The 70125-nt window shown below is 49.1% G+C and overlaps 3 protein-coding genes across 6 annotated transcripts in view; all 3 read left to right on the forward strand.

Moving 5' to 3' along the window:
* Nucleotides 1–19130: 19130 nt before the first annotated feature.
* LOC119234830 (anthrax toxin receptor-like) lies at nucleotides 19131–40782 on the forward strand. Of its 3 annotated transcripts, none has more exons than XM_037497870.2 (16): nucleotides 19131–19562; nucleotides 22693–22764; nucleotides 24020–24091; nucleotides 25804–25885; nucleotides 25975–26008; nucleotides 27001–27080; nucleotides 27156–27224; nucleotides 27540–27620; nucleotides 27712–27772; nucleotides 29827–29925; nucleotides 33977–34046; nucleotides 34592–34682; nucleotides 35749–36036; nucleotides 38086–38163; nucleotides 39472–39548; nucleotides 40503–40782. In XM_037497870.2, the coding sequence occupies exons 1-15, from the start codon at nucleotides 19285–19287 to the stop codon at nucleotides 39523–39525; spliced, it is 1509 nt and encodes a 502-aa protein (XP_037353767.1). In that variant the 5' UTR covers nucleotides 19131–19284; the 3' UTR covers nucleotides 39526–39548; nucleotides 40503–40782. The 3 variants fall into 3 exon arrangements, with proteins under 3 accessions (XP_037353767.1, XP_054546115.1, XP_054546116.1); XM_054690140.1 differs by lacking the exon at nucleotides 19131–19562 and adding an exon at nucleotides 21607–21651; XM_054690141.1 differs by lacking the exons at nucleotides 19131–19562; nucleotides 22693–22764 and adding an exon at nucleotides 22844–22871.
* A 2893-nt stretch (nucleotides 40783–43675) lies between these two features.
* LOC119234831 (anthrax toxin receptor-like) lies at nucleotides 43676–59691 on the forward strand. Its single transcript, XM_054690143.1, has 17 exons — nucleotides 43676–44141; nucleotides 45867–45938; nucleotides 47209–47280; nucleotides 48248–48329; nucleotides 48419–48452; nucleotides 49440–49519; nucleotides 49595–49663; nucleotides 49979–50059; nucleotides 50148–50208; nucleotides 50801–50899; nucleotides 53284–53353; nucleotides 53899–53989; nucleotides 55176–55340; nucleotides 56275–56289; nucleotides 57345–57422; nucleotides 58651–58728; nucleotides 59414–59691. The coding sequence occupies exons 1-17, from the start codon at nucleotides 43864–43866 to the stop codon at nucleotides 59417–59419; spliced, it is 1431 nt and encodes a 476-aa protein (XP_054546118.1). The 5' UTR covers nucleotides 43676–43863; the 3' UTR covers nucleotides 59420–59691.
* Nucleotides 59692–63928: 4237 nt separating this feature from the next.
* The window catches only part of LOC119234829 (anthrax toxin receptor-like), a 20089-nt gene continuing 13892 nt past the window's right edge, over nucleotides 63929–70125 (forward strand). For both annotated transcript variants that reach the window (XR_008549865.1, XM_054690142.1), the window contains exons 1-7: nucleotides 63929–64399; nucleotides 66143–66214; nucleotides 67525–67596; nucleotides 68564–68645; nucleotides 68735–68768; nucleotides 69759–69838; nucleotides 69914–69982. Coding sequence is in view for 1 of the 2 variants with exons in the window: in XM_054690142.1 (XP_054546117.1) it covers nucleotides 64122–64399; nucleotides 66143–66214; nucleotides 67525–67596; nucleotides 68564–68645; nucleotides 68735–68768; nucleotides 69759–69838; nucleotides 69914–69982 (687 nt within the window). In the remaining variant the exon portion in view is untranslated. The remainder of the gene's footprint in view (nucleotides 64400–66142; nucleotides 66215–67524; nucleotides 67597–68563; nucleotides 68646–68734; nucleotides 68769–69758; nucleotides 69839–69913; nucleotides 69983–70125) is intronic.

Consider the following 70125-nt stretch of genomic DNA (forward strand, 5'->3'; position numbering starts at 1 on the left):
TAGGGATGACTAACTTTCCCCATGATTAAAAAGAATTTCTGCCATGATTTATGTAAGTGCATGTGGATGGATTTGCAGGGATATAATGTCACATGACTTTTAGCCTTGAAAGCCTTTATACCTGGAGTTGTTTCTCCTTGTCCACCAACCCCAATCCCTCTGACAGGTTCCAGGGGCTTCCCCCATGGCCAGCACAGAAGAGAGAGGGAGAGAATCTGCCCCTCATGGGCTGTTCCATCCTGCCAGCACTTCTGTCTCCCCAGCTGTATATAGTGCCAGACTTCAGAGAAATAAGAGAACTTACAATGGAGGCCACATAGAAGGTGCTGGAATTATGTGGGGAAGGGAGAGCTCAGCACTTTCAATTTGACCCATTCAGAGACTCCCTCCATGAGCAAAGGCAGGTTCAATAGCGAGAACCAGCAGTGACTCCACACTTGCCTCCTGAGACCCTTCATGCAATGTGAGGCCTTGACCAAATTTTGGTTTGGTTTATGTCACAGAAGAGACGATTGTTCCAGAAGATGGTGCTGAGAAATTTTTGTTTACTGGCCCAATTTAAAATTCCATCTTATAACACCAGTGATAACAGTCACGGAACAAATGTGACTGAGATTTCTGTTTCACTCTTTACTTGACAGCACGCCCATCACGTACCACCTTCTGTCATCACGCTGTCACCCATGGAAGCTATGTTTCCCTTTCTGAACCCTGGAGATGATGCTTTCAAACCTGGAAACATGAGAGAGTACTCAGAGAATTGGGGCTGTCGGGGTGGGGGAACCCAGCAGACGTTTGCCCGGGTCACAGCCTCCCACCCAAGCTCATGCTATGAGCATCAGACCCACAGATGGGGCGTCCAGCTCTGTGCTGGAAGACTGGCTCCGCCCCTCCCTCTGCCAGTGCCCATCCTGCCCAGTATATGGTCTGCAGGCCTCAGGGAGCCATGGAGGATGCCTGCCACTCCCCTGGCCTTCTCCCCAAATCACCCATCCCCTCCTCCCTCTCTGCCATCTTGGGCACCTGGCTGACACTACTCCCTACTGCAGGGACTACTATTATCCCAGGAACCTCAAATCCACTGAGAACCCACCCAACAGCAAGGGCTCCTGATCCTTGGTCTTATCGCATTTTATGAGAAAGGAACCAACAACTTACAATGCAGACAGGCAGGAAGAGGGCAGGGGAGCGCAATCTGGCCCACTTTCTCAACCTCACCAGCATGCCTTGAAGGCAGCCTTTTCAGCTCCCTGCAACCCTCACTTGCTCATTATCCTAGCAGCTCTGGGTAGGTTGTTGTTTCCTGCCCAAGGTGCTGGAGGAAGTTGGGTATGGCCTGGGCTACATCCTGCCCTCACCTGACCCTGGCCAGGATAGACCCTGCCTGATCCAGAGTCCACACCCCAGGGCAGGGGGAGGGACAGGAGAATTTTAGTGGCTTCTTCCTGCAAGCTGTGTTTCTCATTGGCGCCACTCTATTAACTGAGGGCCTCTCTGTAGAGGAGACGCGGTGGTCCAGAAGAGCTAGAAGGAAACCAGCAAGTCCTTACAGCCAGGCCAGCAGACTCTCGGGTATCCTGAACTACCTCACTTGTCAAGTAGATTCCCTGCACAGCGGACACCTCCCAGTGACTGGCCCCAGTCACAGCCCTGCTGAGGACTCAGAGCCACCAGAGTCCAACCCCACAGAGACTCCTCCTGTGGGGGGTGTGCATTCCCATTTAACCCAAGAAGATTGAAGGAGGGAAAACTACAGCACAGACAGGATCCTGCAAAGATATTCAGTGAATGGGAGCCCTGATGTGTTGTGCGCTAAACCCCGATAAACTGTTGCTAGACTCTGATGGGTCATTGTCTTCAGCACTAAAACCCCCCAAGCTGGTCCCCCCCTGCTGGTCCTTTCTTGTGCACGCCCCTTCCCAGGACATCCCCCTGGTTCTTCCCTCCTCCTTGTTCCCAGCACCAGGGGCTGCTGTCCAGGCTCAATACGCACAACTTGCCGCCCTTAGTAAGCCTGGTGGCTCGGGAACAAGCACAGTGTCAGCTGCCTCTGCGGTCTTTGCCCAAATTCCTGACTGCCCAGCTTTGGCTCTGGGGTTCCATCTCTCAGGGAGGTGCTCACCCGCTCAGCCCTGTCTCAGGTTCCTCAGGTGACAGGACAGGCCTCCTCCTGGCCAAGGTGGCTTATGGGCACACGGAGCCTCAGAGACTCTGACATGAGGGTCACATGGCAACTTGGAGCAGAGAGGACTAGGGCACCCCTTTTACCACATATTTGCCAGCAATGTCATAGCCAGAAGCTGTGGCTCTGGACCCGAAAGGACTGCTTGACCCTCCCATCATCAAAGGAAGGGGGAACAAAGTAGGCAGGGCCAGGAGGCACTGGAGGCTCAGCCACCATCCTGCAGGGCACACATGCTGTCCATCCTGCCCAGGTGGACACCAAGGTAGCTGGGAGCCCGCAATGCTTTCCCTGTCACACTCTCAGCAGGCTGGGTTGTCTTGCAGATTGAACATAAGGTATGTCAGTGAGGGGCAGCCCCACTTCAACCCAGATCTGGACGCAAAGTCTCTCTAGAAAGCCATGAAGAGGCATAGGTGAATGGCAGCCATGGCTTGCACTGGCAACACTTTGACTCTGAACCTTCAGGCCCTCCTGCTCACAGACCTGAAGAGGGGAAGTCAGGGACAGCCAAGGAGTCAGGGCCTCCATATAACTTTATGAGAACCACCCCTCCCCCCCCCCATACACACACATGCAGAGAATCACACACATCCTACCTTCTCCAGCACTGGTCTACACTTATCCTCCAAAACTGGGGGTGGAGGGGAGGGGCCCAAGTAATAGAGGAGTGACCAGGGCATCTCCTGGGTATGCTGTACACCCAGGGCAGTATCTTCACCCTGCTAAGGATTGGTTTATTTCCTCATAATATGCCCCACAAAGCAGAGTGGGGCCTCTGCTTGCCACTGTGAATTTAGGATGGGATGATGTTGCTCTTGCACCTGGTACAGAGGAGATGGAATTTTCAAGGGACTGAACTGTGCTCCTGGGGCACCAGCTGAAGAGGTTCTGTGAGACTTCCCTTCTCCACATCAGCTGGCCCATTCTTCAGTCTCCAGTACCCAAATGCCATGTGCTGTGAGCAGGAAAGGGCTTATCTGAGTCCTTGGGGTTTGCATGGCTGACCAGAGAGCGCTCCTACTGTTAACCCCGGAGGGTTTACTCCCTAGCTGGCTCAGAATGGACAATAGGTACAAGAAGAAGCACCATTAGAAGAAACTAGACAGCCTGTTTTTTCTTCTCCTTGCTTCCCAACCCAGATTTACTATTATCTCCACTTTCAGATGAGAAAGCAGAGACAGGGAGGTCAGGTTGCTAGCAGACACTCAAACCCAGTTTTCTGATCCCTCAGCCCTGACCAGGTGACCATCGGGTCCACACATTCCAGCACTGGAGTCTTGGCCTGTGCTCTGCCTCTACAGTGGTGGGTGGAAGGGCACGTGAAAGGATCGATTTTCTGTCCAGCTGTCTTGTCTACATCGTGAAAGCCATCTGGTTTTTGGGTGTGCAGGTGCAGGTCTCCATAACTGAACTAACAAGCAGCTGCCCTCCCTCCTCTCCGGGCTTCCCCAGCACCCACTTCCCATCGGGGGGCAGTGGGGCTGCTCACACTGTGCACCCCTGCAAGGACCAACAAGCAGGCCATCACCGATGTGCTCACACGGAAGAGCAATAAGCAGTGGCAGCAGATTGCCAAGTCCTTCAAGGCTCAGTTGAGCAAGGTCAGGGGCACCGGGGCACTGGAGCTTAGAGGGGCAGGTATGCTGGGCCTGGGACATCAGGAGCTGCCAGAGATAACCTAGGAGACGATTACATTCTGGGGGAGGGCCTTTTCTAGGGGCCAGCCCACTGGAAACATGTCCTTATGGGATATGTTTACACTAAAAACATACATGCATGGCTTATCTCAAATTCAAAATTAACTAGCTCTTTTGTGTTTTAGTGGAAATCTTACTTATGGCTGCCCACACCCTCTGGGTGCCAGGGAAATTGTCTAACCAGAAAGAGGGTAGCTACCAAAAGCCTTCAATAAACATCATTCTTAAGGTTCTGTTAGAAGTGTTCTTTCAAATGAAGAATACCACCACAAAGACCTAGTGCCATTTCACTGGAGAATGAGCCAGAGCTTTTGGTTTATGGATTTTCATGGAAACACAGACAATTTTACAGAAAATGTTTTAGACCAAGAGATTTTAGCAAACTGGTCAAAACATTTCTTTGTGCTATCAACAAACAGTTTAAAAACCGTGTTTTTTAAACATCATTAACAATGGCAGCAAAATGATAAGGCATTCAGATAAGACACTTGAAAGAAGTCAACATCTCGTACAGAAATTTCATAAGAGACATTGAACACCTGCTTATGGAGACACTGATAGGGGGAGTCTGGATTGCAGATTCACATCCCTCCAATGTATCCCCATATCCCTATTATTGCAATCAAATATTACAAAGGTTTGGGGAGAATAGAGATGGGGTGCTGCTTCTAAAATTAAAAGTTCAGGGAGTTCCAATGATTTCCATGGAGCAACAAGGCAGTACAGGTTTCTCTCAATTTCTGGTCCATGCAAACTATGAGCATGATAAAGTGATTCTTCTTTGACTTAGTAAGTTTGGGGTGGATGATTCACATCAGTGGATAAGTGGAATCCCTTCTAAACAAACAAAATTGCATCACTCCCTTCAATTTAAATCCTCCAACTCCCTAGAAGACATCAGTATTCACTCAAATGATGATAACAACACTCTGGTCTCCTAGCCATGACCCCCTCAGCCACAGTAATGTCCTTGTCTGAGCCAACCCAAATGCTCTGGCAGTTTGCAAAGACTCAGCTTCTGGAGAACTTTAATGGCCATCAGTGAGGTTCTTCTCACAGCCCCGTCAGAGATGCCCTGACTCCCCCCTGGGAATGTCAGTAGGCAAGACACTGAGCAGAGCTGCATGAACCACCACAGGGTGGCCATGCCACCCTCCCTATCCATCACAACACAGGACATTATGTCTCTATGGGTCAGGGAGATATCCTGGCAGGCAGTGGGGTCTCCACCCAGTATAGTCCTACTCTGCCCTTAGTGCAGGTCTACTAGTAGAGGCTATTGTTACTTGATTAAAGGAAAGACTTGATTAAAGGGGTATAGGCCCCTGTACATTGCTTGAAAGAGTGTAGGTCCCAGCTTGCCTGACTTAAAGAGGTTAGCGTCCCTTGCAGCCTCCAGGGCTGCCAAGGAAAAGGGAAGCAGTTGCCTCAGGGTACCTAGACTTGCATTCTTGCTCCTGCTGATTTTGCCCCCTTTGCTGCCAAGCAGTGGGGCATACCAGCAGAGAGCCCCGACCTGGCTAGATTTCCACCACCTCACTCGGGCCAGGAGAAGCCTCCCCAGCAACACCAACCAGGATGGGGAGAGCACCCGCCAGGGCCACAGCCAGGACACCGGGACCAGGGAGAGGCTGGCAGATCACAAGAAATCCTGCCAGAGCAATCTTGACCTCTATTTAATCTTGGACAAGTGAGTGGACCTCTACTGGGCCAGAGACTTGGGGGGCAATACAGGGAGCTCCTTTCTCAAAACTTGTTAATAATGTCCTGGGTTTTTGGTTATCATTTTATGCTTGGTTTTGTATCTCACCCAAATGACTCCATTTTTACCGGACTCCAGAAAACACTGCTGAGTTGTTCAGGGCCTTTTCATAGTGTCACTGCCAAGAAAGTCCTTTGCTTTACTGACTAAGTGTTTTTGCTACTTTCTTCTATGATCTTCTGAACACTTTGCTCTCTGGGTGTGCTCCCGAGAAAGCTGGGCTCTATATAAGCCTTTATGACCTTGAAGAAGGAAAGGGGTCCCGGGCAGTGGCTTGGAGACATGGCCTTGGAGGTTTCCAGCTCCCCTGTTGGGCTGAGAATTAGCTTCCCCTCTTCAGTAGTAGCCGTGGTATGACGACGGTGAACTCATGGAAGCACGTGGCTGTTTCCAAAGCCCTTTCCCTGCTGTGCCATCCTCAGAGAGGCCTGGGGGAGAGCAGGGAGGGTGTGTGCCATCTCCTGGGAAGGGTGAGCGTCCCAGAGTTGAGGGCAGTAGCCCAGAGACACTCAGGACGACTTATCCATTGCTGACAAACTAGGTATAGAAGTTATCTACAAATATGGTTTTTTTCACCTTTCACCAATTGTACATATATATGTGTGGAACGTTGGGGGCACATTTTATATCTTTGGGATGTGATGACCTCTTTATCACTATGACTATCCAATATTGTTTTATTTCCCCTGCATGAAATATCTTCTTCCATTCCTTCACATTCCATCTGTTTCTCTTTAAAGTGAAATATGTATCTATAGGTAACACATCCATAACTGGCCTTATGTGTCCATCTAATCACAGCACTATCTTTGCTTGATGAATTCAACATATTTAAATTTGGAGTGATTATTGATACGTAAGAACTTGCTCCTGACAATGTATCATTTCCTAAATGTGATATATTTACATTATAGCTTTTTGTTTTCCTTCTGTTCTGCCTACCTTTGTAGACTGGGTTTCTTTATGTACATTCTGCTTCCCTTTCTAGCCTCTGCTCGTTTGTTGAATGTTTCTCTGGGAAACCAGGACTTCGAGCTTTGAAATCTGCCTTTTAGTTAGCATCCTGCCATGCTACTAGTATTTGTTTGTCATTTATTTCAACAATTATCAAGTAAATGCATGAACACAAAATGAAAATCAAACACTGTTACAAAGGTCCTGCGAAAAACTCCAGGCTTCTTTCCCACCGTCTCCACTTCTGATCCCACAGCTCAGAGAGAGCTCTTAAAAATCTTGGATCTTGTCAAGTTATGACTTTGTTTCTCATAACAGACTTGTACTGACACTTTACTTTGTAAAGTGTACTGGTACTGACACTGTACTTACACTTTACTTGCTGCTAGATAAGAGACAGAGAACTGGCCATGGTTATTCTCCAAGGACACAAAGGACCAGGAGAGTCAGAGTTACAGGATGTAGGAGGTTTTTTCAGAAAAGCATCCTACTTCATGTCTTATCTAGAGCTAGTTGGGCACAACCAACCATCCTTATTTGCCTTCACAGGGTCTCACTCTTGAATCCCTCAGTTGCAAGCACACAAATCCCATTGGTGACGTCCACCTCATTACACTGACGAAAGTCACCATCAGGAAGGCCCACTGGGGTTGCTGACAGTGTGCGGTAGCATGGTGGGGGGAGTAGCTTGTTGGATGGTTTCAGATAAACTCTGCCAACTCAAAGAATTCACCCTATTCCATTGATTTTTCATTTTCAGGTCAGGAAGTGTGGACACCAACTGGATATTTATACGGCTTCGTAGAGGATTTCCTCAAAATGTTTCAAAAGTATGACTTCTCCATGTGGTGGGGCATTTGCAATGCCAGGCAGAGTGCCTGTTTGCTTAGACCCAGTGGGCATGGGTATCTTGGATCAGCAGCATGAAGCTCCGGGTGGAATTCTGAACCAGTCAAAAGTGCAATTCACTCAGTTTCCATCAGCTCCAAAGGTTCTAGAGATTCGGGTGTTTCCAGTCTTGCTGTCAAAGCCACAGCGTAAGAAATACTGATTGACTGAAGGATGTCACAGATTGGATCAGGCTAACCTGTAACACAGTTAAAAAAACAAAACAAAAAAAAACCCACTTGTTTATATAGTTCCAAAGAAAATGGCAAAGGACCCTCATGGCAACTTTAAAGAAAAAGCAAGAACTCCTAGAGAAAATTAATGGCGGTTATCCCCAGGATATGGACACTAGAACTAGGACTGTTAGGAAGAAGGACAGGGTAACAAGAGCATCAAGGAGACTTCCTGTGGAGAGAGTGATGTGTTTAGGGGGACAGAGGGCTTAACTCACAGAAGGGGAACAACTGAGTCTGGGACAGGACAGCTTGGGGTCAAGAGCCAAAAGGCTCATACAGCCAAGCCAGGGGCCTCAATTCACGTGAGCAACAGGAAGTTATAAATGACTCTTGGGCTGAGTGTGGGTGATGAGGATTGTGCTCCAGGAAAACCGGTAATTGTGGGTAAAATGAGTGGAAACAGGACCACAGCTACATGGAGTTCATCAGGGACTAGGGCAGCAATCCTCTAACAGACAAAGGGGGCCTGTGACCCAGAAGACAGTGGGCAGGGAGAGGAAAGGGATGGAGGCATGTGAATGAGTCGCAAAAGGAACAATAATTTCTCTTAGACGGAGGCAGGAAAGTAACATAGTCCAGGAGGGAAGGGCTTAGAGTTTCCAAAAAATGTTACAGAGAATAGAGGCTACTCATGGGGCAGGGATAGGGACCTTCACCTAGTGTTTGAGGCATGAACCGTGTGTGATGGTGTGTGTGTCCTCTGTGTGTGTGAGAGAGAGAGAGAGAGAGAAAGAGAGAGAGAGAAGTAGAGGTTGGGATCTAGGGATAGAGCAGGACACCACCCTGACAGTCTCCCTGGATCGCCACACATTTGCTGGCCTCAGAATCCTTTACTAAATTTATGGTAACTTCTGGAACTCAGGAAGGGGTCACAGGCTAGAGGGAAGTGAAGACAGGCAGGTGTCCCCTCCCTGGCTGGTCATGGGGTCATTTGAACCTCTGTTTATGACTCTCACGTACACGTGCTTCCTCCCCAGCCCGAACATGAGGGTCTTGATCATCACCTTCTCCACAAGGGGCCACACCGTCCTAAAGCTCACCTCGGACAAGTAAGTTCAGATTCACTCCCTCAAGGCAGACCTGCTGGTGGTGGGAGGGGGGAGACGGAGGCCATGGAGAAAACTCTGCAGAGGAGTCCTGAGTTTCAGTCAGGAGCCCACAGGCTTGCTGCCTGGGCGGGGCTGGCTTCTGCTCAGAGACCACCCTGTGCCCCCAGTATCTACTACCAGCCCCTCTGATAACTCTGGCACTGACACTGGCAGCCCCTGTGTTTCTAGACAATCTCTGCCACTCCAGCCTTGCTCTGCCGGCTCAGATCTTCACTTGGCTCAGCCTGATCCAGCTCCCCCACCACTTATGTCCCACTCCCACCTGTTATCTACCTTAGCAGCAGCTAGTAAAGGACAAAAGTGTGGCCATCTGCAGCTCACTGCTCCCCTGCCAGCATGGGCGGCACTTATGGCCCCTTCCCTGGCCTTAGGTCTTCCCTGTCAGGAGCTCTGAAGTAGGGACTCAGCACTCAAAGCAGCTTTGCTGCTTCCTTCAGATCCAATCCTGATCACCCTCAGTGATCCAGGGCAGGGAGGAAGGGACATTGCAGGGGTATTGCCAGGGTGACCCTTACCGAACTCAGCCTTTCCCTGTAGAGGGTGATGAGCCCCACTGGGGACCCCTGAGGTGCTGGCAGTCCCATTGTGAGTTCCAGTTCACATTAGCGCAGTCACAACTGCTCCCCACTCTGCCTGTGGATTGTCAGACCCTTCATGAAGCCCGCTGGGAGTGCAGGGTCCAGAGCTCCCCTAGGATCCCCCACCAGGGATCCAGGTCACTCTCAGTCTGTCCTGACCTGCCTCTTCTCTCCACCCTCCGTCAGCAGGACCCTGCACATTGACAAGGCATGGAGCCTCTTCCCTGCCTTCCCTGGTGGGCTCACAAGTGCAGGCCTCTCCTCCCTTCCTTCTAGCTCCTACCCAGGTACCCCACGGGCACCTCTTGTTCCCCTCTGAGACACCGCATATCACCTCCAGCCTTGTACTTTAACTCTGCTAGCACCTCCTGGCTTGTCCTCAGAAAATACTAATTTGTTCCAAATGCCTGAACAATCCCTGACTCTCAACTTCACCCCCCAAAACACAAGAAGCCGCCAGGCCCCTTGCTGCAAATTGAAGCCACAATCCTGTCCCAAGGAGTATGTGGGGAGTCCCAAGGGCTCAGGTGACTTTGGGAACTGGAGGGGACACTGTCCCGCTGGAGGCAGCAGCCAGTTCAGAGCTTCCTTACAGGTGCCTCTGCTTTTCAGAAAACAATGAATAATATGTGCAACTTTTTTCAAAACTGCAACCAGCATCCCGTGATGTCGTGTCAACCCACATGCAAAGTAAGGAGGGCAAGTGCATGCTCCGCAAGGACAAGGCCCTTTGCTTTTTGCCCTTGACAGCTGCCCTCTGGGACTGTGGGGTGCGGGCCTCTGTCATGAAGAATGTCTAAGACATGGTGCTCAGGAGCCTCCCAGCTGATTCTCACCAGCAGACCGTATTTTCCTTGATTTTCATCTTAAGGATGGCAGGAGACCAATATGGAACATTACCCAGCACTTCTAATTTTAAATTAAAAGGCTGGAGAACCAGTCACTTGGGGTGGTAGGTGCCCCTACCCCCTCCAGCACCAGGGCTGTGGGTCAGCTGCTGCCTTGCATGCTGAGGCCTTCCTGGCTGGGATGGATTCACACCCCTCAGCACACACCTGGTAGCCTGGGGAACTCTGAGGCTTTCGTTTAGTCAGAACATTTCCTTATTCACCAAGCTCCCCAGCAGGGCATGCAGATACAGTCAACATATGAGCAAAAGGAGTTCAGTGTCAGAGCCCTGGGTGGCTGGGAAGGCTGGGCACACCCCAATACCTGAACAGCCAGGCAGGAGGACATCCAGAGAGAGGAACGGGGTCCTCAAAGGTCCAGCCTGTGGCTCTAGCCCCCTTGAGCCAAGGAAACCACAAGTTCCTCTTCCCAATTCCAGTGGTTTCTCACTGACCTGTGTCCTCTCTTCCCACAGTGGTAGTGCCCGAACTCCAGCCCACTCGGTCCTGATGTGAGAAGATGCCCGGCTACCCACTTTCCTGCCCACAACCCGACCTCCTCAACACCGGGCATCCCTGTGACTCAGGGATGAAAGACAGTGCTATCAAGCTATCGCCAGGCACTGCAGAATGAGTTTGATCCCAGCTGGCCAGGGACAACCCACATGAAGTTTCCTCGACTGCTGCTCCCCTCAGCAGTTTCATTTATACCTGGAGCTGCTTCTCCTTGTGGGCACTTCCCTCACCCCTCTGACAGGTGACAGGTGTCCTCAGCCATGGCCAGCAGAGGGGAGGAAGGGAGAGGATCTGCCCCTCGTGGCCTGTCCCCTTCCTGCCAGCACATCTGTCTCCCCAGCTATTTAAAGCGCCAGGCACCGGGCCCCAGTCACAGGCCTGCTCAGGACTCAGTGCCACCATAGTCCTGCCCAACCCCACAAAAGCCTCCTCCTGTGGGAGGCTGAGCCATTCCCACTTGCCCTCATAGTCTGCAGTGCCCTTACTTCTCCCAAGCTTCCACTGCCCCAGGACATCTCCCCAGTTTCAGGAACCTCCATAAAAAAGACCTAAGTAAGTTGCAGGAGGGAAACTACAGCACAGACAGGATCTTCCAAAGACAAGCAGTGATGGGAGCACAGACATGAAGGTGTGGTGTCCTGAACCCCAATAAACCATTGCTGCACTCTCATGGGTGATCGTCCTCAGCACCCACATGCTCCTGGCTGCCCTTCTTGTGCAGACCCCTTCCCAGGATTTCTCCTTGGCTCTCCCCTCTTCCTTTCTTCCAGCACCTCCATCCAGGATAGAAACGCGCTCCTTGCAGCCTACAGTGAGCCTGGTGGCTAGGGAAGGAGCACAAGGTCTGCTGTCTCTGAGGTCTTTGCCCCAAATCCTCAACTTTGGCTCTGGGGTTCCGTCTTTCAGGGAGGTGTTGACCTGTTCTTCCCTGTCTCATCCCCCTCTGGGGGTGCCTCTCCAGCCTGAGGGCTGACTGGCAGGACAGGTCTCCTGCCCAAGGCAGCTCATGGGCACATGGGGCCTCAGCTTCACTGACTTGACGGGCACATACAACTGGGGCAGAGAGGACGAAGGCTCCCCTTCTTAGCACATGTCTACCTTATGGACAACCTAGTTTCATCCTATTTCACGAAATCTCTTTTTCCCAAATGTCAGAACATAGAGGCCCTCAGAGTCCAGGTGGACACAGAAGATGCCAAGGGCAATGTTGGGGAACTAGGACAGGTCATGGGCCTGAAATGCCTCCAGCTTCATCCTGGCTGGTAAGAAGATGCCTCTAAGCAGGCAGACAAGGCAAGAGATCCCAGGGCTGGCCACTCCCAACTCAGGTGCTGGCCGAGGCAGCCAGAGCTGGGCCTTGCTCCCAGTGGGGCAAGGGTGAAGAACCAGTTGTTTGGGAAGCCAGCCACCTCAGCACAGGAGCGGGCAGTGGTGTTCTCTCACCCTGCTGCTCCACCACAAGTCAGTTATGGCAGTTGCTCCTCAGAGCCAGGCAACTGCCCTTTAGGCAGCAGCCCCCCTTTTATGCCACCCTGCCTTCCTGGGTTGTGGAATGGTCCGATCAGGCATGAGCTATGAGCTGATTGGTGCTAAATGGTGCCTCCCCACAGGATCCCAAAGAAGGGGGTTGAAGACAGAGCTAGCAAACTATACAGCAGGGGCGGGGGAGGGAAGAGCACAAGAGGTTACAGTGACTCTTCAAGAGTGACTTGGTGTGGGAATTTTATGAGGATTACACCTGAGGGGAGAAATCAAATATTGCACACTGCCTCGTAGCCTAGCCCTAGAGCCGGGGTGACCAGGGCCCCAGGGTGAGGGGCCTCAGAGAAATGTGCTTCCCAGGAGTGCTAGGGTCTGTGCTGCTCAGACACACCCAGCCCAGCGGGAGCCCTGAAGACAGGGCTGTGTCAGCCGTGAGGAAGGAAGAAACACACAATTATTGAATATCTATTTTTATTTTATCAACATTCTCCTTTGCTTTTTTTTCTTTATTGCATGACATTGGTTTACCACACTGTATAGGATGGAGTATAGGTTCAGCCTCTTCAGATGTGTGTGATCACACCACAGCCACCACCAAAGCACCCACGACCCCACCACGGTTCATTCTGTCCACCTCCTCCTTTGTTCCCCAATTCTCACCACCCCCCTACCGTAGCCTCAATTCTACAGTCTGGATTCATGTGTTTATTTTGCTTTACCTTGGGTCATTGTATAGTTTCTTAATATTCCACCTATGCTAACAATCATCCAGTATTTGTTACTTTCCTTCTGACTTACTGTGCTTAACATAACCCGCACTAGTTCCGTTCATGTAACCACAAATGGAAAGACTTCATTTTTTTCTTGAAGCAAAGTTGTATCCACTCTTCTGTACACAGGCACTTGGGTTGCTTACCTGACTGGGGTAGTGCTGCAGTGAATATAAGACAGCAGGTGTCTCTTCAAGTTAGAGATTTTGTATTTTTCATATGGATATCTAGGAGTAAAAATTTGCTGCTGCATGTGGTAGAGTATTTTTTAAATTTTGAGAAACCTCAATATTGTTGTCCGAAAAAACCCATCCCAGTTCCATTCCCACCAACAGTGCTGAGGGTTACTTTTGCCCCTGGCCAACACTTGTGTCTGGACTTTTTGACACGCATTATTCTCACAGGTGTGAGGAAAGGCGATATCTCCCTGTAGCTTTGATTTGCGTTTCCTTGATGATATGTGATATTTTCTTCACGTGCCTTTGGTCATCCATGTATCTCCCTTGGAGATACATTTTTTTTTTTGGGGGGGGGTTATTTTTTCTCTCATCGATGTACATGAATTCTTTGTAGATCTTGGACATAGTCTCTTGTTGGATGAATGGTTAATAAATATCTCCCATTTAGTACAGAGTCTTCTTCATATTAATAATAGTTTTGTTCAATGTGAAAAACTCTTCAGTATAATAGAGTCCACTTGTTTAGTTTTGTGTTCTATGCCCTTATTGTGGATTTGAGCACAAAAGTTTAACAAATTACAAGGACCTGTGTTGACAAAACAAAATTATGGGGAAAAATGAATGAACAAAATGTGATCACCAAAGAAAGAAACCTTCTGAGAACACTTGAGAAGCAGAAAAAAAAAATTGGTTCTGAATGAAACAACATATAGAGTAAAAGAAGACAAGTAATAAGATGAGATTATATTTGCATAGGTATAGCAAAAATATGAATATCAAACACAACTTTATAACAATATTGATGAACAAATGTTCAAATTCCTATCTAAAGTGATTTATAAAAGAAACAGAAACACTAAGCAGTCATCTGTGTTCATCTGCTTGGGTTCCAGTAATACAGAACCACGGGCTGGGTGGTTGAAACAACATGCATTTATTTTCTCACAGAGCTGAAGGCTGGAAGTCCAAGGTCAAAGAGCCAGCTGGTTGGTCTCAGAGTTGGCTACTCTTCCTGGAAGACGCCTTCCCATATGTCCTCATGGTGCTTCCCTCTGGGCCTGCATTTCTTGTCCTCCCTTTATGGGGCTCCCAGGTCCATAGGATAGGACCCCACCCTAATGATCTCATTTAACCTGACTGTCAGCCTCTTAAAGGCCCCATCTCCAAATACAGGCACATTAGGGATTAGACCTTCAGAATATGAATGTGGATGGAGGTACAACTCAGTCCATGATTCAGTAAATAGTCAAAGACTTATCACCAAGAAAACTCCAGTCACAATGAATGTGTTCTCCTCTCAGATGTAGTCCCCATAAAATTCCCACCACCAATTCACCCCTGCACCATCGCCATAGTCCCTTGTGCTCTTCCATACCCTGATTTAATACCTCTACTTCCCCCGACCTGCAGTATTTCTCTGATTTATTGTTGCCTGTTGGTTTTGTTTTTTAATTTATTCTAATTATTTTTTCCTGATATCTTATTTGGTTTCACTGAATACATTGCACAAAAATTAAGAATGATGTAAAATATATATAAAATTTAAAAAAAAAACACATTTAAAAAAGAAAACTCCAGATACAGTTGATTGATAACAAGTAATCAAGAAGCAGTCCACTCTGATCACCTTTGAAATCTCATCAAACAGAAAATAGGAAAACTCCCCATCGTATATAATGAGGCTAGTAACACATATCAAAACCAGATGAGAACAGCATGAATTTGGGAAACTGCCGGTAGCCTCTCTTAAGACTATAGGTTCAAATAAAAAAAAAATCTAAACTAAGAATAAATAATCCAGCCATTTTTTATAAAAAAAATTATCAGGCCAAGTTGGGTCTATTTATATAAACATAAAAAGGTTTAACTTGATTTGATAATTGGCCATATTAATGTGCATGAATACTTGCCCACAGAATCCAACAATGCATCAAAGGGATAGTACACCACGATCAAGTAGGATTCATCCCAGGGGCACAAGGATGTTTCAACATATGAAAATCAATAAGTATAACACATCAACAAAAAGAAAAATAAAAACCATATGATTATATCAATAGATGCTGAGAAAGCATTTGACAAAGTCTGACCTCCGTTTATGTTGAAGGTCCTTGAAATTCTCGGGATAGAAGGAACATACCTTAACATGATAAAAGTCATACACGACAAACCCACTGCCAATATTATTGTCAATGGTGAAAAGCTGAAGGCCTTTCCTTTAAGATCAGGAACAAGACAAGGTTGTCCTCTCTCACCACTGCTGTTCAATATAATACTGGAGGTCCTAGCCAGGGCAATAAGACAAGAGAAAGACATACAAGGAATCCAAATAGGGAAAGAAGCAGTAAAACTATCACTATTTGCAGATGATATGATAATATACATAGAGAACCCTAAAAACTCCACAGAAAAACTACTCAAAATAATCAACCAGTTCAGTAAAGTAGCAACATACAAAATCAACACACAAAAATCAGTAGCCTTCCCATACACAATCAATCTGAAGAAGAAGAAATCAAGAACACCATCCCTTTTATAATTGAAACAAAAAAAAATCAAATACCTGGGAATAAACCTAACAAAAGAAGTAAAAGACCTATACAAAGAAAATTACAAAACATTGTTAAAAGATAGTGAGGAAGAGACAAAGAAATGGAAAGACATCCCCTGCTCATGGATTGGAAGAATTAACATTATTAAAATGGCCATCCTCCCAAAAGCAATATACAGATTCAGTGCTATTCCAATAAAAATCTCAATGACATTCTTCAAAGAAATAGAACAAATAATGATAAAATTCATATGGAACCACACACACAAAAAAAAAAAACATGAATAGCCAAAGCCCTACTGATGAAAACAATGGAGAAAAGAGGTATCACACTTTCAAGCTTCAAGCAATACTACAAAGCCATAATAATTAAAACAGTTCTGTATTGGAAAAAAAACAGACATACAGACCAAGGGAACTGAATAGAGAGCCCAGAAATAAAGCCACACTTATAGGAATAACTAATCTTTGACAAAGGAGCAAAGAATATGCAATGGAACACGGACAGTTTGTTCAATAAACAGTGCCAGGAAAACTGGACCTCCACGTGCAAAAAAATGAAACTAGACCGTTACCTCTCACTGTGCACAAAAATCAACTCAAAATGGATAAAAGAACTGGACATATGACCTGAAACCATAAAATATATTGAAGAAAATATAGGTAAAACACTACAAAACATACATCTCAGAAACATCTTTAAAGACTCATCACCCAAAGCAGTGATAGTGAAGGCAAGACAAGCACCTGGTATCACATCAAACTGAAAAGTTTCTGTACAGCAAAAGAGACACTAACTAAAACAGACACCCCACTGATTGGGAAAAAAAATCTTTGCACTTCATTTAACTGATAAGGTACTGATCACAAAGATATACAAAGAACTCACATGGCTCAACAAAAACAAAATAAACAATCCAGTCAAGAAATGGGCAGAAGAACTTAAAAGACATTTCTCCAAAGAAGAAATGCAAATGGCCAACATGCATATGAAGAAATGTTCAACATCCCTTATCATCAGGGAAATGCAAATCAAAACCACACCGAGAAACCATCTTACACCAGTAAGAATGGCACATATCAAAAAAACAAGCAATGACAAATGTTGGTAAGGATGCAGTGAAAAAGGAACTCCCCTACATTGCTGGTGGGAGTGCAAACTGTTCCAACCACTATGGAAAGCTCTCTGGAGTTTCCTCAGTCTACTAAAAATGGAGCTATCATACAACCTGGTAATTCCACTCCTGGGGATCTACCCAAAGGACACAAAACATTGATTGAAAAGAACACCTGTACACCTATGTTTACTGCAGCACTGTTTACAATAGGTAAAACCTGGAAACAACCCAGATGCTCAAAAATAGATGACTGGATCAAGAAGATGTGGTATATATTCACAATGGAATATTATTCAGCAATCAAAAAAGATAAACTCATGCCATTCGCAGCAACATGGATGGAGCTAGAAGGAATTATGTTCAGTGAAATAAGCCAGAAGGAAAAAGAAAAATATCAGTTGGTTTCCCTTATAACAGGAATACAAGGAAACAAAATAAGACATCAGAGTAAAAAAAAAAAAAAACAGTACAAAACACAACAAAGCAAAAACAGACAATTATAAATCAGAGACATACTGCAGGGGAGGAGGAGGGAGAGGAATCAGAGGGAGGGAGAAAGGGAGGGAGGAGCACAGAGGACTGTGGTGATGGTGCAAGGGTGCCTTGGGGAAGAAAATTCTATGGGGACTCAACCTGAGGGAGGGGGGGAAGCAAATATTGCTTAAAAAAATAAAATAAAATAAAATAAATCAGTGAAAAAAATAATTTGAGTGAATATATGTATACCTCACAAAACAAGCAGAAACAAATTTAGATAATATGAAACAATCATTTACGAGTTGTAGAAACCAAGACTAAGCAGGTAAGTTTTCTAACCCAATAGAGGGTATCTACCAAAAGCCTTCAAAAAACATCATTGACAAGGTTATGTGTTAAAGTGTTCCTTCAAGTCAAGAACCACCACAACAGATCTAGTGTCATTTCACTGGAGAATGTGTCAGCGTTTTTAGTTTTTCATAAAAACCCAAACAGGGCCTTCCTGGTGGCGCAGTGGGTTGAGCAAAGGGCCGTGAAGCCGTCCATAGCCTCTGCAGTGTGGGTTCAATTCGCGGTCGGCCAGGGAGACACCCACATGACGCAGCAGAACTCCCCTGTCTTGCCCGCTGCTCCCCTCAGCAGTGTACTTCAGTCAGTCTGCCTGTTCTGATCCCCACTCTGTCTCTGGTGAATCCTCTCACCCTCCTGCGCCTCTGGCCTGTGCCCCAGTTCTTGTATAAATAAAAATAAATCTAAAAAAAAAAACTGAAGCAATTTTACTGAAAATGTTTTAGACCAAGAGATTTTAACAAATTGGTTAAATAGACAAAAATAAAAACATTTCTTTGTGCTATCAATAAACTGAAAACTGTATTTTTAAAACATCATTTGCAATGGCAGCAAAATGATAAGGCATTTAGAGAAGTCACCTGACAGAAGAGGTCAAGCTCTCTTAGGGAAATTTCATGAAAGGTATTAAACACCTAATTAGAGGAGACACTGCCTTGGTCACTGATAGGGGGAGTCTGGATTAGGAGTCTGCATTGCAGATTCACATCCTTCCAAAGGATCCCCATAACCATATGATTGTAATAAAATGTTATGAAGATTTGGGGAGAATAGAGATGGGGTGCTGCTTCTAAAATTAAAAGTTCAGGGGGTTCCAATGATTTCCGTGGAGCAAACAAGGCAGTATAGTTCTCTCTGATCTTCTGGTCCATGCAAACTATGAGCATGATAAAATGGTTCTTCTCTGACTTACTAAGTTTGGGGTGGTTGATTCCCATCAATGGATAAGGGGAATCCCTCCTAAACAAACAAAATTGTACCACTTTCTTCAACTTCTAGACCCTCCCACCCCCTGGAAGACATCAGTGTTCACTCAAATGGCCATAACAACACTCTGGTCTCCCAGCCGCGACCCCCTCAACCACAGTGATGTCCTTGTCTAAGCCACCCCAGCTGCTCTGGCAGTTCACAAAGACTCAGCCTCCCAGAGGACTTTAACAGCCATCAGTGAGGGCTCAGGATAAGGGACAAATGGAGGTTCCTCTCACAGCCCTATCAAGGATGCCCTGACTCCCCCCTGGGAATGTCAGTAGGCAAGACAGTGAGCAGAGCTACAGACCACATGGTCGCCATGCCAACCTTCCTGTCCATCACAACTTAGGGTATTATGTCTCTATGGGTCAGGGAGACACCCTGGCAGGCAGTGCGGCCTCCACCCAGTATCAGTCCTACTCTGCCCTTAGTGCAGGTCTACTAGTAGAGGCTATTGTTATTGATTAAAGGAAAGACTTGATTAAAGGGGTATAGGCCCCTGTACATTGCTCGAAAGAGTGAAGGTCACATTTTGCCTGACTAAGAGATTAGTGTCCCTTGCAGCTGCCCAGAAAATGGGAAGCAGCTGCCCCGGGGTACCCGGGCTTGCATTCATCCTCCTGCTGGTTTTGCCCCCTCTGCTGCCAAGCAGTGGGGCATACCAGCACAGAGCCCCAACCTGGCTAGATTTCCACCACCTTAGTCGGGCCAGGAGAAAACTGCACAGCAACATCAACCTGGATGGGGAGAGCACCAGCCAGGGCCACAGCCATGAAAACGGGACCATGCAGAAGCGGGCAGTTACCAGTAAATCCTGCCAGAGCAATCTTGACCTCTATTTTATCATAGACAAGTGAGTGGACCTCCTACCGGACCAGAGACTTGGGGGGCATTACAGGGAGCTCCTTTCTCAGCACTTTTTAATCATGTCCTGGGTTTTTGGTTATCATTTTATGCTTGGTTTTGTCTCTCACCTAAATGACTCCAGTTTTACTGGACTCCAGAAAGACTGCTGAGTTGTCTCAGGCCCTCTGTAGTGTCACTGCTTCTCTGTCTAAGAGTTTTTGCTACTTTCTGCTACAATTAATGTGTTTTCTGAACACTTTGCTCTCTGGGTGTGGTCCCGAGAAAGCTGGGCTCTATATAAGCCTTTATGACCTTAAAGAAGGAAAGGGGTCCAGGGCATTGGCTTGGAGACACGGCCTTGATCATTTCCAGCTCCCCTGTTGGGCGGAGAATTAACTTCCCCTCTTCAGTAATAACGATGGTATGATGTTGGTGACCTCATGGAAGCATTGGATTGTTTTCAAAGCCCCTTTCCCTGCACTGTGCCATCCTCAGACAGGCCTGGGGGAGAGCAGGGAAGGTATCTGCCATCTCCCGGGATGGGTGCAGGTCCCAGAGTTGAAGGCAGTAGCCCAGAGGCTCTCAGGATGACTTATCCACTGTTGAAAAATCAGGTGTTGAAGTTATCTACAAATACGTTATTTTTTTCCTCCTTCTGACCTGCTACATCTATGTGCACAGGTGTTGGGGGCACATTTTGTGTCTTTGGGATGTGATGACCTCATTATCACTATGTAATAACTTTCACTCATGTGAACATTTGTGACTTAACATCTACCTTGTCTATTATGACTATCCAATATGAATATCTCCCCTGCATGAAATATCTTCTTTCATCCCTTCACATTCAATCTCTGTTTGCTTTTAAAGTGAAATGTCTATTTTTATAGCAATACATCCAAAACTGGCCTTATCTGTCCACCAAATCACACTGCTATCTTTGCTTGATGAATTCAATATATTTAAATTCAGAGTGATTACTGATACGTAAGAACTTGCTACTGACAACTTATTATTTCCTAAATGTGATATATTGACATTACAGCTTTTTTTTTTCCTTCTGTTCTGCCTACCTTTGCAGATTGGGCTTCCATCATGTATATTCTGCTTTCCTTTTTAGCCTCTGCTTGTTTATTGTACATTTCTCTAGGGAAACCAGGACTTGGAGCTTTGAAATCTGCCTTTTCGTTAACATCCCATCATGCTACTAGCATTTGTTTTTAATTTTATTTTAACAATTATCAAGTAAATGCATGAACACAAATTGAAAATCAAATACTGTTACAAAGTTCCTACAAAAATTTGAGGCTTCTTTCCTACTGTCTCCAATTCTGATCCCATTCCTCAAAGACAGCACTTACAAATCTTCCAGATTTCAGTCCGGCATTATTACTTTGTTTCTAATAACAGGAGAAGAGATTATAGGTTTCCAGTGGCTATGTTCCCCTATACAGCTCTTTCCTACCCTTTCCATTCGTTCAGCAGTTAAATCACTAGAATTTTTGTCCTCAGGTTATACTAGTAGCACCTCAAATTATGGTGATCTTGTTACAGGGCAACCCCACTCTAAAACAGATTGCCTGACTGTGGGTCCTCACCCGTGTGCTTAAAAGGGACCTATACTGCAGGCACACACAAAAGGTTAACAAAGATTTATTTACAAGGGAAAAGGAAATGGGGAAATGTACAACTCATGGAGAAAAGAGGGAGATAAAGTCTTAAATGTGTCCTACCCTTTCCGCCTACCTGGAACCCCAAGTGACCTGCTGACACCAAACCTGCCTGGCCAAGAGCACAAGCTTTGTGAGCCCTGACCCCACTAAGATGGCTGGTTTTATTTACAAACAGAGCAAATGGCTGCTGAACTCTGCCCTTAGGTCCTTGCAACTTCTCTTTGGGGATCATGGGATTTGTAGTTTCCAGTGTCTTGATGGAGTGGGGGTGCATCCACAAAACCTGTATGGAATTCGCTCAGGACATCCTTCCCCCTAACAATCTCTATCTTCATTTAAGAGCAGAATGCTAAAGCAGGCTAAGAGCTTTGTGTGGCAGAGTCCCTGTGGTTGTTCCATGCCCACTCACCTTCGCAGGGACCTGTAAGTACCTGTGGGATTTCCACTGCCTTTGAGCACACTTTCCTCCAAAATTACCACACATTTGAAATTTTCCAGAGTAGGTGGTGAGATTGAAGATTATTATTCCTTTAACTATTCTGTGGAAAATCATTTTACTCAGAAGAAAATAGAGGAGTAATGGAAGGAAAGTGGAAAGTGCTATCATCAGTTAGGAAAGAAGTAGTCATGCAGTTTCACATGAGAGCTTCTAAGACAATGGGTCAGTTATCAGAGTTTTGCAGCATCGTCTGACACAGCAGTTCACACTGAGACTAGGAAGTGTCACTGCCAAGTGCAATAGGTAGAGCATGGGTTTGACAGTAGGTCAGAATTTAGATCCATGCCAGTCATGAAAATTGTAGCAAATTGCATAACTGTAAGAATCTCAGTTTCTTCGTGTATAAATGGGAATCATAATATTCATACATTTGCTCTGGCTTAGAGACATAAATGTTCAAAGAGTGGTAATCTTAGCACTGTGATTCACATCTCTCCTTACTTGCCCCATCACATGTTGGCAGTTTTACATACAGCCTCAGGGAGGCTGTGGAGAGGACAAGCAAAGAACTCTATGTTGAGAAGTGGTGGCAAAGACCCTTGCTCACCATTCATCTGCACACGCCTTTTCAGTGGTAAGAAAGAGGCAGAGAACTGGCCATGTCCTTATTCTCCAAGGACTTGAAGGACCAGGAGACTCAGAGTTACAGAATGTAGGAGTTGTTTTGCTTTTTTTTTTTCCAGAAATACATCCTACTGCATATCTTATCTAGAGCTAGTGTGGCACAACCAACCATCCCTGTTTGCCTCCACGGGGTCTCACTCTTGAATCCCTCAGTTGCAAGCACACAAACCCGTTGGTGCCATCCCTCCCATTACAATGATGAAAGTCACCATCAGGAAGGCCCACTGGGGTTGCTGACAGTGTGCGGCAGCATAGTGGGGTGGGAGTAGCTTGTTGGATGGTTTCAGATAAACTCTGCCAACTCAAAGAATTCACCCTATTCCATTTCTTTTTATTTTCAGGTCAGGAAGTGTGGACACCAACTGGATACATGTATATGGCTTCGTAGAGGATTTCCTCAAAAAATTTGACAAGTATGACTTCTCTGTGTGGCGGGGCTTTTGCAGTGCCAGGCAGAGTGCTTGTCTGCTTAGACCCAGTGGGCATGGGTGTCACTTGGATCAGCAGCATGAAGCCCCAGGTGGAGTTCTGAAGCAGTCCAAAATGCGGTTCACTCTGGTTCCATCAGCTCCAAAGGTCCTAGAGACTTCAGGTGTTTCCAGTCTTGGTGTCAAGTCACAGTCTAGGGAATATTAGATGAATTGAGGAGGTCATAGATCATAAACCAGGGTAACCAGTAAGGCAGTCAAAAACACTTGTTTAAATAGTTCCAAAGGAAATGGTAAAGAACCCTCATGGCAACTTTAAAGAAAAAGAATTCCTAGAGAAAATCTCAAGGATGGATTTCCCACAGGACATGGACATTTGAACTAGGACTGTTAAGAATGAGGAAAGACAGGGTAACAAGAACCATCCGGGAGACTTCCTGTGGAGAGAGTGATCTGTTTAGGGGAGAGAGGGGTTAACTCACAAAGGAATGGAATTGAGTCTGGGACAGGGCAGCTTGGGGTCAAGGGCAAAAAGACTCTTACAGCCAAGCCAAGGGGCCTCAATTGCTGTGAGCAACAGGAAGTTATAAAAGACTCTCGGGCTGAGTGTGGGTGATGAGGATTGTGCTCCAGGAAAACTGATAACGGTGGGTAAAATGAGTGGGAACAAGAGCCAGGAGCACAGGGAGCACAGCAGGGACTATGGTAATAATCTAATAATGGGCAAAGGGGGCCTGTGACCCAGAAGACCGTGGGCAGGGAGAGGAAAGGGACAGAGGAATGTGAATGAGTGGCAAAGGGGACAATAATTTCTCTTCGATGGGAGGGAGTAAGGAAACATAGACCAATAGAGAAAGGCCATGAGTTTCCAAAACAAGTTACAGTAGAAGAGAGGCTACTTGTGGGTAGGCGTAGGGACTTACACCTAGTATGTGAGGCATAAACCATGCATGTGTGTGTGTGTGTGTGTGTGTGTGTGTGTGTGTGTGTAAGAGAGGGATAGTACAATAAAGGTTGGGATCTGGAATGAAACAGGACACCACCCTGACAGTCTCCCTGGAGAGCCACACATTTGATGGCCTCAGACTCCTTTATTAAATTTATTGTAACTTCTGGAACTCAGCAAGTGCTCCCAGGATAGAGTGAAGTGAAGACAGGCAGGTGTCCCCTCCCTGGCTGCTCATGGGCATCACTAAGAGCCTGTGTTTATGACTCTCACAAACATGTGCTTCCTCCCCAGCCCAAACATGCGGGTCTCAATCGTCACCTACTCCACACAGGGCGACACCGTCCTAAAGCTCACCTCGGACAAGTAAGTTCATCTTCACTCCCTCAAGGCAGACCTTAGTGGCACTGGCAGGGGGGCAGACAGAGGCCACAGGGAAAACTCTAAAGACGGTCCTGAGTTTCAGTCAGGAGCCCTCATGCTTGCGTCCTGGGCTGGCCTGGTTCCCCTTCAATGTCTACCCTGACCCCCAGCCTCTACTCCCAGCCCCTCTGATAAAGCCTGCATTCTCACCGGCAACCCCTGTGTTTCTAGACAATCTCTGCCCCTCCAGCCCTGTCCTTCCCCTGTCCCAAGTCCTCGCCTCAGTGACCTTCCCTTTTCTTAGAACGGGATATGTGAGGATTCCGGAGACTGATGGAGCAGACATGAGGGTCCTTTATGAACATGGCCCTGATTGGGGCACCTGTGACAGTGGGGAAGAGGGAGACAGAGAAGGACCAGGCAGAATTCATGGGGGCTTCAGCGTGGGGAGCTTAGCTCCGGGATGGCATGAGTGTGACCTGAACACCAGGAGGGCTGCATGTTTGAGGAGGTCTGACAAATGCATCCCAACTGGGCATAAGTGGTCCCAGAACTGTGCCCAAAGACCCAAAACTGGGAAGTTCTGAATAGCTGGAAGAATAAGGGTCTCATATAAAAAATGTGATGACATTTTAAGAGAAGTGGGGCTGGCTGAGCATCCCAGGACCTGGCATCATTGCCATGAGCAGAGCTGGGAGTGGGGTGTAGGGGAAGTGCAGGGAGAACCTTGGCCACAGTAAAGGTTATTGAGCTTGGTGCCGGGTTGCAGGTCCAGGTAGGTGCGGTCAACACAACAAAAAAATGTCCAAAAAAGCAAGAGAAGGAGAGACTTGCTGGGCGGGTCAGAACTTTGTTTGACCTCCACTTATCATGGTTTCTGGGCCCTTACCTGCCAGGGCTGGGCCATGCAAGGATGCACCTGAGACTATCAGACCTTGTCCCATGGCAGTAGTTCTGTCTGAGGTGAGAAACCATTCTTCATGAAGCCCAGCTCTCCTCAACCTTGCGGTGCCAGCTAGATCTTCAGTTTCAATCAGGCTGATCTGAGCTCCCACTCCAAATTTTGTTCCAATTCTACCTGCTATCTACTTTAGCAGTGGGTCAAAGGTGACAACACAGTTGCCGTTTACATCTCACTGCTCTTCTGCCTGCATAGACAGCAGTTAAGTCCCCTTCCCTGGCCTTAGGTCCTTTCTGTCAGGAGATCTTGAAATCACAAAGTTCAACACTCAAAGAACCTTCGCTACTTCCTTCAGAATGAATCCTAAAGGGAAAGAGGCTGTGTGTTCCAAGTCACCCTCAGTGGTCCAGGGCAGGAAGGAAGGGACAGAGCAGGGGTATTGCCAGGGTGACCCTTACCAAAATCAGCCTTGCCTGGTAGAGGGTGATGAGCCCCACTGGGGACCCCTGAGGAGCTGGCAGTCCCATTTAGTTCCAGGTTCACACTAGCGCAGTCACAACTGCTCCCCACTCTGCCTGTTGTTGGTAAGACAGCCCCTTCATGAAGCCCTCTGGGGCTGTGAACCTGATACAGTAATGAGTACAAAGAAGGTCAATTTCAAAGACTCCGGCCTAAGGGCCATGGCAGGCTTCCTGACTGTGGCCTCCCTCGTCCGGGTTGGTCTGCCCAGTGCAGAATGTGCCAGCACAGATGGGGCTGTTTGAGAACACTCCACCCTTCTTCCTACTTCAACACTCCATTTCATTGTTTTTAGAAAAGAAATCAAAGACGGTCTCAATAGACTACGCAACACAGTGCCTACCGGAGCCACAAACATGCAGGAAGGATTTAAAGCGGTACAGCCAGAGCTCTAAGAATATTTCCTGCTTTAGCAAGTGCTCGGAATATCACTGAGTCCTCTCAACATGCCTTCCTGTTTTTGCAGGTCAATGAGCAGATCGCCAACGCAAACTCTGGAGGTAAGCTCTGCTGACTTCGAGACTGTCGGATCCTGGACAGTCAGGCCGGGGAACCAGCAGTCTGGTGGCCCCCACTTGGAGCTGACTCTCGTGCCAGTTTCCTACCCAATATGCACTTCAGGCTCCTCGTCTGTGCACAGAGGAGAAAAGCCAGCCCTCCTGATGATTCTGAGACTTGTGGGCTCCTGGGTGTACATTATTGATGTTTATTAAGTATGAGGCACCTGACATACAGGTGAGCTTGTGGAAAAGGGAGAAAGGCCAGGGCACCTCAAGCAGACAAGACTCCACTTATGGCAGAAAAGAACTTGATTTTTCCCTTGCTGACCACACTCTGCCACGTTCCCATGGCTGGAGCTGCCTCCTTCCCCTTCATCATCTCCCGCTGCTGATGCTCCTCCTGCACTTGTGTGTCCCCAGGACTAGCAGCTGTGTCAGTCCAGCACCATCTCCATTGGGACTGAGTCTGTAGGGTGGATGCTCCGGGCACAACAGGTGGAAGTGGGGAGACTGTGGGGCAAGGCTTACAGCAGGACTCAGTGTCCACTCCCCAAAGACCTCTGACCTCAGTTTCTGACTCACTGGCCCTAAGGGGCCAGCAGGTGTGCCCCAGCCTCCTCTGAGCCTGCGGGACATCTGTTTCAGTCGGGTGGGTGTGCTCCCGCATTGCTATTGGGAAAGGTGTCATTTGTCCAGTGAAATATCTGGATTTGCCTCTCAGGGTAAAGCCTCTGCCATCTGTAGCAGTGAAAATCCAGTAAGAAAAGTCCTCAGCCAGGCTCAGGCTCCAACTCTGTAAAGTGAGTGGCTAAGGTGTCTTCTCCCTCCAGGCAGCTGCTCCACAACCCTCAAGGTGCTCAGGAATGGGGGTGCTGGGGTATGGCAGCTTCTCCCAAGGGGAGGAAGCTGGGGGCAGTGCTGTGGCCCTCTCACTTGTGGCATTCTCACTCTGAGAACTTTTACTAACCAGGCCACTCCTGCTTCTCCCACAGGAGAGAAGGTTCACTCCATGGTTATCTCCCTGACTGATGGAGCACTGACGCCAGAGGCCTTTCAGGAAACCAAGAACGAAGTGAGTCCAGCCCACCTTTACCAGCTTTTACTCCACATGTTCAGTGATTTGCACTTAACACAGTCTTTGTCTTAGGCTCGGCTGACTCGACAAATGGGAGGGACTGTTTACGCTTTAGGTGTAAACACCTACAGGAAATATCAGGTAATTCAGAACAGGAGCCAACTGAGAAGTCTCATTGTGGGAGCTCTGGAAGGGCCACCCAGAGGATGGTTCTCTAACTCACTCACTCCAAATAACTGGACAACATGTGACCACTGCAGAAATGAGTAACAGTGTTGTATGAGCCCACAGACCTGGGGAACAGGTAGAATTTTCCAATCCAGAAAGTTGGGCTGCTGGCGAGGCCAGGGTGGGGCACTGAGTCTCACATGGCATGAAGCCCGAGCCTAAAGACTGGGATGGGGTCCCCTGCCCCCTCACCCTGCTGTGGGTCTAAGGCTTCTGCTCCTCTTGTAGCTCATGGATATTGCGGACAGCAGGAAGCACGTGTTTGGTGTGGACACTGGATTTGCTGATCTCAGGAACGTCGCTGACTTCGTGAGAAAGGGGTGGTGCGGGGGGGTGGGATGAGGTGGCTCTTACCATGCCCACTTTCCACTTTTCCTGACCGAACCACTCTCTGTTTCAGATCGCAGATATGTCCTGCATTGAAGTCACAAAAATGGAACCGACCGAGTACTGTATGGGAGGTAAGAGCTGAGTCCTTATTCTAAAGAAAGGCATGTATGTTTGCGTGTGTTGTACATTGTGCTTGGATGTGTGTGATGGATGTAGTGTAAGTTTGTTGTTTAAATGTGTGTGATGTGAATACATACATGTAAATGCTCTTTATTCCCAGTTTTCATGAGCTAAAGTTGACATACAGTTCTATGTAAGTTGAAGGTATATCATATAACAGTTTGACATATAAAAGTTGAAATGATTACCACTTTAAGTTAGTATAATTCATTTTTTAATCACAAAATTAAAGTTTAATTTAAAAAAGAGGAAAAATATATTTTAAAATCCCTAAAGAAAATACTAGCAATGAAACCCAACATCTCACAAGTAAGTAAAATACTTCAGAGCAAATTTGGGATCACGCCAGAAATGCAGGACTGATACAGTTATTGAAACATGAGTGTAATTCATCAGCAAAATGAAAAAGAGAAAATGATGATTCCAGAGGATGAAAAAAAGAACTAGACCCTGCTCAATGTCCAGTGTCTTGATAGGAACATAATCTTACCATCATCCCTCCACACCAACACTCCCAGCTGACACCATCCTCAGGGTAATAGGGGAAGGCCTCTCCTGAGAGCTGGACCAAGATAAGGATGCCCACTCTCCCAGGAGATCCTGAAGCTCTGTGGTGAGGAGGTCCAGGCACTACTTTCTGCTAGAAGGCCTCTCTCGTTGAGAGCCTGTGAGTGCAGGTTGTGCTGTCCCACCTTGGCAGCATTGCTCCACAGGTAACCACACCCTTCCCTAGCAATAGCACACAGCCTGACCTGCTACATCCAGACCCAGTCAGCTGGCTCTGCCTCTGTACCCTTGCAAGGAAGGCTGGAGCACCCTGACCTGGGTCAGAAGAACGCTTCCCATGGCCAGCCACCTGGAGCAAGGGACCCATGTTTCTGAAGACACTTGAAGGCCTACAAAGCTAATCAGCAGATCAAACTCTGTCCACAGCACTAGAATCTATTTTCTTCAAAGCAAAGAATTTACAAACATTGCCTTATGATGGCTGGAGGAAGCCCTGATCCAAGAGAAATCCAAACTGCCAAGTTCAAGATTGTGTTGTCATTTCAAGAACTGGTTCCTCCAGTTAATTAACTGAATCCATTGGGCATATCAAGCACAGGCCAGTGGAATTAGCTAGATATAAGACTGAGGCATCAGTCTCAGCAAGAAGCAAGAAGGCCTTCATAGTACCCTGTCTAAATCCCTGCAACCAAACCCGTAGCTGCCGTCATTGCGTCCCCGGATATTTATTCCAAGGGAAGAGATCCCATGTGTCCAATCAAGGAGTAGGACAGGATGTCCCTTAGCAAATCAGTCCCCACCACACTGCAAAAGGAAGAGCTTTCCATGAGTCCCTAGGTAGGGAAGTTAGGAGGCCCCAGAGGGTCAGTAAGAGGAGGAACAACAATCATCTTCAGGGATCTGCCTCATAGCTAAGGGAAGGGGGATTCTTTGGTACAGGATCAGCTGCTCCTTGCTTGTCTCACCAGGGTCCCACCTTATTCCTGAGCTCACCAGTCTGCCATAGGCACACAAAAAGGTGGTGAAGAGAAACAGACCCCATACATCAAATAATTTCACAAGCAACCAGGCCAGGGTGCTCAGTTCAAGCAAGAGACAAAGTGGCACAACCTGTGTTGTCTCACGCCGATCTTGTTTAAGATGGCAGTCTGGTAGAGGTTAGAGAACACTGCCTGCACCCCTTAGGGAGCCTCAGGACTTAAAGATTGAAAACCCACATTGGGTTATTTATGGAGACGGGACTAGGTGGAACCTTGAATGGGCTGTGCAGGTTAGCAGCTGTGGTGAGAGTGCCCGAGAGCTCAGCCCAGCGTCCTCACAGTGGCCCCTCAGAAACACCAGGTGAGCCTCAGGAGACACAAGATGTTTGTTCAGAACATCTGTCTCCTCCAGGAGTCCCTTGGGGGCTCCATACTGGGGGCACACTGCCATAGTATGAGATATGGAGGCAAAAGAACTCACCCCTCCTTACAAACACCTTTGGATGTTGCCCTTGCAGAAAACTTTGATGTAACCATCCTTGGAAGAGGTTTTCATAACACCAAAAACATAAACCAAGTTCTTTGCAGAATTAAGATAAATGACAACAGATTTTTTGGTAAGTACCTTCCTTGATTTGTACAAGTAAAAAATTTCCCACAGATGCTGTCTCTCTCAGCCAACATGCCTCCAAAACCCTTGATGCCCATTCCCTGTGGGTGCTGTGAGGATAGAGGCAGTACCGAGAGTGGAAGGAGGGACGTGGGTGGGACCCGTCCATCCCCAGAGCCGCGAAAGTGTCATGTCAGGGCTGCTCCCTGCGAGGAGGGTCTTCCCTCAGAGTTGCATCCCCTGCGCTTTCCTCATCTCTCACTTTCCTTGGGAAACAAGGACCCCAAACTCACGAGTCTACCAGGTGAAATGGAAGCAGTCCTGGGCACTGAGTTCAGGCGAGGTGCACTGGTAGCTTTCCCAGGAGGGTGTATTCCTCGTCAATTGAGAGAGGAGGCCAACACCAGGTCCAGGTCCTGGGATCTGGCACAGGCACACATTACCTGTGTGATCATGACCATGTGGATGTTCCCTTCTTGCTCTGTTTTCTCTGATATAAAAAAGAAGCAATATATTAGCTGCAATTTCTAAGCTTTATGATATATGTAAGCCCGTTGTCTGCAGAAACTTTCCCATCTGTGTACCTCCACGGTGGAGGGGTGGCCTGAGGGAGCACACAGCTAGGACAGGCCAGTGTCCCGACCTGCTGCTGAGGTGGGTGTGATCATCCCTACTGAATGTCTGGGGTGCAGTTGGACTTCCTGAAACCCTCACTCTCCCAGTTAGCTTCTGAAAATGTCATTTGATCTGATATTCAGTGACTCTCTATTGCAGGGTCATCTGGTAAACCTAGAGCAACTCCTTTCCCCCAGCACACTCCTACCCCAATCTCCTTGCTTCTATGTGTGCAAAGAAGAGAGCAGAGAGTGCCGCTGCCACACCCAACCTCACAGTGTGTAGCTGGCCTCAGGGAATTGGATTTCCTTCCATCTATACTCTCCAGAGTGATGCAGGGTCTGAGAACTCCTTCATATAGAAGAAATGCATTCTCGGTGGGTGCATGTTCTCAGGACCAATCCTGATTCTCAAAAGAGACCTGTTATCATTGCTCTGTATGGGTCTGCACCTGAAGCAGGGTCAGCTGAAGACTTGCCCAACATCATGAACTGGTGAAGGAAAAGATGGACAGTAACCCAGGTTATCTGACTGTCTCTGCTGGGCTTTGTGCCTTGCCCAGATGGACGTTAGGCTGGGTCGGTGGGTCCTATCTGTCCAGCAGTGATACTGATACTGCCCGTGGATGCACTTCTTTCTCGTGAGGGGATTGCCAGTTGTGTCCCCAAGCTGCACCAGTGCCAGGGCCTCCCAGGGGAGAGCCCACCCCACAGTCCTGGGCCCTCTGCAGAATGCCATCTGCTCCTGCCAGAGGCACCAGAGCAGGTGGGCTGGGCTGTTTGCTGCATGGAGTCTGATGCACTGATGAGAACTGATTTAGGTGTTTTGGTTTTTTTTAAACATTCTTTTTTTTTTTTTAGATTTATTTATATATTTATACAAGCACTGGGTATAGTCAGAAGCATGGGAGGGTGAGAGAATTCACCAGAGCCAGAGCTGGGAACAGAACAGGCAGAATGATGAAATACACTGCTGAGGGGAGCAGCGGACGGCAGGAGACATCTGGGTGCCATCTGGGACCCTTGCCCGGAGGCCGGGGATCAAACCGCCCAGTGCTCAACCGATGCGCCACCAGGGGAGACCCTGATTTAGTTGTTTTTGGTAACATTTTGCTCTAGGAAAACATGCAGGAAAATATTTTAGAAAATATAAATAAGTATAACTAAATTTAAAATCAATGCTTCATTTTTTCTTCTTAACTGCCTTTATTGTGTAATGTTTGATGATTTCCATGGTAGTTTTTTTAATGCGGCAACTGAAATATTCAGTTTGGCCAGTTAATCTTGGTTGAAAACTCCTCTGTAGTCCTCCATGCTTTGATGAGCCCTCGGTATGCAGGTGCCGGCCATCACCTGCTCCTCCTGGCTCTGGACTGTGGACACCCGACGGAGGTCAGTCAAGAAAGCACGTCTTTTGGCGTATTATTTCCTCTCTATCCTGTCCATTCCTTGCCTACCTTTTGGATAATAGACAAACCCCACCCTCTAGCACACATGATGGCTATTTCACTCTCATTACTAAAAAAGGAAGAAGAGAGACAGAGGTTCATAGCAGATGCACAATTTAGTGCCAAAAAGCTTATCCATGTGGGAATGTACCGTAGGTCAGAACAGCCCTGACGTATGACAGAGGAGAGAAAAACCTTAGTAGTTCTGAGATTAATACTGAAAATGACACACAGTACAAAGCAGGGAAATCAAAAGAATAAAAACATGACGCCACCCCACGTCTAACAACAAGTACCTTTAACACTCTTAAATGCCACATAGTAAAGCCTCATTTTGTTTGATGCATTGATAGAAAAAGAAACAGGTAGAAATGAAGAAATTGTTGGGTGTGACACAATGTTTCTTCATGAGACAAATTTCGAAAAGATGCTCCTAATGTTAAATAGATGCTTTAAAAACGTGAAGATATTAGGGCTATACGTGGAGAATTTTTTGTTTGATTTTGTCTGTTTATGTTTGCAGCGTCTGTCTGTGACACCTGCCTCCTGTCTTATCAAAATTAAAGAATACACCTAAACTGAGAACAAGTCTATTATTTTGGAATTAGAAAAACATTTAAAATGCACTCCACTTTTAGAAAGATGTCTCCTGAGCTGTGCCTGGAGGCCAGGCCTGCCCCTGAGCATGGCCCCTCCTGCAGCACTTCCTCCCCTCCTGCTGTTCACAGTCTCTGGGTGCAGGTCTGGGTTCCCCCGATCCAACTGAGAGCCACAGCCAGCCTGCATCTGTCTGCAAGTGCAGAGCTGTGGTTCCAACTAGGGTCTTGAGAAGCCCGAGTAAACAGAAGCCAAGGAAAGGACTGTTCTCTGGTAGCATTGTGGTCAAATCCAAGAGGCCCTCAATTGTGAATCACAGAGGGGAAAAGTGGGATCCTGCGGAACTGGGCCAGTGTGCGTGGAGTGGTAAATCAGCGCACAAAGGCAGCTGGGCCTTCTCCACTCAGCCAGAGTTCAGGGATGTAAAAGACCAGGTATTCAGAAGTGAGCAGACCCCACAACTACAAGTTAAGGGACATCTTAGAGCCTCGTGACTGCCATGCTTCCACAATGTAACACAAAAGGAAATGAAGAAAATCACTGTCCCCTCCTCAGAAATCCCCTATCTCATAAATGGCACCACCATCACCCACTTGAGCTGGTCAAACCCTGCATGTCATCCTTGATCCCTCTTTGCTTTTATCCCCATATTCAGTCCAGGGTAGGCCCTATTTCTTCGATGTCAACAGCATGTGCTGAGATGGCTCACCCCTCAACAGACTCATTGTCCTTAGATTAAAACCCGAACTCTTCCAGGACCAAGAGTTCCTGCCCACCTTCTTCTTCCTTCTGGGACAAGGTCAGGTAGTGCTGCCTCAGGGTTTGACGCATGCTGTACCCACAGGGCAGAACTCTGCCCTGGGATCTTGCCCTAAGTTTGCCCTCATCACATTCACCTCAAGGATAGCTCCCACAGAGAGAACTTATTTCTAATTTTAAAATGTTCAATAATGTAGGACTATAGAAATATTGAAAAATGAAAGTGAAACAGCATCAACTAATTTAGTAATTATCAAAATAGGACAAACAATTATTTAAATACCAGTGTGATGAAATTTTCTGTATAATTATTTCTTTCCCTAAATTTACTTGTTGTCAGTGCCTGCCTCATTCTGTGTCCAACACTGTTCATTAATGTCACAGTTTTAATTCTCTGGCTTTTATTTAATTTGTTTGTGTTTTATTGCCTGCTTTCCTGCCAGTCCCATAAACGTAAGCCCTGGAGAGCCGGATCCCATTCAATGCAGGCCATAGCCCTTGCTGGTGCGGGCAGCTTCTGAGAGGGCAGAGAGGAGACGCTGCATCTGACCCGCAGAGCTGCACCAGCCAAGGGCAGGCAGACGGGAGCGGGGGTGGATGGGCACGTCCACTGACTTTCTTCCTGTCTCATTTGCTTTAGATATAAAAGCCACCCAGGTGGAAGACACCAGCATAAAGTGTCCGGGAGCCAAGATAGAGGAAGCAGCCAAGTAAGTGCCACTCTGGGACAGGCAGGCATTTTTGCCCCAGAAGATGCAGAATGTGGGGCACCTCTGCTGGGCAGCATGTGACGTGCTCTGGGAGGCTTCAAGGCATCGCCTGACCTGCCCATCTTGGTGCTCCCCCAATGAGCTCAGGGATCTGCTGTGCTCCAGCTACTGCTGAGGACAGGATGTGGAAGATGAGAGACCCAGGGGGGCTACTCTGCACCCAACAGCCTTCAGAGCGGAGCCAGCACAATGAAAATACATACGAGTCAGGATGGTGACACCACACAGCCTCCCTGGTCAATGAGCTCGTGACCACAAAGCATCTGACCCCATGCAGAGTCCCTCACTGGTCATCCTCATCACTGAGGTGGACCTCATGGGACTTGGGGTGGAGTCTCCTCCCCAGGCTGTCTGCCCTCCAGTAGCCCCAAATGTCTGATGTTCAGACCTGTCACAATGGGAGAGCTGTGGGCTATGGTTCGAGCAGAAACCAAGAGCTGTGCCGACCTGCACCTGTGGACACCATCTTTCCTTTCTGTGTTTAGCAATATCTCTGTTGAAGTGAGCCTGAACAACGGTGCCAGCTTCATCAGCAACGGGCTCAAGATCAACATCAAGGACTGTGGGGGTGACAAGGTAGGTACATGGTCTCCCTCTGGGCTGCCCAGAAGCCTGCCCTGGGGAGGGAGTCATGCTAGGGAGGCAGAAGAGAGGACCAGTGCCCAGGACAGGCCCTGCATTAGCAGATGCCGACAGGATGGGCAGCTTCTCCCAGTCAGGACTCAGCTCAGCACGGGGCACCTGGGAAGGAAGGTAACAGGCCCCTTCCTATCTCCTGTGTGTCCATCTGCACTGTGTCTGCACATCCACTCAGACCAGCCAGAGGACTCACATCAGCCCATCAGGAGTCCCACCAAGGCAGAGCTCATCTGTTATGGGGCACATTAGAAAAGCTCTCAGGAAAGCCTCCAGGCTGGGCACAGCACCGCAGTTCAGCAGTCCTGACCTTGCTGTTCTCTCTGCCACCCTGGTCCATGGGACCCAGCCCCTCTCACATCCCCTCGCATTGCCTGCTGCTCTGAGCAGAGACTGGGTCCCACCTAAGAACCACTCCTCCTTTGTTCGGAATGACGGCAAGACAGCCCCTTCCTTAGCCCCACAGGGACCCTGCCCGTGCCAGGACTTTGATGACCCTCCACACCTCACGACCCTCTCACCTCCTGCTCACATGTGGACGTGGAGGCTCAGAGAGACTGAGGAGCTCAGCCCACGGCTGCAAGGCCAAGAGAGGGAGGCCATCAGGTGCAAAGGACCTGGGTTTCCTGCTCTGTTCTTGCAGCCCCACCTCTCAATAGGTGCTCCTGTACCCCCACCCTCCCTCAGAAACCCATCTGTGTATCTGTTCAATATTGTGTCCCTGCACTGTCAGCCAGGGCATGAGGTAGGGGCTGGGCTGGTCACTCCTCAAGGATTTTGGTTTCCTTGACAAGACTCTGGGCTGAGCCTCTGAGCACAGCTAGTGGGCGGGTGTGCCCCACCTCCATGGTGGGCGCTGAGTATAGTCGGGCCCAGGATTTGTGTTCCATCCAGGTGGCAACCTGCAGAGAATGGGAGTGGGCTGACGGGAGTCTAGGGTGCTTGCACGGTAGTGGGGGTCTAGGAGGCCCCAGGCCCACACTCCTGGTCTGTGTGCTCTCTGCAGAATGTGGGAGTGAACTATTCAGTATCAACAACGACAGTGAAAACTCCAGTATCAACAACAGTGAAAACTCCAGTATCAACAACGCCAGTGAAAACTACAGTATCAACGACAGTGAAAACTCCAGTATCAACAACGCCTGTGAACTATCCAGATGCAACAATGGCAGTTCCCGAAAAAGGAACAAACATTCAGTTTCCCGATATCAACTTTTATCATTTGTTAATGGTCGTAGGAATAATTTTAATACCGCTGGTGATCTGGTTGCTGTGGAGATATTTTTTCGAAAAGGTAAGTGCCCCAACGTGCACACCTCCCTGAGCAGCACACCTCCCAGACAACTACCCTAGAGACCCTTCATGTGCTGCCCTGGGTCTCTGCTGCTCCCTCAGCGCACAGTCTTCAAGGAGCAAAGGGAGACACAGGCTCTGCCCTCCATTTCTTGGCAGAGAGATGACCTGGCAGGGGCTTCCTGCCTCGTGCTTGCACAGCCTGTGGTCTATGGGCTGCCTGGTCCCTGGGAAGAAGGGCCCAGAATCCCGGGTAGGGCTTCCTCGTGGCCCCCAGGCTCTAAAGGACTCAGGTGGACAGGAGGCTACAGGAGGACACTGCTGTTGAGGAAAGAAGCAGGGGACCTTCAGGGACACAGAATGAGCAGAATTCCCAAGCTCTGGGCAGCTGAGCTTTAGAAATCAACACGGTGTCTGCACATCCCCAGTGCTGCTTCCACCTCCCAACATCTTCTTTCTGAGTAATGGGGTGCTGACCATACTGGGCACACAGGGACAGAAAGGAAGTGGTACAGCAGCTATAGTCTGGGGTCTGGGCCGGTGTTGGTAACTGGGCAGGCATGAGGCGGAGAACACAATGCCACCATCTGGGGACCACATGCTCTCATAGAGGAGAGCAATAGCAGAGGACAGTCAGCAGGGAGGAGGGGGCAGCAGAGCATGGTGGTGGCAGCAAGGACACTGCTGGATTGAGAGAGGTAGGAGCATAGGGGAAGGCACAGCAGCAGCTGGGAACAAGCAGGGCCTAGAATGTATCGTGTCCCGTCAGTTAACTGAGGAGTCAGGTGCTTGGGAAGATGTAGCCTGCTGGCCACAGACCGAAAGGGTGGGCACCCACAGTGATACCCAAAACCACGTCCTCACTCACCACCACTGAGCAGAGTCCCCTCCTGCCTGTGTGGACTGGCCAGAGCCCTGCACAGCCCTTTCATCCTGTGTATGTCTCTTTCACTTTCTAGAACAAGGAGCTGGTGGGAGTTATGCTTTTGTTTCTGAGGCCCACACAGACCTTCACAAACAGGCCTCCTGAGCTGTGGGATATTTCTACTCCCCACCCCACCATTGCTACCTACAAGCACAGAGAGAGCTAGAAGTATACAGGGTGACAGAGGGCCAGGGAGGAAAACCTGGGAAGACCTAGGACTCACAAAATGTCATCAGACAACACCCTCTCCATGCTCCCAACAGTCTGACTGGAGCCTCCATCACATTACCAAATAGCAGTAGCCTGTATCAGCAAGTGCCATGATCCACAGTGACATGAACTTATTTTTCATTTTCTCAATTCTCCAAGATTGATCATTGGCTGGTCCTTCCCTGGGTTAAGTGAGCAGTTGGAAAAGGAACCTCAGGGTTCCAGTACTTGCCACCCTCCTGTAGTCTGACCCTGTTGGGTTGCATTTCTTTGAGCTCCTCCCTGTCTCCTGGCAGGTTGGGGATGGACTGGGCTTGTCCTTTGGGGACTTCAGGGCTGAGGAGGTGAAGGGAGTCTTACCTGGCATGAGCTGTGAGGAAGGCCCAGCCCACATGCACTGGGAGCAAGGGTCAGCTGAGCTGCCTATGGCTTACCTGGGTGTGGAGGCCCAAACAGGACCCACAGAATTTGCACAGCAGGGCCACTGTGACCAATATGGAGGAAAACGAGGAAGCCGGCCCCACTCAGAGGTTGGCCTCAGTGCTGCTGCACTGTGGTCAGGGAGGCTGCATCTGCCAACACCAGGCCAATCAGCCTCTGCTGATGTTCCACCCCATTGTCCACCTCTACATTGCACAGCCCCAAGACCAGACTTCTTCAAAGGGCAGCCCCAGGGAACCCAGGGTACAGGAAAAATTTGTTGTCCTTTTGGGGAAGGATCATCCTTGCAAATTATGTAGAGGTTGCTTGTGCTTCCCATGGAGTGCCTCCCTTGCAGTACAGGATCCTGCTAACTCAGTGTCCTTGAATCTTCCCTATAAGCCTGAGCTGAGGGGCCAGAATTTGACAGGTGCTGGGGCAACACCTCTTGTGTCTGCACCCCAGAACTGCCAGACAAGAGCTTTCTCTTCCTAGGAAACCTGTTCAACATCATGCCCTATGGTGCTGGTCCTTTGTGGTGCGCACAGAGATCAAAACGTAAAACACCAAGAGGTGAGAAGTGTCCTTTGGGAGGGAGCTGTGGCTAGGTTGGGGCTGCAGAAGGAGAGATACAGACAGGGTGGGTCCAGAAGGTGTGGCGTGGATGGACATGAGTGTTCAGGGTACTGAGTTTGCTCCCTTGGCTCCAGTACCAGGCTCTCCCTCCCTGGACCCACATTTATGGAATTGGTGACTACACAGAGGTTCTCATCAGCCTCAACAATGACTTGGGTTCCCTGAGCAGTAAGAGTGGGTTAAAACAAAATCACAAGGTTCCTGAAGGTCAGAAAATAAAAGAAGGAATTTCTGAGTCTACTTCTTTCCCCCATTAAGTGGACATGCTGGTGCACCTGCAGCCCTCAGAGGTCGGCTCAGCAGAGGGAGGGAAGGAGCCTCTGCCTTGTCCTCCTGCCCTCACCCGGGGTGACAAGGGCCTCAGGGAGGAGGAGCCTGAGGGAATGTCCTTCCCCAGGAAGTGCTGGGCCCGCCCTGCTGAGTCACAACCGAACACTGGGGGCCCCCACCACAAGAATAGAGTCCAGATGGCTGGGGTGGAGGAAGAAACAGCCCACAATTTCTGCCTGGCTTTGCCCCTCCTCCTGGTCCTGCCTCTGTCCTGCTTGGGCCATGGCTTCCTCCAGGAGCTTCTATGGCATCAGGAGATCCAGCCCTGCCTTCCTCTCAGTGTGCGACACAGCAGAGCCCAAAAACTTTCCAGAGAGGAGGAAACCCTGATCAAGGACTCATTCCTGTTCACAGGACATGGCTCCCCCTCTGAAAACACCAGGGCGGAGCTGGAGTGCAGGGTCCAGAACTCCCCTAGGATCCCCCACCAGGCATCCAGGTCACTCTCGATCGGTCCTGAGGCTCCTGTTCTCTCTACCCTCCGTCAGCAGGACCCTGCACACTGACAGGGCATGGAGCCCCTTCCCTGTCTTCCCTGGTGGACCTCACAAGTGCAGGCCTCCTCCTCCCTTCCTTCTAGCTCCTTCCCAGGTACCCTGCTGGCACCTCATGTTCCATTCCATGACATCTCATATCACATCCAGCCTTGTGATTTAACTCTACTAGTAGCAACTGGCTTGTCCTCAGAAAATACTAATTTGTTCCAGATGCCTGAACAATCCCTGACCCACATCCTCACCCCCCCCCCAAAATATAAGTAGCTCCCAGGCCCATTGCTGTACGTAGAGTCCACAATTCTGTCCCAGGGAGTTTGTGGGGACGGAGATCAGGTGCTTTTGGGAACTGGAGGAGACACTGTCTCACTGGAGGCAGCTATCATGTTCAGAGACTCCTCAAGGCCCTTCTGTTTTTCAGAGAAAACTGGAAAGTTGTTGCACAATTTTCAACGCTGCAACCCAGGCCCACTGATGAGATGTTAGCCCAGGCACAAGGTAAGCAGGACGAGGTATGCTCCCTAAGGACAGGCCCATGCTTTTTTCCTTGAGAGCTGCCATCTGGGACTGTGGGGTGCAGCATCTGTCATGAAGAATGTCTTAAGACAGGACACATGGTGCCCAGGAGCCTACCAGTTGATCTCGACAGGGACTGTTTGTTTTCCTTGAATTCATCTCAAAGATGGCAGGAGACAAATCTACAACATTACCCAGCGCTTCGCAATTTAAATAAAAAGGCTGGAAACAGTCAGATGGGGAGTGCTCGGTGCCTCCATCCCCACCCAGCACCAGGCGAGCCCTGCTCCGCTGTCCTGGACGTGGCCACACTGCTCCTGCCTGCACAGAGCACCCGGTGTCCTCTGGCTGTGCACATGGATGATCCCCTCACCACACTCCTGTCTTCATTGGTCACCAAGGGTTGGGCCACTTTGGGGACAGACAATACAATCCTGTCTCCTCCCATATTTAATGCAGAGAGAGTACTTGACTGCCTCACCTCCCTCACTCCCCTTTTCATTGTTTTATTACCACTTTCTGGATATGTCAAGGAGAGAAACAAGACCTTCTAAAGTGGGTCAGCTGCTGCCTCCCTTGCTGAGGCCCTCCTGGCTGGGTTGGAGACACACCCTCAGCACACACCTGGTAGCCTGGGGAACTCTGGGGCCTTCATTTAGTCAAAACTTGTCCTTGTTCTCCAGGCTCCCCGGCAGGGGAAGCAGAGATCGTCAACATCCGAGCAAAAGGAGTTCAGTGTCAGAGCCCTGGGTGGCTGGGAAGGCTGGGCACACCCCAACACCTGAACAGTCTCTCCAAGGGGGACCCCAGGCAGGAGGACACCCAGGAAGAGGAAAGGGGTCCTCAAAGGTCCAGCCCCCCTGAGCCAAGGAAACCACAAGTTCCTCTTCCCAATTCCAGTGGCTTCTCACTGACCTGTCTCTTCTCTTCCCACAGTGGTAGTGCCCGAACTCCAGCCCACTCGGTCCTGATGTGAGAAGATGCCCGGCTACCCACTTTCCTGCCCACAACCCAGCCTCCTCAACAGCTGCTGCTATGAGTGCCAACGCACCCCATCCCGGCCCCCACCACTCGTCTGTTCCCTCTGCCATCCGGATGCTCCAATGATCCCTGCCCCTGTGGGAATATTCGGTGGAGTCCTTTGCCCCTCCCACCCCCATAGCCCAGCCTCTAAATCACCAAAACCCCAAATTAAAAAGAGCCCTTTATGTGCTGAATCGGACACAGGTATTGAGTCTTAGTTTACAGTCAAAGGAGTCGGATATGTTTCCATCAGCAGGAGAAGTGGTTCCCGGGCGAGCCCTGCTCTGCTGTCCTGGACGTGGCCGCACTGCTCCTGCCTGCATAGAGCACCCGGTGTCCTTTGGCTGTGCACATGGATGATCCCCTCCCCACAGCCTGGTCTTCACTGGTCACCAAGGGTTGGGCCACAGACAATACAATCTTGTCTCCTTCCCATATTTAATGCAGAGAGTACTTGACTGTCTCACCTCCCTCACTCCCCTTTTCTTTTCATTGTTTTATTACCACTTTCTGGATATGTCAAAGAGAGAAACAAGACCTTCTAAAGTTCACCAACTAAAAGTGCAACTTATCTTTGCAAATACCCCAAAGTGACTTGAAGGATTTTAGAAGATTCTCTCCACTTCCCAAAGAGAAGGTGAATCTTCCCTATTTGCCACCATGTATCCTGACAGGGATTTAGCACAGTGTCATGATGCTCTGCCCCATGTGCCAGCCACACCACCCAAGGAACCCCATGAGGAACCCATGAGCCCTGGTGGGAGGGTCCCCCAAGTAAACCACAGTGAGCTGTCCCTGAATCATGCCGATGTGATCTAAACTACTGTCTGCCCTCACCCCAATATCCTTGAATGCTATATTTATGTCTTTCAGATGAATTTCTGTTAGACAGCTAAAAATAAAAATATGTCAGGTTTGGGTTTTCAGTCTGTATTACCTGAAGTGGAAGGATAGTGATGACTAATTTTCCCCATATTTGAAAGAAATAATTTGCTGCCATGGTTTGTGGAAATGTATGTGGGAATATTTTCAGGGATACCTTAAGTCAACATGACTTTTAGCTTTGAAAGCATATTTATACCTGGAGTTGCTTCTCCTTGTCCACCCCATCCCAACCCCTCTGACAGGTGACAGGGGGCTCCCCCATGGCCAGCCCAAGAGAGGAGAGAAAGCATCTGCCACTCGTGGCGTCTTCCCTTCCTGCCAGCACATCTGTCTCTCCAGCTGTTTATATTGCCAGGCACACGGACTTCAGAGAAATAAGCCAACTTAAATGGAGGCCACATGGAAGGTAATGGAATTATGTGAGGAAGGGAGAGCTCAGCGCTTTCAATTTGACCCATTCAGAGACTCCCTCCATGATCATAGGCAGGTGCAATAGGGAGAACCGGCAGCAACTCCACACTCGCCTCCTGACACTCTTCATGCAATGTGAGGCTTTGGCCAAAGTTTGGCTTGGTTTATGTCACAGAGTAGTCCATTGTTCCAGGAGATGGTACAAGAAGTTACATTTCCTCTCTCACCCATTTTAAAATTCCATTTTAAAATTCCATTTTAAAATTCCATTTTAAAATATGAGCATTGGCAGTGTCATGAAACAAATATGACTGTGATTTCTGCTTCACCCTTTACTTGACAGCACGCCCATCACATACCACCCTCTGTCATCACGCTGTCACTCTTTTTCCCTTTCTGGACCCTGGAGATGATCCTTTTAATACTGGAAACATGATAGAGTTTTCAGAGAGTTGAGGGGTGTCAGGGTGGGGGAACCCAGCACATGATTTCCAGCTCACAGTCTCCCACCCAGCAGCAGACCCACAGATGGGGCGTCCAGCTCTGTGCTGGAAGACTGGCCCCGCCCCTCCCTCTGCCAGTGCCCACCCTGCCCAGTATATGGTTTGCAGGCCTCAGGGAGCCAGGGAGGACGCCTGCCACTCCCCTGCCCTTCCCCACAAATCACCCATCCCCTCCTCCCTCTCTGCCATCTTGGGCATGTGGCTGACACTGCTCCCTACTGCAGGGACTACTATTATCCCAGGGAACCTCAAATCCACTGAGAACCCACCCAACAGCAAGGGCTCCTGATCCTTGGCCTTTTCACAGTTTATGACAAAGGAGCCAACAACTTACAAAGAAGAGAAGGCAAGATGAAAGCAGCTCCAGCTGAATCTTTGCACCCATTCTTAACCTCAATGACCTCTCTCAGGGCAGCCTACAATGCCTTCTCCCCTTCCCACTCTCAGCAGGCTAGCTTGTCTTGCAGACTGAACAAGAGGGTGTGTCAGTGAAGGGCCACCCCCATTTCAACACAGACCTGGATGCAGAGACCCTCTACAAAGCCATGAAGAGGATGAGTGAGTTGGCCGCCACCTCCTGCCCTGGCAACACTGTAACCCTGAAGGCTCAGGCCCTCCTGCTCAAGGGCTGAAGAGGGGAAACCAAGGACAGCTAAGGAGTCAGGGTCTCCCCATAACATTCTGAGACCGATCCCCGGCATGCAAACAATAACATAGATCCACCATCTGGATGCATCACTGGTCTATACTTAACCACCAAACTGGGGGGAGCACACATGCCCCTCCCTGAGTAATTGAGGAGTAGGCAGGGCATCTGCTGTGTGTGCTGTTGCCCTGGGGAGGCATCTTCACCCGGCTCAGGGTGGGCTTTGTAATTCATACTATGTCCACAAGAACTCGAGGCTCTGCATGCCACTGTGAAGTCGCTATTGGTTGAAGTCGCTATAGCATCTGCTACAGAGGAGATGGAATTTTCGAGGGACTGAACTGAGCTTAGGGGGCACCAGCTGCGGAGATTCTATGAGATTTCCCCTTCTCCATTTTGGCTCTGGGAGTTTGCAAAAATTCGGATTCCTGGAGGACTTTAATGGCCATCAGTGAGGGCTCAATATAAGGGACAAATGGAGGTTCCTTTCACAGCCCCTTAAGAATGCCGTGACAGTAGCAAGACAGTGAGCAGAGCTGCAGTGAGCCACCACAGGGTCGCCATGCCAACCTCCCTGTCCATCACAACAAGGGCATTATGTCTCTATGGGTCAGGGAGACACCCTGGCAGGCAGTGGGGCCTCCACCCAGTATCAGTCCACTCTGCCCTTAGTGCAGGTCTACTAGTAGTGGCTCATTGTTCCTTGACTAAAGAAAAGACTTGATTAAAGGAGTAGAGCACCCTGAACATTGCTTAAAACAGTGAAGGTCGCAGCTTGCCTGACTGAAAGAGATTAGTGTCTCTTGCAGACTCAAGTGCTGCCTACAAAATGAGAAGCAGCTGCCCTGGGGTTCTGGGGCTTGCATTGTTCCTCTTGCTGGTTTTGCCCCCTCTGCTGCCAAGCAGTGGGGCATACCAGCACAGAGCTCCAACCTGGCTAGATTTCCAACACCTCATTCAGACCTGGAGAAACCTCCCCAGCAACACCAACCAGGATGGGGAGAGCACCCGCCAGGGCCACAGCCAGGACACCGGGTCCAGGGAGAGGCTGGCAGATCACAAGAAATCCTGCCAGAGCAATCTTGACCTCTATTTAATCTTGGACAAGTGAGTGGACTTCCTACCGGGCCAGAGACTTGGGGGGCATTACAGGGAGCTCCTTTCTCAGCACTTGTTAATAATGTCCTGGGTTTTTGGTTATCATTTTATGCTTGGTTTTGTTTCTCACTCAAATCACTCCATTTTTACAGGCTTCCAGAAAAACACACTGTAGTGTCACTGCTGAGAAAGTCCTTTGCTTTGCTGGCTAAGCGTTTTTGCTACTTTCTTCTATGATCTATGTGTTTTCTGAACACTTTGCTCTCTGGGTGTGGTCCTGAGAAAGCTGGGCTCTATATAAGCCTTTATGACCTTGAAGAAGGAAAGGGGTCCGGGGCATTGGCTTGGAGACACGGCCTTGGTCGTTTCCAGCTCCTCTGTTGGGCTGAGAATTAACTTCACCTCTTCAGTAATAACGATGGTATGATGTCGGTGGAAGCACTGGATTGTTTTCAAAGCCCTTTTCCTGCTGTGCCATCCTCAGACAGGCCTGTGGCAGGGCGGGGGTGGGGGGGGGTATATGACACCTTCTGGGAAGGATGAGCATCCCAGAGCTGAAGGCAGTAGCCCAGAAGTTCTAGGATGACTTATCCACTGTGGAAAAGTCAGGTATTGAAGTTATCTACAAATACGTTTTTATTTCTCCCTTCACCTATTACATACATATGTATGTGTTCAGATGTTGGGGGCACATTTTCTATCTTTGGGATGTGATGACCTCATTATCATTATGACTATCCAATATCATTTTATATCTTCTATAATCCCTTCACATTCAATCTGCTTGTCTTTAAAGTAAAATATTTATCTATAGGTAATACATACATAACTGGCCTTTTCTGTGTACCTAATCACACTGTTTCTTTGCTTGATGAATTCAATATATTTAAATTTGGAGTGATTATTGATATATACGAACTAGCTCCTGACAACTTATTATTTCCTAAATGTGGTATATTGACATTACAGCTTTTGTTTTCCTTCTGATTCTGCCTACCTTTGCAGATTGGGGTTTCTTCATGTACATTCTGCTTCCTTTTCTAGCCATTGCTTGTTTGTTGAATGTTTCTCTGGTGAAACCAGGACTTGGAACTTTGAAATCTGCCTTTTTGTTAGAATCCCACCATGCTACCAGCATTTGTTTGTAATTTTTTTAATAATTATCAAGTAAATTCATAAACACAAGTTGAAAATCAAACACTGTTACAAAGTTCCTGCAAAAAAGTCCAGGCTTCTTTCCTACCGTCTCCACTTCTGATCCCACAGCTCAGAGAGAGCTCTTGCACATCTTGGGGATTTTGTCAGGTTATGACTTTGTGTCTCTTAACAGGCTGTGTTGACACCTTTCTTGCTGCTTGGTAAGAAAGAGGCAGAGAGCTGGTCATGGTGATTCTCCAAGGACACAAAGGACCAGGAGAGTCAGAGTTACAGGATGTAGGAGGTTTTTTTCAGAAATGCATCCTCCTTCATGTCTTATCTAGAGCTAGTGTGGCACAACCAACCATCCCAGTTTGTCTCCACAGGGTCTCACTCTTGAATCCCTCAGTTGCAAGCACACAAATCCCATTGGTGCCGTCCACCTCATTACACTGACGAAAGTCACCATCAGGAAGGCCCTGGGGTTGCTGACAGTGTGCGGCAGCAGAGTGGGGTGGGAGTAGCTTGTTGGATGGTTTCAGATAAACTCTGCCAACTCAAAGAATTCACCCTATTCCATTGATTTTTCATTTTCAGGTCAGGCAGTGTGGCCAACAACTGGATATTTACATACGGCTTCGTAGAGGATTTCCTCAAAATGTTTCAAAAGTATGACTTCTCCGTGTGGTGGGGCTTTTGTAGTGCCAGGCAGGGTTTTGTCTGTTTAGACCCAGTAGGGATGGATGTCACTTGGATCAGCAGCATGAAGCCCCGGGGTGGAGTTCTGAAGCAGTCAGAAGTGTAGTACACTCTGGTTCCATTGCCTCCAAAGGTCTTAGAGACTTTGGGTGTCTCCAGTGTTGGTGTCAAGTCACAGTGTAGGAAACACTGACTGACTGGAGGTTGTTACAGATTAAAATCAGGCTAACCTGTAACACAGTAAAAAACACTTATTTAAATAGTTCCAAAGAATATGGCAAAGAACCCTTATGGCAACTTTAAAGAAAAAGCAAGAATTCCTAAAGAAAACTCAAGAATAGATTTCCCCAGGATATGGACATTTGAACTAAGACTGTTAAGAATGAGGAAAGACAAGGTAACAAGAAGCATCAGGGAGACTTCCTGTGGAGAGAGTGATCAGTTTAGGGGGACAGAGGGGTTAACTCACAGAAGGGGAGCAACTGAGTATGGAACAGGGCAGCTTGGGGTCAAGAGCCAAAGGGCTCATACAGCCAAGCCAGGGGCCTCAATTCATGTGAGCAACAGGAAGTTATAAATGACTCTTGGGCTGAGTGTGGGTGGTGAGGATTGTGCTCCAAGAAAACCGATAATGGTGGGTAAAATGAGTGGGAACAAGACCACAGCTACATGGAGTTCATCAGGGACTAGGGCAGCAATCCTCTAACAGACAAAGGGGGCCTGTGACGCAGAAGACAGTGGGCAGGGAGAAGAAAGGGATGGAGCCATGTGAATGAGTGGCAAAAGGGACAATAATTTCTCTTAGACGGAGGCAGGACAATAACATAGACCAGGAGGGAAGGGTCTTGAGTTTCCAAAAACATTACAGAGAATAGAGGCTACTCATGGGGCAGGCATAGGGACCTTCACCTAGTGTGTGAGGCATGAACCATGCCTCTGTGTGTGGAGGGGGGGGGGAGAAAGAGAGAGAGAGAGAGAGAGAGAGAGAGAGAGAGAGAGAGAGAGGGGTAGAGGTTGGGATCTGGGGATAGAACAGGACACCATTCTCATGGTCTCCCTGGAGCACCACACATTCGCTGAATTCCAGAATCCTTTACTAATTATATGGTAACTTCTGGAACTCAGGAAGGGGTCACAGGCTAGAGGGAAGTGAAGACAGGCAGGTGTCCCCTCCCTGGCTGCTCATGGGGTCATTTGAACCTCTGTTTACGACTCTCACATACACGTGCTTCCTCCCCAGCCCGAAAATGCGGGTCTCCATCATCACCTTCTCCACACTGGGCCACACCGTCCTAAAGCTCACCTCAGACAAGTAAGTTCAGATTCACTCCCTCAAGGCAGACCTGCTGGTGGTGGGAGTGGGAGTGGGGAGACGGACGCCATGGGGAAAACACTGCAGAGGAGCTCTGAGTTTCAATCTGGAGCCCACAGACTTGCTGCCTGGGCGGGGCTGACTTCTGCTCAGAGAACACCCTGTGCCCCCAGCATCTACTCCCAGCCCCTCTGATAACTCCTGCACTGACACTTGCAACCCCTGTGTTTCTAGACAATCTCTACCGCTCCAGGTTTGCTGTGCCGGCTCAGATCTTCACTTGGAGCAGCCTGATCCAGCTCCCCCACAGCTTGTGTCCCACTCTCACCTGTTATCTAACTTAGCAGAGCTAGTAAAGGACAAAAGTGTGGCCATCTGCAGCTCACTGCTCCCCTGCCTGCATGGGCAGCACTTATGGCCCCTTCCCTGGCCTTAGGTCTTCCCTGTCAGGAGCTCTGAAGTAGGGAGTCAGCACTCAAAGCAGCTTTGCACTTTCTTCAGAACCAATCCTGAAGGGAAGGATGATGAGGGTTCCAAGTCACCCTCAGCGCTCCAGGGCAGGGAGGAAGGGACAGGGCATGGGTATTGCCAGGGTGACCCTTACCAAACTCAGTCTTGCCTGGTAGAGGGTGATTAGCCCCACTGGGTACACCTAGGTGCTGGCAGTCCTGGCAGTCCAATTTAGTTCCGGGTTCACACTAGTGCAGTCTCAACTGCTCCCCACTCTACTGTGGATGGTCAGACAGGCCTTTCATGAAGCCGCCTGGGTAAATGAACCTGATAAGCGATGAGTACAGACAAGATGAATTTCAAAGATCTTGGGCTGAAGGGCCATGGCAGGCTTACTGAGTGTGGCCTCCCTCATCCAGGTCGGTCTGCCCAGTGCAGAATGTGGCAGCACAGATGGGGCTGTTTGAGAACACTCCACCCTTCTTCCTACCTCAATACTCCTTTTATTTTTTTTTAGAAAAGAAATCGAAGACGGTCTCAACAAACTACGCAACACAGTGCCTACCGGTGACACAAACATGCAGGAAGGATTTAAAGCGGTACAGCCAGAGCTCTAAGAATTTATCCTGCTTTAGCAAGTGCTCGGAATATCACTGAGTCCTCTCAACATGCCTTCCTGTTTTTGCAGGTCAATGAGCAGATCGCCAACGCAAACTCTGGAGGTAAGCTCTGCTGACTTCAAGACTGTCGGATCCTGGACAGTCAGGCCGGGGAACCAGCAGTCTGGTGGCCCCCACTTGGAGCTGACTCTTGTGCCAGTTTCCTGCCCAATATGTACTCCAGGCTCCTCGTCTGTGCACAGAGGAGAAAGGGCAGCCCTCTGATGTATCTGAGACTTGTGGGCTCCTGGGTGTACATTCCTGGTGTTTATTAACTGTAAAGGACCTGACCCACAGGTGTGTTTTGAGGAAAAGGGACAAAGGCCAGGGGGCACCTTGGGCAGACAAGACTCCACTTATGGAAGAAAAGTTCTTTATTTTCCCCTTGCTGACCACACTCTGCCGCGTTCCCATGGCTGGAGCTGCCTCCTTCCCCTTCATCGTCTCCCTCTGCTGACGTTCCTCCTGGCCCATGTGTCCCAAGGGCTAGCAGCTGTGTCAGCCCAGCACCCTCTCTTTTGGGATTGAGTCTGTAGGGTGGATGCTCCGGGCACAACAGGTGGAAGTGGGAGACTGTGGGGAAAGGCTTACAGCAGGACTCAGTGTCCACTCCCCAAAGACCTCTGGCCTCATTTTCTGACTAACTGGCCCTAAGGGGCCAGCAGGTGTGCCCCAGCCTCCTCTGAGCCTGCAGATCATCTATTTCTGTCAGGTGGCTGTGCTCCCGCATTGCTCATGGGAAAGGTGTCATTTGTCCAGTAAATATCTGGATTTGCCTCTCAGAGTAAAGGTTCTGCCATCTATACAGTGAGAATTCAGTAAGAGAAATCCACAGCCAGGCTCAGTGTGCCCCTCTGTAAAGTGGGTCGGCTAATGTGTCTTCTCCCTCCAGGCGGCTGCTCCACAGCCCTCGAAGTGCTCAGGAATGCAAGTGCTGGGGTCTAGCACCCTCTCCCAGGGGGAGGAAGCTGGGGGCAATGCTGTCGCCCTCTCACCTGTGGTAGGTCACTCTGAATACTACTAACCAGGCCACTCCTGCTTCTCCCACAGTAAAGAAGGTTCACTCCATGGTTATCTCCCTGACTGATGGAGCACTATCCCCAGAGTCCTTTGAGGCTACCAAGAACGAAGTGAGTCCAGCCCACCTTAACCAGCTTTTACTCCACATGTTCAGTGATTTACACTTAACACGGTCTTTGTCTTAGGCTCAGAGGACTCGACAACTGGGAGGGACTGTATACGCTGTGGGTGTAAACTACTACATGAAAAATCAGGTAATTCAGAACAGGAGCCAACTGCAGAGAACAGTTGTGAAAAGCTTTGAAAGGGCCACCCAGAGGATGGTTCTCTAACCCACCCCAAATATCTGGACAACATGTGACCACTGCAGAAATGAGTAAGAGTGTTGTATGTGCCCACAGACCTGGGGAACAGGTAGAACTTTCCATTCCAGAAAGTTGGGATGCTGGCCAAGGTTAGGGTGGGGCGCTGAGTCTCACATGGCATGAGGCCTGAGCCTGAAGAGTGGGATGGGGTCCTGCTGGTATCTCACCCTCCTGTGGGTCCAAGCCTGTTGTTCCTTCTCTTAGCTCTTGGAAATTGCAGACAGTGAGGATCACGTGGTTGGTGTGGACAGTGGATTTTATGATCTCCAGAACATCGTCGACTCAGTGAGACAGGGGTGGTGTGGGGGGTGGGATGAGGCGGCTTCTTACCATGCCCCACTCTTTACCTGACCTGAACAACTCTCTGTTCCAGCTCGCAGATAAATCCTGTATTGAGCTTACAAGTGTGGAACCGACAAATTACTGTGTGGGAGGTAAGAGCTGGGGGCTCTCTTCTGAAGAGAGGAACGTATGTCTGTGTGTGTTGCAAGCATGCTAGGCTGTGTGTAATGGATGTAGTGTATGAACTTTAAGTGTACAGATGCCCAAACATCCAATTATTTCACTAGCAACCAGGCCAGGATGCTCAGTCAGGCAAGAGACAGAGTGTTGCAACCTGCACTGTTTTGTTCCCCACTCCTTTATGATGGCGGTCTGATAGAGGCTGGAAAAGACTGCCTGTGCCCCTTAGGGAGCTTCAGGACTTAAAGATTGGAAACCCCATGAGGGGTTTGCTCATTGGATGGGACTAGGTGGAGCCTTGAATGGGCTGTGGCAGTTAGCAGCTAGGAGTGCCCAAGAGCTCCACTCAGCCTCCTTACAGTGGCCCCTTTAGAAATGCCAGGTAACAAATACAAGATGGGCGACACAGGTGACTCAGAGACACACAGATATTGGTTCAGAACAGCTGCCTCCTGCAGGAGTCCCTTGGGGTTTCCATTTGGGGGCGCACTGCCATAGAATGAGATCAGGGGACAACAGAGCTCAGCCCCTCCTTACACATGCCTTTGGGTGTTGCCCTTGCAGAAAGCTCTGAAGCACTGGTCTTTGGAAGAGGTTTTCATAACACCAAAAACAAAAACGAAGTCCTATGTAGATTTCAGAGAAGTGACACCATATATTTTGGTAAGTCCCACCCTTGATTTGTACAAGTAAAAAATTTCCCACAGACGCTGTCTCCATCAGCCACCATGCCTCCACAGCCCTCGATGTCCATTCGCTGTGGGTGCTGTGAGGATAGAGGCAGCACCGAGAGTGGAAGGAGGGACGTGGGTGGATCCATCCATCCCCAGAGTCACAAAAGAGTCTGGGGTCAGGGCTGTACCCTGTGAGGAGGGTCTTCCCTCAGAGTTGCATCACCTGCGCTTTCCTCATCTCTCAATTTCCCTGACAGACAAGGACCCCAGTATCATAAGTTTACCAGGTGAAATGGAAGCTGTCCTGGGCTCTGAGTTCAGGCCAGGTGCTCCTGGCTCTGGACTGTGGACACCCGACGGAGGTCAGTCAGGAAAGCACCTCTTTGAGGATGCTATTTCCTCTTATCCTGACCATTCCTCCCTACCCTTTGGATAATAGGCAAACCCTACCCTCTAGTTTCACTCTCAGTAACAATGAAGAAATAACAGAGACAGAGGTTCATAGCAGATGCACAATTTAGTTAGTGCCAAAACGCTTATCCATGCGGAATGTACCATAGGTCAGAACACCCCTGACCTATGGCAGAGGAGAGAAAAACATTAATAGATCTGAGATTAATACTGAAAATGACACACAGTACAAAGCAGGGAAATAAAAAGAATAAAAACATGACGCCACCTCACACCTAATAAGTACCTTTAACACTCTTAAATGTCACACAGTAGAGCCTCATTTTCTTTGATGCATTGATAGAAAAAGAAACAAGTAGAAATGAAGAAATTGTTGGGTGTGACACAATGTTTCTTCATGAGACAAATTTCGAAAAGATGCTCCTAACGTTAAATAGATGCTTTAAAAACATGAAGATTAGGGCTATATGAGGAGAAACTTTAGTTTGATTATGATCTGTTTATGTTTGCAGCATCTATCTGTGACAAGGACTCCTGTCTTACCAAAATTAAAATTAAAGAACACCTAAACTGAGAACAAGTCTATGATTTTGGAATTAGAAAAATGTTTAAAATGCACTCCACTCTTAGAAAAATGTCTCCTGAGCTGTGCCTGGAGGCCAGGCCTACCTTTGAGCTTGGCCCCTTCCGAAGCACTTACTCCCCTCCTGCTGTACACACCCCCTGGTGCAGGGCTGGGAGAGGACCTCCCCTGATCCTACTGAGAGCCACAGCCAGCCTGCATCTGTCTGCAAGTGCAGAACTGTGGTTCCAACTAGGGTCTTGAGAAGCCCAAGTAAACAGAAGCCAGGGAAAGGATTGTCCTCTGGTATCATTGTGGTCAAATCCAAGTGGCCCTCGATTGTGAATCACAGAGGGGAAGCATGGGACCCTGCGGAGCGGGGCCAGGTTGTTTGGAGTAGTAAATCAGTGTGCAAAGGCAGCTGGGCCTTCTCCACTCAGCCAGCATTTAGGGATATAAAAGACCAGGGATTCAGAAGTGAGAGGCCCCACAACTATAAGTTAAGGAACACCTTAGAGCCTCGTAACTGCCCTGCTTGCAAAATATAACAAAATACAAAAGGAAATAAAGAAAATCACTGTCCCCTCCTCAGAAATCCCCTATCTCATAAAAGGCACCACCATCATCCAGTTAAGCTGGTCAAAACCTGCATGTCATCCTTGATCCCTCTTTGCTTTTATCACCATATTCAGTCCAGGGTAGGCCCTATTTCTTCGATGTCTACAGCATGTGCTGTGATGGCTCACCCCTCAACAGACTCACTGTGTTTAGAATAAAACCCAAACTGTTCCAGGACCAAGAGTTCCTGCCCACCTTCTTCTTCCTTCTGGGACAAGGTCAGGTAGTGCTGCCTCGGCTTGACACATGCTATTCCCACAGGGCAGAACTCTGCCTTGGGATCTTGCCCTGACTCTCCCCTCATCACATTCACCTCAGGATAGGGCCCTCAGAGAGAACTTCTCTCTAAAATATGTTCAATAATACAGAAAAATAGAAATATTGAAAAAGAACTTGAAACAGCATCTCTTAATTTCAGTAATTATCAAATAAGACAATGATTATTTTGAAGTAAATACCAGTGTGATGAAATTTATGTAAAAATATTTCAGTTTCCCTAAATCTCACCTTGTCCCAGTGCCTGCCTCACCCATTCTGTGTCCAACCCTGTTCATTAATGTCACAATTTTAATTCTCTGGCATTTACTTACAAACATAAGCCCTGGAAAGCCTGATCCCATTCAATGCAAGTCATAGCCTTTGCTGGTGCGGGCAGCTGCTGAGAGGGCAGAGAGGAGACGCTGCATCTGCCCCCACAGAGCTGCATCAGCCAAGGGCAGGCAGACGGGAGCGGGGGTGGATGGGCACGTCCACTGGCTTTCTTCCTATCTCATTTGCTTTAGATAAAAGAGCCACCCAAGTGGAAGACACCAGCATAAAGTGTCCGGGAGTGCAGATGGAGGAAACAGCCAAGTAAGTGCCACTCTGGGACAGGCAGGCATTTTTGCCCCAGGAGATGCAGAATGTGGGGCACCTCTGCTGGGCAGCATGTGACGTGCTCTGGGAGGCTTCAGGCCATCGCCTGACCTGCCCGTCTTGATGATCCACCGATGAGCTCAGGGATCTGCTGTGTTGCAGCCCTTGCTAAGGACAGGATGTGGAAGATGAGGGAGCCAGGGGGCCTCCTCTACTACCAGCAGCCTTCAGAGATCAGGATGGTGACGCCTGATCAGAATGGTGACACCACACATCCTCCCTGGTCACTGAGCTCGTGACCACAAAGCATCTGACCCCATGCAGAGTCCCTCACTGGTCATCCTCATCACTGAGGTGGACCTCGTGGGACTTGGGGTGAACTATCCTCCCCGGCATTCTGCCCTCCAGTAGCCTCGAATGCCTAATGTTCAAAGTCATCACTGTAGGGAGAGCTATGGGCTATGATTTGAGCAGAAACCAAGAGCCGACCTGCACCTGTGCCGACCTGCACCTGTGGTCACATCTGTCCTTTCTGTGTTTAGCGATATCTCCGTTGAAGTGAGCCTGAACAATGGTGCCAGCTTCATCAGCAACGGGCTCAAGATCAGCAGCAAGGATTGTGGGGGTCACAGGGTAGGTACTTGGTCTCCCTCTGGGCTGCCCAGAAGCCTGCCCTGAAGACAGAGTCATGCTAGGGAGGCAAGAGCGAGGACCAGTACTCAGGACAGGCCCAGCAAGTAGCAAGTGCGACAGGATGGGCAGCTTCTCCCAGACAGGACTCAGCTCAGCACGGGGCACCTGGGAAGGAACGTGACAGGCCCCTTCCCAGGCTCCACATCATCCGGGCAGCAGGACATGGGCAATGGGGAGAACATCAGTCTGGAGAAGTGGTGTTGGGGAGTAGGAACACGGTACCCCATTGCCAGAGTCCTGAGTACAGGCATATGAGGGACCACACGGTGCTCACATGTCCAGTGTCCATCTGCACTGTGTCTGCACATCTGCTCAGACCAGCCAGACTCACAACAGCTCCTCGGAGTCCCACCAAGGCACAGCTCGTCTGTCATGGGGCACATTAGAAAAGCTCTCAGGAGAGCCTCCAAGCTGGGCACGGCACCTCAGGTCAGCAGTCCTGACCTTGCCGACTATCTGCCACCCTGGGTTCTGGGCACCAGCCCTGTCTCCCTTCCTCTCGCCAGCTGCTCTGAGCAGAGACTGTGTGGGGACCCACCTGAGACCCACTCACCCTTGGTTCAGAATGACAGCCAGAGACAGCCCCTTCCTTCACCCCCACACGGACCTGGCCTGTGCCAGGACTTTGATGACCCTCCACACCTCATGACCCTCTCACCTCCTGCTCACATGTGGACACAGAGGAGCAAAAAAACTGAGGAGCTCTGCCCACGGCTCAGAGTCAAAAATAGTGGGAGGCATCGTGTGCAATGTAACTGGCTTTCCTCCTCTGCTCTTGCACCCTCACCTCAAGAGGCACTCCTGTACCCCCACAATCCTCCAGACCCATTTGTGTATCTGTACAATTCTATGTCCCTGCACTGTCAGCCAGGGCTTGGGGTGGGGCAGGGTGATCACCTCACATGGCTTGACAGAACTCTGGGGATGAGCCTCTGAGCAGGCCAGTGGGCGGGTGTGCCCCACCCCCACAGTATCTCTGTGTATAGTTGGGCCCAACACTTGAGGTCCGTCTAGGTGGCAACTTGCGTAGAATAGGAGTGGACTGAAGAGAGTCTAGGGTGCTTGCTCAATAGTGGGGGTCTAGGAGGCCCCAGACCCATACTCCTGGTCTCTGTGCTCTCTGCAGAAAGTACATCCAGTGGACTATCCAGATGTGGCAAATGTGGTGGCAGTTCCCATGAAAAGAAACGTACAATTTCCTGATATCAACCCTTATCAACTAGCAATAGTCCTAGGCATAATTTTAACACCAGCGGTGATCTGGTTACTATGGAGATTTTTTTCCAGAAAGGTGAGTGCGCCAACCTGTATACCTCCCTCAACCAGACAACTCCCAGGGACCCGTCACATGCTACTCTTGGTCTCTGCTCCTCCTGTCAGCTCACAGTCTTCACAGGAGCAAAGGGAGACAGACTCTGCTCTGCATTCCAGGCAGAGAGATGACAGGGCAGGGGCCTCCTGCCTTGTGTTTGCAAGGCCTGTGGTCTATGGGCTGCAATGCCTGGGCGAAGCGCCAGAATGCCGGGCAGGGCTGCCTCATGGCCACCAAGCTGTGATGCTCTGGTGGACAACAGGCTGGGAGGAGGACTGTGTTGTTGAGGGAAGAAGCAGGGGTCCCGTAGGGACACAGAATGAGCAGGACTCCCAAGCTCCTGGCAGTTGAGCTTTAGAAACCAGCACAGTGTCTGCACATCCCCAGTGCTGCTTCCACCTCCCTCCATCTTCTTCCTGAGTGCCAGGGGTGCTGCCCATACTGGGCACACAGGGACAGAAAGGAACCAGTTGCCAGCCTGTCCGGCTGAGCTAGTCTGGGGTCTAGGCTAATGTTGGTGGCTGGGTGGGCATGAGGTGAACCACAAAATACCACCATCTGGGGACCACGTGCCCTGACAAAGCAGCGCAATAGCAGAGGACATCCTGGCCGACCGGGAGGAGGGAAGCAGAGCATGGTGGTGGCAGCAAGGACACTGCTGGATGGAGAGTGGGAGGAGCATAGGGGAAGTCACAGCAGCAGCCAGGAGCGAGCAGGGCCTAGAAGGGACCGCGTTCCCCAGATAACAGAGGAGTCGGATGCTCGGGAACATGCCCAGCCTGCTGGCCACCGACCCACGAGGGTGGACACCAGCGGTGACACTACTGCTGAGCAGAGTCCCCTCCCACCTGTGTGGAACAGCCAGAGCCCTGCAAAGCCCTTTCATCCTGTGTTTGTCTCTTTCACTTTCTAGAACAAGGAGCCGGTGGTGAGTTGTGTCTTTATTCCTGATGCCCACACAGACCTTCACAAAACGGCCTCCTGAGCTGTGGGATATTTCTACTCCCCACCCTACCATCTCCACCTACCTGCACAGAGAGAGCTAGAAGAACAAGGGTGACACAGGGGCAGGGAGGGGCCCTGGGAGGACCAAGGACTCACAAATGATCATCAGACAACAGCCTCTCCATGCTGCCCACGGTCATACCAGAGCCCCTGTCACATTATCAAATGCGGTGGACTCTTTCAGCAAGTGCCGTGACCCACTGTGACATGACCAGGGCTTTAGTTTTGCTATTGTCAGTTCCCAAAGATTGGTCATTGGCTGGTCTTCCCTGGGTTAAGTGAGCAGTTGGGAAAGGAATCCCAGGGTTGCAGTACTGGTCACCCCTCTCGGGTCTGACGCTGTTGGGCTGTATTTGTTTGCGCTCCTCCCTGTCTCCTGGCAGGTTGGGGATTGACTGGGTTTGCCCTTTGAGGACTTCAGGACTAAGGAGGGTGGAGGGAGTTTGTCCTGGCATGGGCTGTGAGGGAGGCCCAGTCCAGGTCCACCAGGGACCAAGGGTCTGCTGAGCTGCCTTGGCTCTCCTGGGTAAGTAGGCCCAAACAGGACTCAGAAAATTTGCACAGCAGGGCCACTGTACCGATAACGGGGAGACCTAGGAAGCAGACCCCACTCAGAGGCTGGCTTCGATGCTACTGCAGTGTGGTCTGGGAGGCTGCATCTGCCAACACCAGGCCAATCAGCCTCTGCTGATGCTCCTCCCAGATGTCCACCTTTACGTTGCACAGCCCAAGTCCAGGCTTCTCCAAGGGCAGCCCAATGGAACCCATCTTTTGGGAAAGCATCATCTCTGCAACCTATGTAGAGGTTGCTTGTGCTTCCCATGCAGGGCCTCCCAGGCAGTACAGGGTGCTGCTAACTCAGTTGTCCTTGAATACTCCCAATAGCCTTAGCTGAGGAGACAGATGTGGACAGGTGCTGGGGCAACACCTCGTGTGTATGCACCCCAGAGCAGCCAGACAAGAGCTCTCTCTTCCTAGAAACCCTGTACACCAAACTGCCCAGCAGTGGTGGTCCCTTGCGGTGGGTGTGGAGAGCGCAACATGAACCAACTAGAGGTGAGAAGGGTCCTTGGGGAGAGAGCTGTGGCCCAAGTTGGGGCTGCTGAAGGGGAGGGACAGACAGGGTGGGCCCAGAAGGTGTGGCTTGGATGGAGATAAGTGTTCAGGGCACTGAATTGGCTCCCTTGGCTCCAATACCAGGATCTCCCTCAATGGGCCCACATTTATGGAATCAGTCACTACACAGAAGATCTTATCAGCCCCGACAATGACTTGGGTTCCCTGGGAAGTAGGTTTGAGTTAAAACAATATTACAAGGTTCATGAAGGTCAGAAATATAAGAAGGCTGAGTCAAGTTCTTTCCCCCATGAAGTGGGCATGCTGGTGCACATGCCGCCCGCAGAAGCCAACTCAGCAGAGTGAGGGAGGGAGCCACTGCTTGTCCTCCTGCCCTCAGCCCTGGTGACAAGGGTCACATGGAGGAGGAGCCTGAGGGAAGGCCCTTCCTCAGGGAGATCTGGGCCTGCCCTGCTGAGACACATCCCACACTGGGGCCCCAGCACAGAATAGAGTCCAGATGGCTGGGGTGGAGGAAAAAAGACCCCACAATTTCTGCCTGGCTTTGCCCCTCCTCCTGGTCCTGCCTCTGTCCTGGTTGGGTCATGTCTTCCTCCAGGAGCTTCAGTGGCACCAGGAAAGCCAGCCCTGCCTTCCCCTCAGTGTGCGACACAGCAGAGGCCAAAAACTTTCCAGAGAGGAGGAAGCCCTGACCAAGGGCTCGTTCCTGCTCACAGGACATGGCTCCCCCTCTGAAAACACCAGGGCAGAGCTGGAGCACAGGGTCCAGAGCTCCCCTAGGATCCCCCACCAGGGATCCAGGTCACTCACAGTCTTCTTGAGCCTCCTCTTCCCTCCACCCTCGGTCAGCAGGACCCTGCACGCCTTGGTGGGCCTAATGAGTGCAGGCCTCCTCCTCCCTTCCTTCTAGCTCCTTCCCTTGTACCCCGCATATCACTTCCAGCCTTTAACTCTGCTAGCACCTCCTGGGTTGTCCTCAGAAAATACTAATTTGTTCCAGATGCCTGAAAAATCCCTGACCCACACCCTCAACCCCCAAAACACAAGAGCTTCGAGGCCCCTTGCTGCAAATCGAAGCCACAATCCTGTCCCAAGGAGTGTGGGGGACTCCCAAGGGCTCAGTTGACTTTGGGAACTGGAGGGGACACTGTCCGGTTGGAGGCAGCAGCCAGTTCAGAGCTTCATTACAGGTGCCTCTGCTTTTCAGAAAAAAATGGATCTTATGTGCAACTTTTTTCAAAATGGTAATCAGCGTCCAGTGATGCCATGTCAGCCCACGAACAAGGTAAGCAGGACAAGGGATGCTCGTCAAGGACAGACCCTTTGCCTTTTGCCCTTGACAGCTGCCCTCTGGGACTGTTGGGTTCAGGCCTCTGTCATGAAGAATGTCTAAGACGTGGTGCCCAGGAGCCTCCCAGCTGATTCTCAACAGCAGACCGTATTTCCTTAATTTTCATGTCAAGGATGGCAGGAGACAAATATAGAACATTACCCAGCACATCTAAATTTAAATGAAAAGCCTGGAAAAACAGTCAGATAGGGAGTGTTTGGTGCCTCCATCCCCACCCCACACCAGGGCTATGGGTCAGCTGCTGCCTCCCATGCTGAGGCCCTCCTGGCTGGGATGGAGACTCACCCCTCAGCACACACCTGGTAGCCTGGGGAACTCTGGGGCCTTCATTTAGTCAGAACTTGTCCTTGTTCTCCAGGCTCCCTGGCAGGGGATGCAGAGACCGTCAACATCCGAACAAAAGGAGTTCAGTGTCAGAGCCCTGGGTGGCTGGGAAGGCTGGGCACACCCCAATACCTGAACAAGTTATTGTCCTCCCAGGCAGGAGGACACCCAGGAAGAGGAAAGGGGTCCTCAAAGGTCCAGCCTGTGGTTCTAGCCTCCCTGAGCCAAGGAAACCACAAGTTCCTCTTCCCAATTCCAGTGGCTTCTCACTGACCTGTCTCTTCTCTTCCCACAGTGGTAGTGCCCGAACTCCAGCCCACTCGGTCCTGATGTGAGAAGATGCCCGGCTACCCACTTTCCTGCCCACAACCCGACCTCCTCAACAGCTGCTGCTATCAGTGCCAACGCACCCCATCCCGGCCCCCACCACTCGACTGTTCCCGCTGCCCTCCGGGATGCTCCAATGATCCCTGCCCCTGCGGGAACATTCGGTGGAGTCCTTTGCCCCTCCCACCCCCATTGCCCAGCCTCTAAAACACTGAAACTCCAAATTAAAAAGAGCCCTTTATGTGCTGGATCAGACGCATGTATGGAGCCTTGATTTACAGTCAAAGGAGTTGGATGTGTTTCCATCAGCAGGAGAAGTGGTTCCCTGGAGAGCCCTGCTCCGCTGTCCTGGACGTGGCCGCACTGCTCCTGCCTGCACAGAGCACCCTGGTGTCCTTGGCTGTGCACATGGATGATCCCCTCCCCACAACCTGGTCTTCATCTATCACCAAGGGCTCAGCCACTTCGGGGACAGACACTACAATCCTTTCTCCTCCCGTATTTAATGCAGAGAGAGTACTTGACTGTCTCACCTCCCTCACTCCCCTTTTCATGGTTTGCTTACCACTTCCGGTATGACAAAGAGAGAGACAAGACCCTCTAAAGTTCACCAACTAAAAGTGCAACTTGTCTTTGCAAATACCCAAAGTGCCCCAAAACCCAGAAGGATTTTAGAAGATTCTCTCCACTTCCCTAAGAGAAGGTGAATCTCCCCTAATTGCCACCATGTATCCTGACAGGGATTTAGCACAATGTCCTGGTGCTCTGCCCAGCACAGGGCATCTGGGCACTGCCCTATGTGCAGCCATGCCACCCAAGGAACCTATGAGGAACCCATGAACTCTGGAGGGATGGTCCCCCAAGTGAACCAAAGACAGCTGTCCCTGAAGCACACTGATATTGATGTAAACTACTGTCTGCCCCCACCCCAGTATCATACTATGTCCCCAAGAAATCCAGGCTCTGCATGCCACTGTGAATTTAGGATGGAATGATGCTGATATGGCATCTGCTACAGAGGAGACGGAATTTTCAAGCGACTAAACTGTGCTCAGGGAACATTAGCTGAGGACTTTCTAGGAGTTCTCCCCTCCCCAGGTTGGCTGGACCCTCCTTCCTCTCTCCAGTACCCGAATTCCCATGTGCTGTGACCAGGATAAGACTGACCTGAGTCCTTGGGATTTACATAGCTGACCCAGAGAGCCCTCCTACTGTTATCAGGGGAGGGATTTACTCACTATTTGGCTCAGAATGGCCACTAGGTGCATTAACAAGAAGCACCATTCTAGAAGAATCCAGAAAGCATGTTTTTTCTTCTACTTCCTTCTCATCCAAGATTTACTATTATCTCCACTTCTCAGATGCAAAAGGAGAAATGTGGCAGTCAGGCTGCTATGTAGGAACTCAAACCCAGATTTCTGACCCCTCAGTCCTGACATTCCCCAACCCCTACCCATATGAACCAGGCCAGGAGAGGGGTCTCATTCTGCCAGCTTCAAAGGCCCTGGCCATATCAAGAGCAGTCAGATGACCAGCAGGTCCTCACAGCCCAGCCCTTGAGTCTGGGCCTGTGCTCTGCCTCAACATTGAAGGGTGGAGGGGGCCATGGAATGATGGATTTTCTGTCTAGTTGTCTTGTCTACATCGTGAAAATCATCAGGTTTCAGAGGTAAGCATGTAGTGGGTCCACATGACTGAGCTTACAAGCAGTTACCCTCCCTCCTCTTCTTCCCAGGCACCCCTCTCACACTAGGGGGCAGTGGAGTTACTCACACTTTGCACCCCTGCACTTTGCACCCTTTTTTAATGCAAAAGCCATCACTGATGTGCTCACACAGAGAAGCAATGACCAGTGGCAGCAGATTGCCAAGTCCTTCAAGGCACAGTTGAGTGAGGTCAGGGGCACTGGGGTACTGGAGCTTAGAGGGGCAGGTATGCTGGGCCTGGGGCAACTGCAGCTGCCAGAGATAACCTAGGAGACAACTCCATTTGGGGGAGGACCTTTTCTAGTGCCAAACCACTGGATATGTGGACTTATGGTAAAAAGAGACATAGGTGGTCACTACATTATGATCAAGGAGGCAATACACCAGGAAGATATAAGGCTCATTAATATACACTCACCAAATGAAGGATGATGAAAATATATTAGACAATAATTATCATCTCAGAAAACAGACATTAGAAAAATACAAATGTAGTAGGACACTTCAACACCCCACTCTCACCAACAGACAGGCCAAACTATATATACAAACAAGGACACTATAGACCTAAATAAGGAACTTGACCTCATGGGATTAACAAAACCCTGCACCCAAACAAATCTGAATTCACATTTTTCTCAAGTGCACGCGAATCATTCTCTGGGATTGATCGCATACTGGCCACAAGACAAACATCAACAGATACATGAAGATCGAAATCATACCAACTATCAATGAAATATGTAGAAGAAAACATAGGCAAAACACTCCATGACATACATTTCAGAAACATCTTTAAAGAGTCATCCCCCAAAGCAAAGAAAGTGAAGGAAAAGATAAACAGCTGGGATTACATCAAACTAAAAACTATCTGTACAGAAAAAGATATAATAACCAAACAAAGAATCACCCTGCTGATTGGGAGGAAATAGCTCCACCCCACACTACTGATAAGGGACTGATTTCAAAGATCTACCAAGAGCTCCTATGACTCAACAAAAACAAAGCAAACAATCCAGTCAAAAAATGGGCAGAAGAGCTAAAAAGACACTTCTCTAAAAAGGAAATTCAAATGGCCAAGGAAAAAAGCTCAAAATCTCTTATAACCAGAGAAATGCAAATCAAAACCACAATGAGGTACATCTTACAACAGTGAGAATGGTATATATTAAAAAAAAAAAAAAAAACTAGCAACAACAAATGTTGGCATGTGGATAAAAAGGAACTCTCCTATGCTGATGGTAGGAATGCAAACTGTCCAACCCCTGTAGAGAGCTATGTGGAGGTTCCTTAAACTTCCCTCCCTCCTCTCAGGCTTCCCCAGCACCACCCACCCATGAGGGGGTAGGGCAGTGGGGCTGCTCACACTGTGCACCCCTGCAGGGACCAAGAAGCAGGCCATCTCCAATGTGTTCACACAGAGAAGCCACCAGCAGCTGCAGCAGATTGCCAAGTCCTTCGAGGCTCAGTTCAGTAAGGCTGGAGCACTGGGATACTGGAGCTTAGGTGTGCTGGGCCTGGGGCAACTGCAGCCCCCAGAGATAACCTAGGAGACAACTCCATTCTTGGGGAGGGCCTATTCTAGTGGCCCAATCACTGCAAACACGGACTTATGGGACATACTTACCCCCAAAAATGATGCATGGTTTATCTCAAATTCAAAATTAACTAGCTGTCTTGTGTTTTAGTGGGAAACTTACTTTTCCCTCTGGGTGCCAGGGAAATTGTCTAACGAGAAAGAGGGTTAAAAGGCTTCAATAAATAAAATCTCAAGATTGTATTTTAGAAGTTTTCTTTCAAATCAAAACAGATACGTTGTCATTTACTAGAGAATGAGCCAGCACTTTTGGTTTTTGGTTTTTAAAAAAACCCAAACAATTTTACACAAAATGGTTTAGAGCTTGATTAGCCAAATTGGTTAAATATAAATATAAAAAATTTCTTTGTGCTATCAATAAACTGTTAAAAACATTATGTTTTAAACATCATTAGCAATGGCAGGAAAATGATGAGAAGACAGAAAGTAAAGCTCTCTTAGGGAAATTTCGTGAAAGGCATTGAACACCAAATTGGAGGAGACACTGCCTTGATCACTGATAGGGGGAGTCAGATTGCACATTCACATCCTTCCAATGGATCCCCCTAACCATATGATAGTAATCAAATATTATGAAGGTTTGGGAAGAACAGAGATGGGGTGCTGCTTCTAAAATTAAAAGTTCAGGGGTTCCAATGATTTCCATGGAGCAACCGAGGCAGTAATGTTCTCTTTCAATTTCTGGTCCATGCAAACTATGAACATGATAAAGTGGTTCTTCTTTAACTTAATAAGTTTGAGGTGGATGATTCACATCAATGGATAAGTGGAATCCCTCCTAAACAAATTGCACCACTTTCTTCAACTTCTAGACTGTCCCACCACCAAGAAGACAGCAGTATTCACTCAATGGCCATTACAGCACTCTGGTCTCAAAGCCATGACGCCCCACCAAGAGTGATGTCCTTCTCTGAGTCACCAAAGCTGCTCTGGTAGTTTGCAAAAACTCAGCTTCCTGGAGGACTTTAATGGCCACCAGTGAGGTTTCAGGATAAGGGACAAATGGAGGTTCCTCTCACAGCCCCTGCAGAGATGCCCTGACTCCCCGCTGAAAATGTCAGTAGGCAAGACACTGAGCAGAGCTGCAGTGAGCCACCACAGGGTCGCCATGCCAACCTCCCTGCCCATCACAAAACAGGGCATTATGTCTCTATGGGTCAGGGAGACACCCTGGCAGGCAGTGGGGCCTCCTCCCAGTGTAGTCCTACTCTGCCCTTAGTGCAGGTCTACTAGTAGAGGCTATTGTTACTTGATTCAAGGAAAGACTTGATTAAAGGGGTAGAGCCCCTAAATATTGCTTAAAACAGTGAAGGTCCTAGCTTGCCTGACTTCAAGAAATAAGTATCCCTTGCAGCCTCCAGGGCTGCCAGAAAATGGGAAGCAGCTACCCTGGGGCTCTGGGGCTTGCATTCCTCCTCTTGCTGGTTTTACCCCCTCTGCTGCCAAGCAGTGGGGCATACCAGCAGAGAGCCCCGACCTGGCTAGATTTCCACCACCTCACTCGGGCCAGGAGAAGCCTCCCCAGCAATACCAACCTGGATGGGGAGAGCACCCGCCAGGGCCACAGCCAGGACACAGGGTCCAGGGAGAGGCTGGCAGATCACAAGAAATCCTGCCAGAGCAATCTTGACCTCTATTTAATATTGGACAAGTGAGTAGACCTCCTACCGGGCCAGAGACTTGGGGGGCATTACGGGAGCTCCTTTCTCAGCATTTATTAATAATGTCCTGGGTTTTTCTTATCATTTTATGGTTGGTTTTGTTTCTCACCCAAATCACTCCATTTTTACAGACCTCCAGAAACACTGCTGAGTTGTCTCGGACCCTCTGTAGTGACAATGCCGAAAAGTCCTTTGCTTTGGGGGCTAAGTGTTTTTGCTACTTTCTTCCACCATCTATGTGTTTTCTGAACACTTTGCTCTCTGGGTGTGGTCCCGAGAAAGCTGGGCTCTATATAAGCCTTTATGACCTTGAACAAGGAAAGGGGTCCGGGGCAGTGGCTTGGAGACATGGCCTTGGTGGTTTCCAGCTCCTCTGCTGGGCTGAGAATTAGCTTCACTCTTCAGTAGTAGCCGTGGTATGACGTCGGTGACCTCATGGAAGCACGTGGCTGTTTCCAAAGCCCTTTCCCTGCTGTGCCATCCTCAGACAGGCCTGGGGGAGAGCAGGGAGGGTATCTGCCATCTCCTGGGAAGGGTGAGCGTCTCAGAGCTGAAGGCAGTAACCCAGAGACACTCAGGACGGCTTATCCACTGTTGAAAAATCAGATATAGAAGCTATCTATAAATATATTTTTTTTCTCCTTTCACCTATTATATATATGTGTGTGGAATGTTGGGGGCACATTTTATATCTTTGGGATGTGATAACCTCTTTATCACTATGACTATCCAATATTGTTTCATTTCCCCTGCATGAAATATCTTTTTCATCCCTCACATTCCATCTGTTTCTCTTTAAAGTGAAATATGTATCTATAGGCAACACATCCATAACTGGCCTTATGTGTCCATCTAATCACACTGCTCTCTTTGCTTGATGAATTCAATATTTTTAAATTTGGAGTGATTATTGATATGTAAGAACTTGCTACTGACAACATATTGTTTCCTAAATGTGATATATTTACATGATAGCTTTTTGCTTTCCTTCTGTTCTGCCTACCTTTGTAGACTGGGTTTCTTTATGTACATTCTGCTTCCCTTTCTAGCCTCTGCTTGTTTGTTGAATGTTTCTCTGGGGAAACCAGGACTTGGAGCTTTGAAATCTCCCTTTTTGTTAGCATCCCGCCATGCTACTAGTATTTGTAGTTTATTTTAACAATTATCAAGTAAATGCATGAACACAAAATGAAAATCAAACACTGTTACAAAGGTCTTGCGAAAAACTCCAGGCTTCTTTCCCACCGTCTCCACTTCTGATCCCACAGCTCAGAGAGAGCTCTTGAAAATCTTGGATCTTGTCAGGTTATGACTTTGTTTCTCATAACGGGCTTGTACTGACACCTTTCTTGCTGCTAGATAAGAAAGAGGCAGAGAGCTGGCCAAGGTTATTCTGCAAGGACTAGAAGGACCAGGAGAGTCAGAGTTACAGGATGTAGGAGGTTTTTTTCATAAAAGCATGCCACTTCATGTCTTATCTAGAGCTAGTGTGGCACAACCAACCATCCCAGTTTGTCTCCACAGGGTCTCCCTCTTGAATCCCTCAGTTGCAAGCACACAAATCCCATTGGTGCCGTCCACCTCATTACACTGACGAAAGTCACCATCAGGAAGGCCCTGGGGTTGCTGACAGTGTGCGGCAGCATAGGGGTGGGAGTAGCATGTTGGATGGTTTCAGATAAACTCTGCCAACTCAAAAAATTCACTCTGTTCCATTGATTTTTCATTCACAGGTCAGGAAGTGTGGACACCAACTGGATATTTATATACGACTTCGTAGAGCATTTCCTCAAAATATTTGAAAAGTATGACTTCTCCATGTGGTGGGGCTTTAGCAATGCCAGGCAGAGAGCCTGTCTCTTTAGACCCAGTGAAGATGGGTGTCACTTGCATCAGAGGCATGAAGCCCCGGGTGGAGTTCTGAACCAGTTAAAAATGCAGTTCACCCTGGTTCCATCGTTCCAAATGTCCTATGGACTTTGGTTGTTTACAGTGTTGGTGTCAAGTCACAGTGTAGGAAATACTGACCAACTAGAGGATGTCACAGATTAGAAACCAGCTAACCAGTAACACAGTAAAAAAAAAAAAACACTTATTTAGATAGTTCCAAAAAAATAGTTAAAGACCCTCATGGCAATTTTAAGAAATAGCAAGAATTCCTAAAGAAAATTCAGTGTTGGATTTCCCCAGGATATGGACACTAGAACTAGGACTGTTAGGAAGAAGGACAGGGTAACAAGAGCATCAAGGAGACTTCCTGTGGAGAGAGTGATGTGTTTAGGGGGACAGAGGGCTTAACTCACAGAAGGGGAGCAACTGAGTCTGGGACAGGGCAGCTTGGGGTCAAGGTTTAAGGGGCTCATACAGCCAAGCCAACGGGCCTCAATTCACGTGAGCAACAGGAAGTTATAAATGACTCGGGCTGAGTGTGGGTGATGAGGATTGTACTCCAGGAAAACTGATAATGGTGGATAAAATGAGTGGGAACAAGACCACAGCTACATGGAGTTCATCAGGGACTAGGACAACAATCCTCTAACAGACAAAGGGGGCCTGTGACCCAGAAGACAGTGGGCAGGGAGAGGAAAGGGACAGAAATTGTGAATGAGTGGCAAAAGGGACAATAATTTCTCTTAGATGGAGACAGAAAGAGAATATAGACAAGAAGGGAAGGGCCTTGAGTTTCCAAAAAATGTTACAGAAAGTAGGGGGTGGGGTATGGGTAGGCAGGTATAGGGACCTTCACCTAGTGCGTGAGGCATGAACCATGCATGTGTGTGTTTGTGTGTGTGTGTGTGTGTGTGAGAGAGAGAGAGAGAAAGAGACAGAGAGAGAGACAGAGAGACAGAGAGACAGAGAGACAGAGAGACAGAGAGAGAGCTATAGGGAGAGCTTGGGATCTAGGGATAGAGCAGGACACCACCCTGACAGTCTCCCTGGTGAGCCACACATTACTGGCCTCAGAATCTTTACTAAATTTATGGTAACTTCTGGAACTCAGGAAGGGGTCACAGGCTAGAGGGAAGTGAAGACAGGCAGGTGTCCCCTCCCTGGCTGCTCATGGGGTCATTTGAACCTCTGTTTATGACTCTCACATACACGTGCTTCCTCCCAGCCCGAACATGCGCATCTCGATAGTCACCTTCTCCACATGGGGCCACACCTTCCTAAAGCTCACCTCAGACAGGTAAGTTCAGGTTCACCCCCTCAAGGCAAACCTACTGGTGGTGGGAGTCAGGGAGATGGAGGCCCAGAGTAAAACTCTGCAGAGTCCTGAGTTTCAGTCTGGAGCCCACAGGCTTGCTGCCTGGGCGGGGCTGGCTTCTGCTCAGAGACCACCCTGTGCCCCCAGCATCTACTCCCAGCCCCTCTCATAACTCCGGCACTGACACTGGCAGCCCCTGTGTTTCTAGACAATCTCTGCTGCTCCAGGCTTGCTGTGCCGGCTCAGATCTTCACTTGGATCAGCCTGATCCAGCTCCCCCACCGCTTGTGTCCCACTCCCATCTGCTCTACCTTAGCAGCAGCTAGTAAAGGACAAAAGTGTGGCCATCTGCAGCTCACTGCTCCCCTGCCTGCATGGGCAGCAGTTATGGCCCCTTCCCTGGCTTAGGTCTTCCCTGTCAGGAGCTCTGAAATAGGAAGTCAGCACTCAAAGCAACTTTGCTGCTTCCTCAGATCCAATCCTGAAGGGAGAGAGGTTGTGGATTCCAAGTCATCCTCAGCGGACCAGGGCAGGGAGGAAGGCACAGGGCAGGAGTATTGCCAGGGGGGTGACCCTTACCAAACTCAGTCTTGCCTGGTAGAGGGTGATGAGCCCCACTGGGGACCCCTGAGGTACTGGCAGTCCTGGCAGTCCCATTGTGAGTTCCAGTTCATATTAGCGCAGTCACAACTTCTCTCCACTCTGCCTGTGGATGGTCAGACAGGCCCTTCAGGAAGCCCGCTGGGTCTACGAATCTGATGAAGTGATGAGTACAGACAAGATCAATTTTCAAAGACTAGGGCCTAAAAGCCCATGGCTCGGCTTCCTGACTAAGGCCTCCCTTGTCCAGGTCGGTCTGCTCAGTGCAGAATGTGCCAGCACAGATGGGGCTGTTTGAGAACACTCCACCCTTCTTCCTACTTCAATACTCCCATTTTATTGTTTTTAGAAAAGAAATCGAAGACGGTCTCAACAAACTACGCAACACAGTGCCTACCGGAAACACAAACATGCAGGAAGGATTTAAAGCGGTACAGCCAGAGCTCTAAGAATTTATCCTGCTTTAGCAAGTGCTCAGAATATCACTGAGTCCTCTCAACATGCCTTCCTGTTTTTGCAGGTCAATGAGCAGATCTCCACAGCAAACTCTGGAGGTAAGCTCTGCTGACTTTGTGACTATTGGATCCTGGACAGTCAGGCCGAAGCACAGCAGTCTGGTGGCCCCCACTTGGAGCTGACTCTTGTGCAAGTTTCCTGCCCAATATGTCCTCCAGGCTCCTCGTCTGGAAGGGCAGAGGGGAAGGGCAGCCCCCCTGCTGATGCAGAGACTTGCAGGGTCATGGGTGTACATTCCTGGTTTTTATTAAGTATGAGGCACCCGATCTACAGGTGAGCTTGTGGAAAAGGGATAAAGGCCAGGGGGCACCTCGGGCAGACAAGACTCCGCTTATGGAATAAAAGTTCTTGATTTTCCCCTTGCTGACCACACTTTGCTGCGTTCCCATGGCTGGAGCTGCCTCCTTCCCCTTCATCGTCTTCCCTCTGCTGACGCTCCTGCTGGCCTGTGTGTCCCCAGGGCTAGCAGCTGTGTCAGCCCAGCACCCTCTCCATTGGGATTGAGTCTGTAGGGTGGATGCTTCAGGCACAACAGGTGAAAGTGGGAGACTGTGGGGAAAGGCTGACATCTGGACTCAAGGTCCACTCCCCAAATATCTCTTCCCTGTTTCTGACTGACTGGGCCCCAAGGGGCCAGCAGTAGTGCCTCTGCCTGCTCTGAGCCTGAAGGACAAGTTTTTGTTGGTAAGACTGCTTCCTCATTGCTCTCGGGAAAGGCATGAACTTGTCCATTGAATTAGCTGGACTCGCCCTCAGGAAACAGGATCTGCCATCTGTAGCAGTGAGAATCCAGAAAGGAAAGTCCACAGACAGACTCAGTCTCCTACTTTGTAAAGTGGGTCAGCTAAGGTGTCTTCTCCCTCCAGATGACTGCTCCACAACCCTCTAGGCACTCAGGAATGTGGGTGCTGGGTTCTGGCAGCCTCTCCCAGGGGGAAGAAGCTGGGGGGCAGCATGTGGCCTTCTCACCTGCATTTGGACTCTCTGGGGGACAATAATGACCAGGCCACTCGTTGCTTCTCCCACAGAAAAGAAAATTCACTCCATGGTTATCTCCCTAATTGATGGAGCACTTTGGCCAGAGTCCTTTCAGGCTACCAAGAATGAAGTGAGTCCAGCCCACCTTGACCAGCCTTTGCTCCACATGTTTAGTGATTTACACTTAACACGGTCTTTGTCTTAGGCTCAGAGGACTCGACAACTGGGAGGGACTGTTTACACTGTGGGTGTCAACAACTACGTGAAAAACCAGGTAATTCAGAACAGGAGCCAACTGAGAAGTCTCGATGTGGAAAGCTTTGACAGGGCCACCTAGAGGATGGTTCTCTAACCCACCCCAAATATCTGGACAACATGTGACCACTGCAGAAATGAGTAACTGTGTTGTATGAGCCC

Source organism: Talpa occidentalis, unplaced genomic scaffold (genome assembly GCF_014898055.3).
Source record: "Talpa occidentalis isolate TD23 unplaced genomic scaffold, MPIMG_talOcc4v2.1 talOcc4.8, whole genome shotgun sequence".
NCBI lineage: Eukaryota > Metazoa > Chordata > Mammalia > Eulipotyphla > Talpidae > Talpa > Talpa occidentalis.

Coding starts and splice junctions, on each gene's coding strand:
- LOC119234830 (XM_037497870.2), top strand. CDS start 19,285: ATGGGAAGCAGCTGCCCCGGGGTACCCGGGCTTGCATTCATCCTCCTG. Junction 27,621..27,711: donor TCAGGAACGTCGCTGACTTC/GTGAGAAAGGGG, acceptor TCTCTGTTTCAG/ATCGCAGATATGTCCTGCAT. Junction 38,164..39,471: donor AAAACGTAAAACACCAAGAG/GTGAGAAGTGTC, acceptor TCTGTTTTTCAG/AGAAAACTGGAAAGTTGTTG.
- LOC119234831 (XM_054690143.1), top strand. CDS start 43,864: ATGAGAAGCAGCTGCCCTGGGGTTCTGGGGCTTGCATTGTTCCTCTTG. Junction 48,453..49,439: donor CGCCAACGCAAACTCTGGAG/GTAAGCTCTGCT, acceptor CTTCTCCCACAG/TAAAGAAGGTTCACTCCATG. Junction 49,664..49,978: donor ACTACTACATGAAAAATCAG/GTAATTCAGAAC, acceptor TCCTTCTCTTAG/CTCTTGGAAATTGCAGACAG.